The sequence below is a fragment of the Corythoichthys intestinalis genome, chromosome 17 (assembly GCF_030265065.1).
Source record: "Corythoichthys intestinalis isolate RoL2023-P3 chromosome 17, ASM3026506v1, whole genome shotgun sequence".
Lineage (NCBI taxonomy): Eukaryota > Metazoa > Chordata > Actinopteri > Syngnathiformes > Syngnathidae > Corythoichthys > Corythoichthys intestinalis.
The window spans coordinates 37062310-37134398 of record NC_080411.1 but is presented as its reverse complement, the minus strand read 5'-3'; the positions used below and the strand labels follow the sequence as shown (position 1 = coordinate 37134398).

The 72089-nt window shown below is 38.9% G+C and overlaps 1 protein-coding gene across 2 annotated transcripts; it reads right to left on the bottom strand.

Moving 5' to 3' along the window:
- Nucleotides 1-27754: 27754 nt before the first annotated feature.
- On the bottom strand, nt 27755-68250 carry tmem38b (transmembrane protein 38B). Of its 2 annotated transcripts, none has more exons than XM_057819495.1 (6): nt 68118-68250; nt 41126-41282; nt 36043-36227; nt 35864-35951; nt 31797-31914; nt 27755-28967 (listed from the first exon to the last, which is right to left on the bottom strand). In XM_057819495.1, exons 2-6 carry the CDS (start codon nt 41275-41277, stop codon nt 28743-28745), a joined length of 768 nt encoding a protein of 255 aa, XP_057675478.1. In that variant the 5' UTR covers nt 41278-41282; nt 68118-68250; the 3' UTR covers nt 27755-28742. The 2 variants fall into 2 exon arrangements, with proteins under 2 accessions (XP_057675478.1, XP_057675477.1); XM_057819494.1 differs by lacking the exon at nt 68118-68250 and adding an exon at nt 52254-52643 and having other exon boundaries at nt 27758-28967.
- Nucleotides 68251-72089: the final 3839 nt, after the last annotated feature.

The following is a 72089-nucleotide window of genomic DNA, read 5'->3' as shown; positions in this document are numbered from 1 at the left end:
GGAACAACCCTAATTGCTAGGGTTTTTTTTTTTTTTTTTTTTTGAGACAACATTTGAGTTATGAACCTGCTTCAGGTTGTTCATATCAAGTAAAGTGAAGAATTGGTTTGCTGATAGGTGTTCACGATAGATGAGTGCTTACACGGATCCTACAGAGGTAGCTTGCAGTCTAGCGCAAGCTGCTGCTAGGTCTTAAACTGATGTTTAGTGAGGGTCCTCAAGGAGTTCGGTTGTTTAGTGCCTATTGACCCAAAATAGTTGATTTGGCCGATGTCCCGCATGCTTGTAGAGTCTGAAGGGCAAGCAGCTTTGGAGCTAGCTTCATACAGTGGTATGAAAAACTATCTGAACCTTTTGGAATTTCTCACATTTCTGTATAAAACCACCATCAAATGTGATCTGAACTTTGTCAAAATCACACAGATGAAAGAACAGTGTCTGGGTTAACTACAACCACCCAAACATTTATAGGTTTTCATATTCTAATGAGGGTAGTATGCAAACAATGACAGAAGGGGGAAAAATAAACCATCACATTTGATATTTTGTGGGCCCCCCTTTGGCAGCAATAACTTCAACCAGACGCTTCCTGTAGCTGCAGATCAGTTTGGCACATCGATCAGAACTAATCATGGCCCATTCTTCTCTACAAACCTGCTGTAGTTCAGTCAGATTCCTGGGATGTCTGGCATGAATCGCTGTCTTTAGGTCATGCCACAGCATCTCAATCGGGTTCACGTCTGGACTTTGACTTGGCCACTCCAGAACGTGAATTTTGTTCTTCTGAAACCATTCTGAAGTTGATTTATTTCTGTGTTTTGGATCATCGTCTTGTTGCAGCATCCATCCTCTTTTTAGTTTCAACTGTCTGACAGACGGCCTCAGGTTTACCTGCAAAACATCTTGATAAACTTTTGAATTCATTCTTCCATTAATGATTGCAAGTTGTCCAGGCCCTGAGGCAGCAAAGCAGCCCCAAATCATGATGCTCCCTCCACCATGCTTCACGGTGGTGACTACCAGTATACATATATCTATGTATTAGTGATTAGCGGTTAGAACTCTCACTGGAGCGGTTCGCAGCCAAGTGCGAAGCTGTTGGGATGAAGATCAGCACCTCCAAATCCGAGACCATGATCCTTAGTCGGAAAAGGGTGACGTGCCCTCTCCGGGTCGGGGATGACATCCTCCCCAAGTGGAGGAGTTCAAGTATCTTGGGGTCTTTTTCACGAGTGAGCATAGGAGGGAGCGGGAGATCCACAGGCGGATCGGTGCAGTGTCTGCAGTGATGCGCACTCTTCACCAGTCCGCAGTGGTGAAGAAGGAGCTGAGCCGAAAGGCGAAGCTCTTGATTATGAATCGGGCGTGACACAAATGAGTGCCTTGTACAGAGTAAAAAGAACAATTCTAACCAATATTTAATTAAAAATGTCCTTCATAAAATGGTCTTTCCACAAAGTGATAAAACACAGTCATCAAAGGAATTCATCAGCTGCTTGAATGAGGAGAAGATGCGCTTGATATGACCGGCAGAGGTGACAGATGAGGTGAAAGAAGGAATAAAAAAAGGAAAGGCTGGGGAAAAGGACTTGATGGACGAGGAGTAAAGATGGAGCACAGCTGAGCTCCCAGTCTATTGGAAGAATCCAATCCTTCAGATGTGGCAGATTGTGTTGCCATGAGAACGCCACCGGGGTCATTGTGAAGAGAGAAAGAAATGCGAGGAAGGAGTGGGGAAAGGCTACAAACCATCTGTTGGTGGACAACATAAGGCAAGGAAATGCTGGATTTTGCAAGCATATCTTGTTTAAAGTGTATTTCAAACTGCAATCTGCTGCACTCAAAGCCATGGCGTCTCATGTCCTCCAATGCACTTCCAGAGAACAAGAAGTCGTATTAAGTCAGAAGGCAAGGAGGAAAACTACGGCTCAGGCAGATGTGTAATCCTTACCCTCCTCCTCCCCCATCGCCCTTTCACTCCCTCTTTTTCTTGCTCAATCTTGAAGCTGGCACAAGATTCCAAATGTCTATAATGACTGCTGGACAACACACGATCACAAATACGCATTTTCGTTTTGACCAGCAGTACAGAGTGGAGGGCAGCCTTCTGTAGGTTAGGAATTTGCCAGGCGAGAGTAGCCTTCAGCCTGTATAGCACACAAGTGCCTATTCTGTAAATCAATGTATTCATAAAAAATTAATTCAGTTAATTTTTTTGTATATACGGGTATCAAAACAACATCATATTGTAACAGCACCTGAAACCCCACCATTTTTGTTTTACATGTTTTTAGAAACAAAACATTAAAGCGGAAATGTGAACTAAGGTTGGCCAACCATGTTTTTGAATAATATCAATGGCTAAACAATTATAAGCATATTTTCGTTTTTTTTTTTTTTTAACGCAACCCTTCCAGATTCTTTGTTTAACCGATAGCAACGCCCTTGACAACAAAAATGCTTTTCTTCGGCAATCTTCAGAAATCTTCGGAAATTACGTCACACTGAGAAGTGCGAGGGAAGTCCGCCATAGAACAGTATTGTTTGTTGCATTGCTTCTTGGTAAGATGCCACGGCGATGTGTGGCGATGTTTTGTTCTCACTCAAACTAAAAGTTGTATGAGTGGCCGAAGGATTGCAGGGCACGTAAATGGACATCTTTCGTTCCCACGAAGCGAATGAATTTCACGCCATCATCGAGTAGTGTTCTCTGCTACAAACACTTCGAAGATGCCTGCTTCCTTAACCGGTCTGCTTATGATCAAGGATTTGCCAAAAAGTAAGTGTGATTTTTGGATGATGACTGATGACTTTGTCAAAGCAGAGCTGCCAACTGTTGTGGAATGAACCGTAGAAGCTAGCGACGTTAGCCAAAAGCTAACTCGTGGCAATCCCCGATCATAGTTGTTGTTGCGTTCGCTAGATTAAGCGTGTTTAAATTGTGCGTCATCTACGATCTTGTCCGAAAGGGTTAATCCACTGTCAATCAGGAAAGGGGTGTGGATGTGCATATAAGCGGGTCGGCATCGCGGTAATTCATGGTCACTTAAAGAGCAATTGAAACCGATTTTTACCAAACATTTTATGTCAGGTGTGTGCCCAATCACTGATGAGTGGTTTAAAGCTACCCTGCCCACTATAAAACACACACCTGGTAAGAAATGTCTTGATGAGAAACATTGTCTGATGTGCATAATGGCTCGGGCAAAAGAAATGTCTGAAGACCTGCAATCAAGGATTGTTGGTTTTGTATAAAGCTGGGAAAGGATACAAAACTATCTCTAAAAGTCTGGATATTCATCAGTCGACAATCAGAGAAGTTGTCTACAAATGGAGAGAGTTTGGCACTGTTGCTTCTCTCTAAAGGAGTGGCCGTCCACCAAAGATGACACCAAGAGTTAAGCGCAGAATACTCAGAGAGGTAAAAAAAAAAAAAAAAAAACCTAAAGACTTACAGAAGTCACTGGCACAGTCCAGCATCTCTGTACACACATGAACTACATGTAAAGCAATGGCCAAGAATGGTTTTCATAGGAGGACACCATGGTGGAAGCCACTGCTGTCTAAAAAAACATTGTTGCTCGTTTAATGTTCGCAAAAAGGCATTTGGAATCTCCACAGAAGTTTTGGCAAAATATTTTGTGGACAGATGAAACCAAAGTTTAATTGTTTGGGAGTAACACACGTCATGTGTGGAGGGAAAATGGAACAGCTTACCAACATAAACACCTCATCGCAATGTGACTCGTGGTGGAGGGAGCATCATTTTGATTTGGGGCTGTTTTGCAGCCACAGGGCCTGGACAACTTGCAATCATTAATGGAAGAATGAATTCAAAAGTTTATCAGGAAATTTTGCGAGAAAACCTGATGCCGTCTGTCGGACAGTTGAAGCTAAAAAGAGGATGAATGCTGCAACAAGACAATGTCCAAAACAATGTAAATCAACTTCAGAATGGTTTCAGAAGAACAAAATACACGTTCTGGAGTGGCCAAGTCAAAGTCCATACTTGAACCCCATTGAGATGCTGTGGCATGACCTAAAAACAGCGATTCATGCCAGACATCATGGGAATCTGACTGAACTATAGTAGTTTTGTAGAGAAGAATGGGCCAAGATTAGTCCTGATCGATGTGGCAGATTGATCTGCAGCTACAGGAAGCGTCTGGTTGAAGTTATTGCTGCCAAAGGGGGGGGACAAAATATAAAATGTGATAGTTCACTTACTCATTTTTACCCCTTGTGTTACTGTTTGCATGCTATCCTCATTAAAATAAGAAAACCTATAAATGTTTGGGTGGTTTTAGTTAAAGCAGACAGTTTTTCATTTGTGTGATTTTGACAAAGGTCAGATTCAGAGATTCCAAAAGGTTCAGATATTTTTTCATACCACTGTATATTACCTGAAACAACTTACAACCTTGTGTGGGCCAAACCAGATCACAGCTATCCTTTGTCCATATCAGACATCTGAGTCTGCTAAGTCATACAAGGCAACAGTCCAGCCACACCCAACGCTGCCACTAGGGGGCAATGTATCCTCCGTCATTAAACACAATACAATACTTTTGGACTTTTCGGATAGCCATTTTGGGGTACGTAAAGGGTTAATTCCGACTTTCACGAAAATTCGGGTTACGTCGCCAGCATAGGAACGGAACTCGTTCGTAACTCAGGGACTACCTGTATAATAAGCCTGAACGATATATCGTTTAAACATCGCCATCGCGATGTGGGCGTGCGCAATAGTCCCATCGCAAGCACGTGCGATAGTTTTTATTTTTTTTAATCCACATACGCCTTGCTTTCTGCTCTGCACACAGCCTCACACCCTCCCTCTCCCAGCCCTTTGTTCCTCTCAGTCACTGGCACTTGCTTATTAAAGTTAACGATGGCTTTGATCTGGCCAAAGAAGCCAGGCAACAATCTGTCAATCATCGTTTAACTAGTTAAACAGTTTCTGCAAGGAAGCCGCGATGAATGTGTGTGTGTGTGTGTGTGTGTGTGTGTGTGTGTGTGTGTGTGTGTGTGTGTGTGTGTGTGTGTGTGTGTGTGTGTGTGTGTGTGGAGACGTTGGAGACATATAAATGCCTGAAGTGATCATGAGGAGTTTGAAATTTCTACATGTCACTCCAACGGTAACAGCTAAGGTAAGCATTTAAAGCATTTAATAAAGCCAAGCATTTATCTACTACAATACTTTATTCTTGTTCAAAAATGATTTGGTTGGACAGTTATGCTTAAAACTGATCATAATTATGACATTCGAAGTGCTTAAAAACCATTTATTTATATACATTTTTAAAATCACTTTGGGGGGAAAAGTGAGAAAAAAAACATGTCTTATATGTATCTCTTTCCAATGCTAAATCTGAATAAATACATTGAGCATAAAAAACACAAAAAAAATGTTTTCTTTAAATTGAGGGGGTGCGCTACTTCGCAGTTTTTCACTTATCACTGCGGTTTCTGGTCCCCATTAACCGCGAAAAACGAGGGATCACTGTACACTGTGGTGATGGTGAGTCATCCAAAGTCTTTCCAAACAGCTATTCAAGTCATCTAGTGAAAATTTCTTTAAAAATATATATATACTTTTTTTTTTAATATCGCAATATAATATCGCAATATATCGCAAACCCCCAAAAAATCGCAACAATAGTTTTTTCCAATATCGTTCAGGCCTACTGTATAATATACTAAATTACTGCATACTCATTTTAATGTAAAGTAATTGCTATCATTGCTTGGTCAGACACTGCTTCAATCCTTATCTGCCATTGACAGCACTAGACGTCCAATCCATTTGTAGTGGGAGGGTGGCAGCGAATGAACTCGCTGCCACCCTCCCACTACAAATGGATTGGACGTCTATCTGTGAAAATGTAATTGGTGGATAAGTGTATCTTGGCCAGAGGAAGAACACATTTTATTTTTTACATCATTAGCTGCCATCAACAGGAGGATCTTTAGTTACTAAAGCACTATATAGCTTTTACGTGAAATTTACGTTCTTCCTAGCTGCTTGTATTCTGTTCCTTGGCTCTCTGAAGCCATCTGCGACAGCAATTCCCAAACATCTCCAAATAGATTCTAAGCATGTTCTTTGTGTGTCCTTCTGTCATTTTTGCATCCACAAAGTGAGCTGGCACCCTCTCCTTCCTCTTTTTCCTCCGGTTTTCCCTCTGACGCCATTGTAAACGGGCGAGAGAGGTTGCATCGCTGTATTACGGCGGGATAAAGTATCAGTGCTGGTAATCTTCCGTGGATTAATGGCTTCTTCTTTATCTGCGGCGGCGGCTGCTCCGCTCAGATGTCTGGGCCGGGCCAGGAGCCTCCTGCTGGAATACTAATGATGGACAGCTCCTTGCACTCCTTACTTCACCACACATTTACGTGTATGTGTGTGTGTGTTATCACAACACCTCCCAAGACCCGTTGCCTCCTTTGTGGGGAGGTCGCTGCCTTCTTGTCCTGGCTGACACCTGCTTTGCATACGGCAGTGGGGATCACAGAGGTGGACCAGGGAAATTGAACGGTTACTGGCCAAAATGGAGCCGATTGATTGAAGGTAGAACTGAATGATGACAAGGTACAATGGACAATAGGGGCTTTCCAATCCGCCTGTCCGCAAGGTTGCGTTCACAGCACACGATGCAGACCCTTTTGCCTCAGAATATCTAGTCGGTCCTTTATGAAAAGCAAAAACACCATCTGCCTCCTCAGTGGAGGAAGAAAGGAGAAGAAGAGGAAAAGGAGGGGGTGCGACAGAAGCACACCATGTACCAACCACTGGTCGTGGTTTCGTGAACAAAGAACTCCAAGTATACCTTGTAATATGTACCTGCACGACAAAAAAAAATCTGAGTCTTACCAAGATTATGAGTCTAGTTTCTATTATGAAAACACATCTCATCATACTCATCCCCTAAAAATAAGCAATTCGGGCAGATATAAAGACTTATTTTGAGACAAATTTGACCCGTAACATTACTTCTTATAGGCAAAAAAATGACTTGTTTAAAAAAAATGAATCCATTTGTGAAGTGGCATTTTCTCCAGTGTATGTGTACCTGCACTAAAAACCCTCATACATCACAGAACTCAGAAATTATTCTCTGACATCACACAATATTATTTTAGTGATGTACTGTATGGATGTTTCACGTGTAACACATAAATTAGCTATTAAATATAGAGCCCAGGGGCACAGAGCTGTTACGACCTTAATAGTTATGAGGTAGTTCAACTGTTTGGATTACAGTGTAGCACATTCAAGGAGCTCATCATCTACCGCTTAGTCCGGGGTTGGGTCGCAGAGGCAGCAGCTTTAGCAGGGAAGCCCAGACTTACAGTGGGGCAAATAAGTATTTAGTCAACCAGTAATTGTGCAAGTTCTCCCACTTGAAAATATTAGAGAGTCCTGTTATTGTCAACATGGGTAAACCTCAACCATGAGAGACAGAATGTGGGAAAAAAAACACAAAATCACGTTGTTTGATTTTTAAAGAATGTATTTGCAAATCATGGTGGAAAATAAGTATTTGGTCAATACCAAAAGTTCATCTCAATACTTTGTTATGTACCCTTTGTTGGCAATAACGGAAGCCAAACGTTTTCTGTAACTCTTCACAAGCTTTTCACACACTGTTGCTGGTATTTTGGCCCATTCCTCTATGCAGATCTCCTCTAGAGCAGTGATGTTTTGGGGCTGTCGTTGGGCAACACGGAATTTCAACTCCCTCCAGAGATTTTCTATTGGGTTGAGATCTGGAGACTGGCTAGGCCACTCCAGAACCTTGAAATGCTTCTTACGAAGCCACTCCTTTGTTGCCCTGGCTGTGTGTTTGGTATCATTGTCATGCTGAAAGCCCCAGCCACATCTCATCTTCAATGCCCTTGCTGATGGAAGGAGATTTTCACTCAAAATCTCTCGATACATGGCCCCATTCATTCTTTCCTTTTTACAGATCAGTCGTCCTGGTCCCTTTGCAGAAAAACAGCCCCAAAGCATGATGTTTCCCCCCCAATGCTTCACAGTGGGTATGGTGTTCTTCGGATGCAATTCAGTATTCTTTCTCCTCCAAACACGAGAACCTGTGTTTCTACCAAAAAGTTCTATTTCGGTTTCATCTGACCATAACACATTCTCCCAGTCGTCTTCTGGATCATCCAAATGCTCTCTAGCAAACCGCAGACAGGCCTGGACGTGTGCTTTCTTCAGCAGGGGGACACGTCTGGCACTGCAGGATTTGAGTCCCTGACGGCGCATTGTGTTACTGATAGTAGTCTTTGTTACTGTGGTCCCAGCTCTCTGTAGATCATTCAGTAGGTCCTCCCGTGTGGTTTTGGGATTTTTGCTCACCGTTCTTGTTATCATTTTGACGCCATAGGGTGAGATCATGCATGGAGCCCCAGATCGAGGGAGATTATCAGTGGTTTTGTATGTCTTCTATTTTCTAATAATTGCTCCCACAGTTGATTTCTTTACACCAAGCGTTTTACCTATTGCAGATTCAGTCTTCCCAGCCTGGTGCAGGTCTACAATTTTATCTCTGGTGTCCTTCGACAGCTCTTTGGTCTTGGCCATAGTGGAGTTTGGAGTGTGACTGACTGAGGTTGTGGACAGGTGTCTTTTATACTGATAATGAGTTAAAACAGGTGCCATTAATACAGGTAACGAGTGGAGCCTCGTTAAAGGGCAACTGAAGAGCTTTTCGGCTTTCGCTCTTGAGTGTTTTGCTCAGTTGAATTGTATTAAACGTATCATTCACTGTCTCAAAAAGTCACATAAAAAAAATAATAAATAAATAATTGACCCCGTAGTTTTTGAGTTATGGCCATAGCAACACCATAGCAACGAGGGAAGCGCCGCCGTGCCGACCGCCACCTGATGACGGAACTTCCAGGGAGCCTCGCCACCACTCTGAACATGGAAATATAGCACCACGCTATCCTCGCCATAGATTGCAAACATTTTCTGGGTTTTACTCGCGAGATTCGTCATGCCATTTTGATGTTTAGCAATGAATTGCTCACAGGAAGACTCGAGACTCTATGAGTGGTCCAAAAAAACTTCTCCTGCAAAGGTTTGGACCGTTTTTGTGAGCATGCATACAGGTCCCCAATCGGCTCATTGATTTCATCATTTCAGTGACGACAGCTTTGAAAACCTACAACAATGCAAACTTGGTTTTACAAAGACGTAAGTAGAGACCCTTACTGGCTTTTATGATTCTAAAATTTGATGCACTTCTGTTGACAAAGGAGATGGACTCCTACTGCCTGTTTGTTGAAGCGCGACATTTTTTTTTTGTTGCTGTTGCCCTGACATAAGTAGATAGGTTTGTTGACAGGTTGTCTACTCATATGATTTTATTGCTAAATCAATAGGTATTATGTAAATTCAAATGTCCCCAGCACCAAATAGGTCCTTGGCTCGTTGTTTTTGGCCTGTCACAGGGTAAATATAAAGCCTATATGTAGAACAATCCACCTGCCAGGCCCTAATGTATCAAATACGTCTCAATAAAACAATGACTATTGTACTACAGCATCAACATCAAGGTCTGCCTATTTGAAGAGGGAACAATGGCATCAAATAGATGCTGCTTTGACTGGGGCATTATTATTTGATCATCAAGAAATTATTATTGAAAATTATTGAAATTAGGATTCATCCAATATTTTCATGCTGCTGTGATTTTTTTTTTTTTTTTTTTCCAGGAAGCCAAATGTAAAAAATTAAGCGGCGGAAACCCTCAACACGATGAAAAAAGCGTTGCAAGTCAGTCGCCACCCAGTTTCCCAAAATCAAGAGAGAGTGGGTCGAGTCATATGATGACCCAAGTGATGCGGTGTCCAGCGATGACTACTTAAGAGATCCTATGAGGCCTGCCAGATGCTGAATTTCTTCTGTCTGCAACATCAGATGACGTTGACTTAGGAAAAATAAATGTAGCAAATTTTGATGACATGAAATCATAAACTACTCATTATACAGTACACATTTTTAAAAGAAAAATCTAGTTACCTTCATATTTTAATAATAATGATTTATCTTTGTATGGAGAACACTTAATGCTACAGAAAAGAGTAAATACATATTTCCCACTGCCATTATCATTTTTCAATGTTGCGCTAGTCCGTTGCTATCCTAACTTTGTGTTGCTTACTAAATTTATGTTCTTTGACGTGTGCCATTGTTTGCTTGGTATAACTTAGCTTTCTATGTTGTGTCACAATCTGACAGCGAAAGCTGATGCTGATTCAATATAAATCTGGTATAATTTATTATTGTGGCCTATTGAATATTGTTTCAGAATGTTATATAATTACAATATATTATATACCAATAGAATACATTAAACAGTCAACAAAATATGTCAATGTTGTCAACAATTTATGGTTTTATTTTTTCAATGTAATTCATGCCCCTGTCAGTGCTTCAGCCTACTCAAGTTTGGCTCTCACGTCTGGGATCTCCTGACGACACAGGCATACTCTTGGAAGGGTAATTACTTGATGGTTTACAGCAACCCCTGGAAAATAAAATTGTTTTGTCATTTATTTAGAAAAATCAATAACATATCATTTATTTAGCCATATTTGGGCTAGCTTTACCATATTTAGATCGGTAGGAGCTGTCCCACTACCTAATATCCAGTTTTAGCTATGTGGAGAGCATGGAAAATATACACAACTATGTAATCGCATTCTCTCAAATAGAAAAATCACGATGCTGGACTTAGGCTTACCACTCACGCTACCGTTCGTGAAGTGTTGAGCTGTCAATTGGCGTCATGACGACATCTGCTGTGTCAAGTAAATCGTCGTCATCTGACGCCTCAGGTTTAAACATGTAGGGATTAATTGTAGATCATCTTTCCTGGGAGCCTTTGCCATCCATAGCGTGACGAAAGAGCGATCCTGAATGGTTACCTTTGGTGGAAATATCACTGATATAGTCGTTGCTGCTATGCTAGCTGTGGATACTAGTCTTCTGTTGCATCGGGGAATTTACGTCACACTTCCGGGTTTGGGAAGGGACATTTAACGGAGTCCAAAAAAACTAAAAGGACGCAAATTATGCATTATGCAATTACGTGTTGATAATGTCATGGTTGTTTTGACGAACTCGTCCAAAGTTTATACTCATAAAATTACACCAAAATCCGGAAAGCTCTTCAGTTACCCTTTAAACCTTGTTAGAAGAAGTTAGAGCTCTTTGACACTCTCAATCAGCTATGATGTATTGAGTGTGAACTGTCTGTTGTTGAAAATTAAACATCAAAACAACTCTTTAACCACTAAACCTGTGCTTTATTCTTCATATATTTGAAGTGTGACACGTAAATAAGTCACAGACTCACAGCAAACATATGTAAAATAATAAATGATGAAGTGCACCAACCAAAAATACGACATAAAGTGATAAAAAGCTGGCAGTTTTTGGCCGACTGGGTCACTGCTTCGTGTGGCCATTCGATTCCGAACACACACACTTGTCTCGGTGGTTCTTCCATTTTTTAATTCAATTGCTGGGTGACCTCCAGCCCCATATTTTCAGCAATCTCCTCTCACGAATTGCTTGCCATTTGGCAATCTTCATAATGTCTTGACGAGACATTGTAGAAGTTTTCGTTCTTGCTCTCCGTTGATATTCTCGTCGGTTTGGTCCATTTTTGCGTGTAGCAAAATCATGTTTGACAATGCAGTGATTTCACGCTGAACCGGAAACAACAGTCTGAGCGGACCCATCACAGTCCATTTCAGCCACGTCATATGCGTCAACGTGACGCAAAGTCACAAAATTCTGGAGGTGAACGTCAGGCTATGGCGGAGGGTCGTATATCGGGTCTTCCTTGACGGCACAGGTCTGACGCGGACGCATAACTCGGCCTTTACTTGTGACTCGGATCATAGTTATTCATGCAGTTGTCTGCATATTTGCTCAAATATTAGTTGTACTTCATTAGCTAAAAAGTGTAATATAATATTCCACATGAATATAGTATACTTTTTCCAAAAAATGATTTGTTTACTACAAATGGTGCCAATTTTGGTGTGTAGACTATTGTGAATAAGTGTAATTAAAAATTAAAACTCTGCTGCTTTTTTGGCCAGCAATGGCATTCAAAAATTCAAAGCATCCTGTTATACGATCACGGACGCACACAGCGTTGAATAGCGACCAACTGCAAGAGGGAGGACAGGAAAGACTAGGGTATGACAGAGCAGTGTAGGCTACTTTACAGAAGCAGATAGGAGAAGAATGCAGAGAGTGATCAAAATGGCCATCGGCTGCCCGCTTCCTCCCTTGTCCACCATCTACAACTCTCGGTGCCTACGAAGGGCAAGGAGCATCATAAAAGACTACCACATCTTAACTTGTTGTCCTCTGGCAGGCGCTACAAGGGGGGCATATCAGCCAAAACAAACAGACTGAGAGATGCTTTCCTTCCAAGAGCTGTCACCATACTCAACTCAAGTTTGCACTGAAATGTCACTTTCATTGCACTGCTAATGCCACAACATTGTCACATGCATCCCACTCAGGGTGTTAAAAACAAAAATCAGTTGAGATATATTGCGACGTTACATCACGCAATTGTCATATCCATTCAAAATCCGTTTGTATTGATCCTTACACGTGTTTTTGATGGAAATAAACAATTCAATGACTGCACTTCTACTCCCGTCCAGTAGTTTGAAGCGCGCACCAGGATTGCCTCGCAGTGTGCTGAAGTAACAACAACATTAGACAAATCCGAGTAGAGAGTTGTGTACGTCGCCCTCTAATGGTTGCTTGGATTAGTCTAGTGCTGCAACAATTAATTAACTCGAGTACTGGATTAGAAAAAAAGATTCAAATTAAATTTTGCTGCTTCGAGTATTTGTTTAATTCAATTGACGTTGTAATGGTTTGTTTTGAAAGTGTTTGCATTTAGTTGTATTGATTTGGGTGGATGTACTGCCCTCTAGTCTGCCTCATTTCACATGGCTCATTCCAGCTGCTCCCAGTTAAGACCAACATAAGCTAAGTTTTTGTTTGAGCTAATGATTTTTTTAAATGCATTTGTGATTTAGTTTATAGTCGAAGGTCGTTTTTTTTGTGGGCAAATATGTTTGAGCCATTTGTTAAGAGCATGGTTTAAAAAAAAATTGCATTCTATAGCATTTAAGCCAGTGGACTTTTCCTATGTAAGTTAGCCAATTGTTCTTTAGTTGTACATAGATCCTCATTTATTTATTTTTTTATACCATTTGAGGCTCAGCTCAGGTATTTTAATTTTTTATGTTACTTATCCGATTACTCGATTATTCGAACAAAGTAGTTCATCGATTAATCGACCACTAAAATAATCAATAGGAGCTTATTGCTGACAGACATGCTCCCTTTAAAGAACACAGAATTAAAAATAGATTCAATCCCTGGTTTTCCCCACAACTTGCTACTGTCATTTACAGCAGAGATAAGGCGTGGTCCAGGGCTAGATCCAGTGGCACCCCTGATGACTGGTTATTATTTCGGCAAAAAAGCAATATCTGCACCAGCGTGATTAGGAAAGCCAAATCAAATTATTATCTCTCCACCCTCTCTGCTTCTGACAACCCAGCTAAATTCTGAAAAACAATTTAATCTCTAAAGAATTCACCTAAGCCACATCTCCCTCCACATATAACTCAAGCAGCTGCTCTTACTTCTGATAAATTATCTATGGTTGAATTATTCAACAATCACTTCCTGTCCTCTGGTCTCTTATACAGGAACTCCTCCATGTCAACTCAAAGCAATTGTCATAACGTTCCTTTAGACGGAGCCCTTCATTCGCAAATCAACTCTCAACCCAAATTTTTGTTCTCCTTATTTCAAAGTTCTGATGTTTTTAAAATTTTGAGGAAAGGGAAGGCTTCCAAAAATGCTGGCGCAGACCATCTAGATTCATATCTTCTTCAATTAAGTGCTCATTTTATCAGTCCATATTTAGCTCACATTTTTAACCAAACCTTTCTTTCCGGCATCATCCCATCCCCTTGGAAAACTGCTCCTGTAATCCCGCTACATAAAAATGGTGATATCTCAGACCTCAATAATTACCGTCCAATATCCAAGCTTCCGTTTTTATCCAAAATTCTTGAATCATTGATCAATTCTCAACTACGTTATTTTATTGACTCATCTAACATACTTCAGCCGCAACAGTCTGGTTTTCGCCCAGGTCACAGTACAATTACAGATTCAGTTTCTGTCCTAAATAACTTTCTTGATAATAAACAGTTCTGTGCTGCTCTTTTCATTGATCTTTCAAAAGCATTCGATACCGTTGATCATAAAATTCTACTTCATAAACTGCAGGCCATAGGTTTAGACATTAATGCCCTCAACTGGTTTAAGTCCTACCTTACAGACAGAATACAAACCGTTGCTGCTGACAGTGTTCAATCAAGTCCACTTACTATTAAAAATGGGGTGCCACAGGGGTCTGTCCTTGGACCACTCCTTTTTACGATATACATTAATAATATTTTTTTTTCCTACTCAATATGGTAATGTCCACTTTTTTTGCTGATGATTGTATTCTATATGCGCCCGGTTCTTCCCCATCTCTAGCTCTGACTCATTTACAGACTGCTTTTGATAGCTTACAAATATCTCTTCATAATCACAGATTAGTTTTAAATTCTGAAAAAACTAAGTACATGGTTTTCTCCACTTCGACTTACCCGGAATCAAATCCCTAAATGGTACTCAAATTACTCTCACTGATTCATACAAATACTTAGGAATTTGGATTGACAGTAATTTATCTTTCAAAACTCATATTCATCATCTAATCCGTAAACTTAAATTTAAATTTAGCTTCCTGTATAGAATCAAAGGCTGTCTGTCAACTTCTAACCGAAAAACCATTGTATTATCTTCTTTTGTTTCTGTTCTTGATTATGGGGACATCCTGTACTGTCATGCAGCTCCATCAACTCTTCAACAGTTAAACCCGGTCTATCACAATGCACTACGTTTCATCACCAATGACAATGTCTACACTCATCATTGTACCCTTTATCATAACGTTGGTTGGTCCTCACTACAGTCAAGAAGAAATATCCATATCATGTTATTCATCTAAAGGCTTTACTGTGAAAACTTCCGAACTACCTCACATCTCTCCTGTCATTCAAATCCAGTAACTACAAAACACGATCATCCAACTACTTAAAGGGGATGTTTCGGCAAAGGGGGTGTGAGACATCAATAGAACCGTTATGCGCCAAGATAACAAATATTGATAAAGTTAACAAAAAAATCAATCACATTAATGAGCAATTATCGAAAATAGATCGAAAATGACGAACACTACCGAAAGTGTTCCGGAAACAGCCGAATGGGGCGGCGACGTCACGACAAGTGATTGAAAGTCGAGGCGGAGCTAGGTGCCATTGTTTTTTAACGACGAGAGAGTAGCGTTGGGGTTTGTTTGACCAAAACATCACAACAATGGTTCAAAACTGCTGTGCTATGTGGTGTACAAATAGTTGTTTATCGGAATATAGTATCCATGAGTTCCTGAACGCGAAAAAAAAAGCTGGACTACACAGAAAATGGGTAAAGTTCGTCCGTGCAAAGAGGGCTAATTTTCTAGACACAGCCTCCGGCACGCTTTTCTGTGGTGCGCATTTTCCAACTGAAAGCTTCTCGAACTATGGACAAGAGAAATCGGGTTTTGCTAAAAGATTGCTGCTCAAAGGAGATGCGGTGCCGACCATAGATGCACAGCCACCTAAATGTCCCGAGATATCAAGAGAGAGACGATGACTGCTAAAGGAGGCTAAAGCTACGCAAAGAAGGGAGCAGCCAAGCTTGAAATGGCCAGAGTGAGTACTCTTTTATAATTAATAAAAAAAAAATGTCACGCCTTTGGATACAGGACTCGACACATGTATAAATGATCGTTCGTAAAATATATAGAACAAATCCTCTGATCCCGTTCATATTTGTGTCTGTTGGCAGAGCGAAAAGCTATGATAGCGCAATAAATTATAATTATTCTATGCATTCCTTTATTTTGCAGTCACGGTGTATCAGCTTCACAAAAAGAAATGCTAAACAAATCATTGGTGTTTCCCACACGATCTGCTGCCGATGTTTCATCAGTGTCATTGCTCCCCTCAATGACCGTTTCATTACGCTGCATTGGCGTTCGTTTGGGCTCAAATTGGTCACCTATAACACCGATTAAAGCTTTGCAACTCTCCTCGTCACCATTAGATGAACATTCGTTACGTCCTTCTACGTCGGATTCGTCGCTGAAACTAGAAACGAAATTGTCTGCCATCATCGCCGCCATTCAGTATTAAAGCACTGAGCCTTTTTCTTGTTGAAGAAACAGCCCTCACTGCCAACTCTGAATTCTCTTTTATTGACAACGAGCGGTGTTTCTTCATGAGGGAACCTGGAATATGTGCAGGACGAACACAATGCATCAGCATAAACAGCTCAAAACACCCCTAATTCTCCCCACACTAGAAGGAATTATATTGATGCAGACAGGCGCTGCCCCCCTAGTGGCCGGTGGCACTCTCTTCACTTGACGTGACGTCACGCACACAATCTGCCAGATCTCGGGCGCCGGTCGTTTTAGCTTGACAATCGAGCCAAATTTCTCTCATTTTCTTGTGTGTAATTACACGAAGTGGCATGATATGAATACAAAAGGCATGCGTTTATGGATAAATGATGGAATATCAAAATTTTCCCAGGGCGCTACATCCCCTTTAACCCTAAACATTCCATCCACTCGCACTAATGTTGGCAGAATTGGCTTTAGCTACTATGCTCCTCTTAAATGGAACGAATTGCAAACCACTCTTAAACTAGAGTCAATCATTCATCTTGGTGATTTTAAATCTCTTTTGTCTGTTTTTACTGATTATTGTAACTGTTTCCGTTAGTGTATTTTGTGCTGTTTGATATTTGTGAATGTTTCTTTGTGCTCAGGCCTCTCTTGTAAAAGAGATATTAATCTCAATGAGACTGCCTGATAAAATAGTTACAGCCCTAGATTAGTCCTTTTATAAATCATAAATTTGGGCTTTGACTGCAAAAACGGAGGCATGGAGTATTTAGAATCTTGCATTTAAGCAGGTTTGGACTAAAGCAGGTTTGCACTACAAAAGAGAAAATGTTATGAAAATCATATGTTGTTCAAACATACAACAAAAACATTTTTACTTGAGTGCTGGATGAGGTTTCAGGAATAAATTGATATACTATAAATGTAAAATTTGTTTTTTTTCTAACGTGATATACAAATATCCCAATAATCGTCTTCAAGTGTGGTATCGGGATTAATCAGGACCGAATCAAATCGACCTGTGAATCGTGATACGACTCGTATTGCCAGATAGGAGGCAATACACGCATCTACATCTTTCTCAATCTGGGTACTGCATAATCTGGGTACTGGATAAATTATAGCGTATTTGCACTGTTTCATAAATATCTATGCTCAAACATCGTATCAATCTTCCCCCTTGTCTTATGTTGAGTTAATTATCGAGGGTTGATTGAATATTTGCTTGATTTATCGAATATTTGCTTGTGCTCATATACAGTGCCTTGCATAAGTATTCGGCCCCCTTGAACCTTGCAACCTTGCGCCACTTTTCAGGCTTCAAACATATAGATATAAAATTTTAATTTTTTGTCAAGAATCAACAACAAGTGGGACACAATCGTGAAGTGGAACAAAATTTATTGGATAATTAAAACTTTTTTAACAAATAAAAAACTGAAAAGTGGGGCGTGCAATATTATTCGGCCCCCTTGCGTTAATACTTTGTAGCGCCACCTTTTGCTCCAATTACAGCTGCAAGTCGCTTGGAGTATGTTTCTATCAGTTTTGCACATCGAGAGACTGACATTCTTGCCCATTCTTCCTTGCAAAACAGCTCGAGCTCAGTGAGGTTGGATGGAGAGTGTTTGTGAACAGCAGTCTTCAGCTCTTTCCACAGATTCTCGATTGGATTCAGGTCTGGACTTTGACTTGGCCATTCTAACACCTGGATACGTTTATTTTTGAACCATTCCATTGTAGATTTGGCTTTACGTTTTGGATCATTGTCCTGTTGGAAGATAAATCTCCTTCCCAGTCTCAGGTCTTGTGCAGATACCAACAGGTTTTCTTCCAGAATGTTCCTGTATTTGGCTGCATCCATCCTCCCGTCAATTTTAACCATCTTCCCTGTCCCTGCTGAAGAAAAGCAGGCCCAAACCATGATGCTGCCACCACCATGTTTGACAGTGGAGATGGTGTGTTCAGGGTGATGAGCTGTGTTGCTTTTACGCCAAACATATCGTTTTGCATTGTGGCCAAAAAGTTCAATTTTGGTTTCATCTGACCAGAGCACCTTCTTCCACATGTTTGGTGTGTCTCCCAGGTGGCTTGTGGCAAACTTTAAACGAGACTTTTTATGGATATCTTTGAGAAATGGCTTTCTTCTTGCCACTCTTCCATAAAGGCCAGATTTGTGCAGTGTACGACTGATTCTTGTCCTATGGACAGACTCTCCCACCTCAGCTGTAGATCTCTTCAGTTCATCCAGAGTGATCATGGGCCTCTTGGCTGCATCTCTGATCAGTTTTCTCCTTGTTTGAGAAGAAAGTTTGGAAGGACGGCCGGGTCTTGGTAGATTTGCAGTGGTCTGATGCGCCTTCCATTTCAATATGATGGCTTGCACAGTGATCCTTGAGATGTTTAAAGCTTGGGAAATCTTTTTGTATCCAAATCCGGCTTTAAACTTCTCCACAACAGTATCTCGGACCTGCCTGGTGTGTTCCTTGGTTTTCATAATGCTCTCTGCACTTTAAACAGAACCCTGAGACTATCACAGAGCAGGTGCATTTATATGGAGACTTGATTACACACATTTGGATTCTATTTCTCATTATCGGTCATTTAGGACAACATTGGATCATTCAGAGATCCTCACTGAACTTCTGGAGTGAGTTTGCTGCACTGAAAGTAAAGGGGCCGAATAATATTGCACGCCCCACTTTTCAGTTTTTTATTTGTTAAAAAAGTTTAAATTATCCAATAAATGTTGTTCCACGTCACGATTGTGTCCCACTTGTTGTTGATTCTTGACAAAAAAATTAAATTTCATATCTTTATGTTTGAAGCCTGAAATGTGTCGAAAGGTTGCAAGATTCAAGGGGGCTGAATACTTTTGCAAGGCACTGTATACCTAATACATACATAATACATATTGCCATATTTTTTCTTATTTGATACAACCAGTAAATGATTATTGCTTGCTATACTAGGTATAATGTTTAAGTGTTAAAAAGGGTCGGGATGACAACTGCCTTGCTTCATGGCCGCAACATTGTGTAACTAGACCTTCTAGGACATCTTCAGCATCTTACGTCTGGACTTTTGTCTAGACTTTCGAGGACAATCTTCCATTTGAGGACATCTTCCATGGCCGCAGCGTTGCATAACTGAAGTGTCTGGGTCATTTTGACCACTTTACCTAAGTGCCCTTGCTTACACGCGTGTATTTAGTTAGTTCCACCTACATGCTCACACAGCCAACCAAGATCACATGGGTGTCTCCAGCTTGTTTTCCCCCTCCCTTTAGGGCGGCACCCTTCTGTGTTAGGACAAACCCCTAATAAAAAGAGCAAGGAGGGTTTTTCTTTAGATCAATTTTGGTGACTATACAGCGTAATCTAGCATTTCTCTGTCTAGTCCCTCCTTGCTCTCCTTGGCCAAGAAAACTGAGTGTCTTCTCTCCTTATTTTTGGGTAATTTTACAAATGTCTACCTAAGGGTCTATTTTTGAACTTTTGTACTGTAAATTGTCATATATGCACTGTTACACTCTTTTGTATTACCGCTACATAAACACTTGCTGCTAGTTACTTATTCACTTTATTCCCAATCTGTACACCGTAGACTTTGTTTATATATTAGCCTTATTGCCAATTTATTAACTGCCATTGATGGCGCTAGGTGTCCAGTCCATTTGAAGTCCACTTCTTGGACTTCTCCTAAATAATAATAACAGTACACATTGTGCTGTTTCGGTCATCAACAGAGTTCAGTCATCAATGCTAAGCAATATTCTGCTTTTTTTTTTTTTTTTTAATATCTTTGTGAGTCAATTAGAATAGCTTTAGAACATCCTAGTTGTCCCTTGTGGCCATCACATTTTCCACCCTTTCTTCTTTACCCACTTCCTGCCCGTAAGAATCTTTTCCTTTGTGGTCCTAAACTTACCTTTCATCTCCAACTTGAAGTGCAACGATGACATCCGTTGCATCAGCATCACCCTCTGAAGATAAAAACAACCTCTGGATTTAGATGAGCTTTGATCGTCAGAAGCGCAAAACTTGTCACGGTTACGGGAAAACAAAACTTAAACACCTACTGTCTGCGGAGAGTGAGATCTTGTCGTTCAAATGTATCCATCAGGGGAAGGACACCACCAAATATTCCAAAAAGTGAAGATGGTCAACAGTGAGGTTGACAACAGTGATATTTACAACAGGACAGCTCTACAAAACTGAGGAAAATATTAAATTTTTTTAATAAATCATCAAGTTAAATTGCATTATTTAAAGAATTGTATGCCAATATATAAACATAAGCTTCATTTTAAACATACAGTGAGGAGCAGAGGTATTCGCACCCCTTGTGATTTTGAGTTCACCCACTTAGAAAATATTTTGAGGTCTGAAATTTCAATCATATATGCATTTCCACTCATAGAGACATCATCTAACAAAATGCAGAAATCACATCATATGATTTTTAAAATATTTTTTAAATAATGTATTTGTAATTTACTGAGGTTCACAAGTATATGGACCCCTGAGAATCAGCAATAATTATGACACTCAAAGAGTTGTCAGCCTTAAATGATCTTTAATCTTAAAAAAAAAAAGTCCACTTTTAACCCCTAAATAACCACTCACCCGCCGCCCGTTTGAGCTAATGATTGCTACCTGTGCACCACACTGTCAGTCATAATCTAACTGCTACCATGGGCAATGTTATGTACTTCCTTAATCTAAGTACATGTAAGGCCGAGACTTGAATGGAATATTCATTCATTCATTCATTTTCCATGCCGCTTTTCCTCACAAGGGTGCCGGAGCTGCTGGAGCCTATCCCAGCCAACCACGGGCAGCAGGCAGGGGACACCGGTTGCAACACTTCTTTATTCAGTGTGCTTCTCAGCATACTGTATATATCACAGAGACATCACAGAGATTCCTTTTATACTGTAATACCACACCCACAGGAAGTGCACACTATGGCAACAGCAGTGTGACATAAATATGTCACAGTGACGTTTGTATAATTGTATGTCTCACTTTTGGCAGTTTCTATCATGTCTTTGGATGGCTGCACGTCATTGCACTTCAGCTCGCAATTCAGTTTAACTTGAAGGTAGTTTGTTAGTGTGTCCAATTATAAATTAAAAAGGCCAATTGATAAAATTAACTTACTGATGCAATCTTTGAGTCAGAGAACATTTCTTTTGCTAATACTGAGAAGTGATCAGCAATAGTTGCAGGCAAATTGTGCTCGGCAGCAAATTGGCAAAACAAAATCTCTGTTTTCGTCACAGCATAGCTTTTCATTCTGCAGACTGCATCTTTATGACCAGTGTTGTTAATCTTACTTTTAAAAAAGTAATTAATTAGTTACAAATTACTTCTCCCAAAAAGTAATTGAGTTAGTAACTCAGTTACCTGAATGTAAGAGTAATTAGTTACTTGGCAAAGTAACTGGTGTTACATTTCATGTTTTTTTTTTCCATTCAAAAAAAAAAAAAAACATTCATTCATTCATTCATTTTTCATGCCGCTTTTCCTCACGAGGGTCACGGAGGTGCTGGAGCCCATCCCAGCTAACTACGGGCAGTAGGCAGGGGACACCCCGAACTGGTTGCCAGCCAATCGCAGAAAAAAAAAAAAAAAAAAAAAAAAACATAGTAACCTTTTTAATGTTTGGAAGTCATTTGTGAATCAACCATTAAAGTTGTTAAAATTGCTCCCGTTTTTGCATTAGTTCCCTTCTGTTTACTTTCGACATGTGAAAGTTTTAAAACGGTTTCATCATTTAAAGATAGATTCAAGTCAAGATTTTGCCGATTTAGGAGTATTTTAGATAAAAAAGTTATTCAGGTTCGCCAGGAAGGTTCACTCCAATAGAGCCTTTCTGAGAAGTCTACAGCTTTAAGATGGCGGCTGCTTACTAACGTCGCCGAGTCTGTCATTTCACATCTAGTTCTATATGCATGTGATATTTAGCGTAGCATCTAGTGGGCGTAGATTGTAGGTTGTCGGCTACAGTCAGGAAATATTGGAGCCACGTAGCCTAGCATCGCGTTTGCAACAGTGTCACAAAACTCTTTCCCTCCTTCACACTCCCGCTCTTCTTTCTCCGTGTCTCTGACTTTTCTCACGTCATTCAACCAACTTAGTAACACATAGTAACGCACACCTTTTCAGTGCATTGTCTCGTTGCTGAAACGGTGAGATAATCCGAAAAAACGAAAAAAGTACAGATTTGGAACTTACGGCGTACACATTTAAAAATCAGTGCTCACTTGGACAAATTACACCGAAACCGTACAACTTGACAGGTATGCTTATGTGCCCAAAATTTAATATTTGCGATTTGCAAATATTTGGGACCAAACTATTACATCCATCTACCATGTAACTTACAATTGTAGCCATTTTTTCCCTGTTGTTCTACTGTATGAAAAAAAAACTAGATGGGAACAAAAACAATAATAATTATAATGTATAAATTATCAGTTTTTGTTCGGTGTTTGTGAAGTTTTGTGCTTGTACGCTGCGTTCACTTACATCCTGTGCATCTCCTGGGGGGCTAAGACCCCCCCGTTCTTAAAGCCCAGTGACGCCCCTGAGCCCATGTATTTATAAATATCCCCTCAAGCATTGAAAAAAAGAAAAACACAGACACAAATACAACCATACACACACTGCTACCATTGGCTCCACAAAAGACCCCACCACCACCCCCAGTCCCAGATCCCCAAGCCCAACCCTCCTGGGTTGCAGCTGCTCGCCAGCCTGCTAATTCCCAGGCAACAAGAGGCATCAGTAGGCAACAGTGCCACCTGATGACATCAGGCGGTCATTCACAGCACTGCAAACACAAATAGTGAACCCATTTTCATACACCGTCTACTAGTTCAAAATAAACAAAAACCTTTTAAAAATTTATTTAAATAAAAATAGAGTCAAAATTTTATACCTCTTTTATAGAATTTTAGTGCTTTCTGTATGACTTACTGTAAAAAAAAAAAAAAAAAAAAAAAAAAATTGGTTACCTCACAAATTATAATGCGTCTGGTGCAGGCTCTCGCACGAGACTTCCATGTCCTCTCTCTTGGAGTTGCATGGCACTTAAACACAACACACCACAGTGTGTTCGCGACTGCTTGCTGCACTGGGAGAAGCTAGAGGTTCAAATGGATTGGGCGTCTATGGCCGTCAATGGCAGCCAAGTTATTAAATTTTGCCGACACGCTCTTCCTGTACACAATAACAAAAATTTTAATGTTTCAGTGTAGTGTTGCCCACTTGTCAGTTATGTGACTTTTCAGTTGGATAGCCAGCAAACAAATGTGATCTTTAACCCGTTATAGGGAAAGTAATATTTTTGTTCATTTAAAAAACTTAATGAAATTTCTGGAGAGATTGCAAGGGAACGTTTCCATGCTGTTCAGTTAGCTCCCATAAGTCATTCACTGCTCATTTTGGGTATTCCTGTTGATTCTATGGCATTTCCAGGTCATTTCTTACCAGGGGCGTTACCAGGGAGGGGTTGGGGTGGGCAGTGCCCACCCACAGACATGCTCTGCCCACCCAAAGAAAACTGGATGTGGTACTAACGGCAGTCTGGGCACTACTTATGGTATCCCATTCATATAGTACTGATGTGTTCTAAGTTTTAACCTTTGCGTTGTTACCTCCTAGTTCACCAAAAAAAAAAAAAAAAAAAAAATGTTGGTTTTGTTCCTAGGGGGCGCTACACACATATATGCATATATATATATATATATATATATATATATATATATTTTTTTTTTTTTACATTTTATCAAAGTTTTCACCAGTGTTCACCTGGCTGTTGAGTTTGGTGAGTTTTGAAGTATTCTAAGTGGGTCAAAGTAGAGCTCAAAGCGTCGGCAGGACAAAGAATAACTGCTAGGGGGCGCTTGGCGCGACATACTGTATTTGGAATTTGTCTTTACACCAGGGGTCCCCAAACTACAGCCCGCGGGCCGGATATGGCCCGCCTCCACATTTGGTCCGGCCCGCTGAACAATATATATATATATATATATATATATATATATATATATATATATATATTTTTTTTTTTTGTCCCTCTCAATAGTGTTATTCATTTCCTGGCTTTTTTCTGTGTAGAACCCAGAGAGGGTTATTTGGTTATTATCTATTTAATTAATTAATAGTGTTATATTATATTATATTATATTATATTATATTATATTATATTATATTATATATTCACTTTTGTTCCGTGAAGAATCCAGAAAGGGTTATTTGATTGTGGCTTTCTGAAAAACAATAAATTTTTACATTTTGGCACTCCTGCAATCGTCACACCTTTTTTGTTGCAAATTGACCCCGGCCCCTCGTTAGAGAGGTAAAAGTTATGTGGCCCTCACAGGAAAAAGTTTGGGGACCCCTGCTTTACACTATATCAAAGATTGCACCGGTCTTGACCTGCCTGCCGATTTTGGTGCATTTTGAAGCATTCTAAGGAGGTCAAATTGAGCTCAAAGGGGCTGCGGAACAAAGAAAAACTATAATAATAATAATAATACTGAGGAGCCACAATAGGTTACCTAAAAAAACATTGTCACCTGCATATCCATACTGTTCAGTTATGGATGTGTTCTAATTAAAATAAACTCAACTTTTATTTGTTTAGACGAAATCACAACAACAGTTATCTCAAGGAGAAAACAAAATACTACGCTGGATTTGGACCTAGTTGAGCATTGTAGCTTTTATTTTGCCCCCCCCCCCCCCCCACCCCCACAGGTAAGACTACTGCCCACCCACACCTGACATACTGGTAACACCACTTTTTCTTGCAGATTTTGGGTGTCTCCAGGTCACCTCCTGTTGATATTAACTCACTTCCTGTTAGTTATGGCCATTTCTAGGTAACTTCCTTTCTCTAGGTCACCTCCTGTTGATATTAACTCACTTCCTGTTAGTTATGGCCATTTCTAGGTAACTTCCTTTTGATATTCATTTCCTGTTGATTTTGGGGGGCATTTGTAGGTCACTTCATGTTGATTTTGTCTCTCTTTGGGTTAATTTTTGGCCATTTCTAGGTCACTTCCTGTTAATTTGGGGGCATTTACGACTTACCTACTGTTGATTTTGAGGTATTTTTAAGTTGCTTCCTGCTGAAATTAGACTCTTATGTTTAATTTTTGGACAATTCGAGGTGACTGTCAATTGATATGAGGTCACTTCCTATTAATTTTAGGGCATTTCCAGTTGACTTCCTGTTGATTTGTTGAATTTAAAATGAGTAAGAACAGAAGTCAACTTGTTATGGCCTCCAATCACATTTTTGATTATTTTTTTAATGGTACTGTAATTTTCGGACTATAAAGCGCACCTGACTATAAGCCGCCACCCACCAAATTTGACACGTAAATGGCATTTGTTCATGTATAAGCCACACTAGACTATAAATCGCACCTGTCCTCACTGTATTATGGGATATATACACCAAAAGATATTAATCGGCAACACTTTGACAGCGGCATTATAGGATGTCATAGGACCAAATAAACCACCATGAAGCTTTGAACCAATTTGCTTCATTGCTTCAAGAAGCTTTATTTGGCCATCACTGCTCCCTTGGAGGAGACCGTTAACCTCTGCTGCCACCTGCTGTCAACACTATTGTCGTCCAACTTGCCTCCTAGCATGCCTTGCAGCGCTACAGCTGTAAATAACAATCAAAATTCATGTTCTGTGTTAATTATTGTTTCAGTTACTGTTCCAGTTGTTTCATTAATTTGCTTGTTATGGAAATTGTTAACACTTTATTTGACAGTGGCGCCATAAGACTGTCATAAGACCATCTTAATAATGACATGTCGCTGCCATGAGCATTTATGAATGTTTATGACAGATGCCATTTTGTGTCATCGGCAAATTCTCTCTCACTTTTGAATGGATGTATAAGATCCGAGCTGGACATACGTGGAGTTAGTGACATAATTTGCCAGATGACACTTAATGACATCTGTCATAAGCATTCATAATGTCCATGATAGTGTCATGTCATAATTATTACGGTCTAATGGAAGTCTTATGATGCCACTGTTAAATAAAGTGTTACATATTAACCCAAATAATACAACAAATAAGCCGCACTGGACTATAAACCACAGTATTCAAAATGAGGGAAAAAAGTAGCGGCTTATCGTCGGAAAATTTCAGTATTTCATTTGAGTTGTCCGATGACTTCTTAACCGATGGCTGACATTGTTCAACTCTAAAAATCTGATAGCGAAATCAAACCGATTCTGATATATGCAGTCATGGACTTAACTTATTATGGCTAATTATATTGTGATGCCCAACTGGATGCTTTAATAATGATAATGTTCACATAACAAATCCCTAGCATCTGGATTTGGAGACATCTAATGGTCAATAAGCGTAACTGCTGTGTTAAGCTGTGACTAGCCCTTGTGCAAAGGCAGAAGGCATCTACATTTGAAGGAAACATGCATATTGGTTCAAAACCATAGGCGGAGTTTGACTTTTGGAGCAGGGAGGGCACAACAGGTTGATGACACCAAAACGCAGTGTCAGTAATAAAATTAACTTCAAAGAATATTTATAATAATAAGTTGAAAATGAGCGTGTTTTTGTTTCCCATCATTCTTGAGGGGAATTCTTAATCAGGCTGCTTAGGACAGCTATACTTTTCGCCAAGATTGTCATCCATTGAATATAATACGCCCGCTGGTGTCATGCCAATGTAGTTACCCCAGTCAAAAATTGTATCCCCTGGGCAGAGCCATATGGAGGTAGATTTCTGTCTTCATTATTCCATCAAAAAAAAACTTGCTTCAATCAAAATATACATTTTCAATTAAAATAAAAGTCACTTCAATAAAACAAAATGTGTTTGAAATTGAATGCAAAAATAAATTTGAAACTCAAAAAGCAATTTTTTTGATTGGATTAATGTTCTTTTGCGTTTGGGACACATTTTGGCTAGGACATTTGTGTCTTTATTATTAAATCAAAAAATAATTTGCTTCAAACAAAAAAAATATTTTTTCAAAAGAAAAAATTTTTGAATGCAAAAAAAATGTTTGAGACTCAAATATTTGCATTTGAACGCTTAATTTTTCATTAAAAAGGTTTTGATTTTAGCAGTTCTTTATGTGTGACATTCGTATATGCAAATAATTAAAATAAATTGCAATAATATGCAAAGCAAATGACCGTCAAAGGTGCTCGTCAAATGATCTGTTCCAAAAATCCTTTTGACCCATTATAAAAATATCGTTTTTTTGTTCATTTCATTCATTTTTGTTGTTTTATTGCTTCACAACTTTTATATATATATAGCAAAGTCAATTACATCCAATGACACTTTTCGGCCACCAGGAGGGCCTGGACCCCCTGCCCCCCCTCCCCTTAAACTCTGCTTATGTTCAAAACTGATCATGAAAAACCGATGTCGATATTATATTTTAAAATTTTATCAGCAGATATCAGACTACTCTAATTTCAATGGGTGCCCTATAAAGACCACCATAAAACGGCAAAAAATTGATCCAACTTGACCGTCTGGCGCTTTTTACATGTAATAAAGAGAACACGCAAAGACACGTGTATTTTGAAATGATGGGCAGGTGCATCATTTCTACAGTTTCATCAGCTTTGCTTGTCTTTGTTTCTTCACATGGGTTCACTGCGGGATCCTGCTGCACCAGGTGCTGATGTTAAACTGATGTAACTTTGCATTTGATAATGGAGTTCACACATTTTATTTCACTCATTCGCTGCCATTGACGGCGTTACACGTCTGATCCGATCAATATAAATAGTCACATTCAAATGTTGCTACATCTTGATAGTCAATTGCATTTTCATTGAAATTTTTCTTACAAGGCATTCATCAAAAAGCGTTTTAGCCCATTTTTGAAAGTGCAGAAAACTTAAAATAGAATAACGTATAAAATCTCATAGAATGATATATATTATTTTGCATTGTAGGAAAAATAGCATTTCAACAAGTATTACAATATGTACGTGCAGAAATAGCCATTCAAGTGCTCAGCATTGATCCCAAAACCCAGAGCGAAAACCATCATTTCTGAATATAATAAATACATACTGTATATTGAGAATTAAGACAGATTTGCAGCAAAATGTGCATCACTTAAGAACGGGCCGAATGCTCCAAAATAAGGCCAGGCTTGATGAGAGTTCGCATAAGACAAAACATTCCACCAAATGACACTCATGGCTGTGAATTCTCACGTTTCAGCGCCATTGATGGCGCTAGACGTCCAATCCATTACCATTCACCCCTCTTATTCAAAATGGATTGGATGTCCAACACCGTCAATGTCAGCCAATGAGTTAACGTCAATCCAATGACAAATCTTCAGTTGCTCTTCTTTTCCGACATGTTTTCGGTTTGAACTGGCGCTCTCGCTACGCTGGTGCGAGGTCCGTGACGCTCTTCGGTCGGCACACCAGCTGAGCCGTTAGTTGTCGCGGCGGCGGTGAGAGCGGCGTAGGGAGAAAAGCCAACGAAGAGAGTCTTGTGGAGCACCGATTCGATGGGGTCGAAGGGAAACGTCGCCGACCCCGTACAGATCATCCTCGTCTGGAAGGTAAATGCAACGATAAACCACAGTGCTACATATTGCAGTCGAAATAGATTGGACGCCTAGCGTTGTCAATGGCAGCCGGTGAGTTCAATGCGTAGAGTCAAAAATAACAAACAGCAGGTCAGAGAGGATGTTTCAATGTGACGAAATGTCTCATGATATAATTCTGACGGAAGGGAGGTGAAAAGCGCAGTCCCGTTTCCCAGAGAAGGGTCGGATGACGCAACGCTGTGAAAATGATGCAAAAGCTGCCGCTAAAAGGGCAACAGGCAGCTAACATTGCCAGTCCAGCCGGAAAAGGTTCTAAAGAGTAGAGTAGTTTCAGCTCTCTACCCCAATATTTGCAGCATGGTTGACAACCTAAGGCCAAATCGGGTTCACTTTGAAACTAAAGGTCAACCGATATATCGGCTGGATGATATACAGTGGTATGAAAGAGTATCTGAACCTTTTGGAATTTCTCACATTTCAGCATAAAATCACCATGAAATATGATGTGATCTTTGTTAAAATCACACAGATGAAAAAACAGTTTCTGCTTTAACTAAAACCATCCAAACATTTATAGGTTTTCATATTTTAATGGCGATAGCATGTAAACAATGACATATGGGGGAAAATAAGTAAGTGAACCCTCTGCCTAAGGAGACTTAAAGAGCAATTGAAACCATTTTTTACCAAACAATTTAAGTCAGGTGTGTGCCCAATCACTGATGAGTGGTTTAAAGCTGCTCCACCCACTATAAAACACACACCTGGTAAGAGTTGTCTTAATAAGAAGAATTGTCTGATGTGCATCATGGCTCTGTCAAAAGAGCTGTCTGAAGACTGAAGAAAGATTGTTGATTTGTATAAAGCTGGGAAAGGACACAAAACCATCTCTAAAAGTCTTGATGTTTATCAATCGACAGTCAAGAGAAGATATTTACAAATAGAGATATCTTCTCCAACACAAACAGTGCCAAACTACCTACAAATGGAGATAGTTTGGCACTGTTGCTTCTCTCCCAAGGAGTGGCCGTCCAGCAAAGATGACGCCAAGAATTCAGCACAGAACACTCAGAGGTAAAAAACAACCCTAGAATGTTTGCTAAAGACTAACAGAAATCACTGGCACAGTCCAATGTCTAAAAGTCCAATGTCTAAAACTAGGACCAAGAATGGTGTTCATGGGAGGACTCCACAGAGGAAGCCACTGCAGTCTAAAAAAAAATAATTGTTGCTCGTTCAATGATCGCAAAAAGCCATTTGGACACTCCACAGAAATTGTGGCAAAATATTTTGTGGACTGATGAAACCGAAGTTGAATTGTTTGGGAGTAACACACAATATCATGTGTGGAGGAAAAACAGGAACAGCTCACCAACATCGACACCTCATCCCCAACGTGAAGCATGGTGGAGGGAGCATCATGATTTGGGGCTTTTTTGCTACCTCAGGGCCTGGACAACTTGCAATCATTAATGGAAGAATGAATTCAAAAGTTTATCGGAATGTTTTGCAGGAAAACATGAAGCCGTCTGTCAGACAGTTGAAGCTAAAAAGAGGATTAATGCTGCAACAAGACAACGATCCAAAGCACAGAAGTAAATCGACTTCTGAATGGTTTCAGAAGAACAAAACAAACGTTCTGGAGTGGCCAAGTCAAAGTCCAGACTTGAACCCCATTGAGATGCTGTGACATGACCAAAAGACAGTGATTCATGCCAAACATCCCAGGAATCTGACTGAACTACAGCAGTTTTGTAGAGAAGAATGGGCCAAGATTAGTTGATCGATGTGCCAGAAGGATTTACAGTTACAGGAAGTGTCTGGTTGAAGTTAATTGCTGCCAAAGAGGGGGGGTGGGGGGCAAACACAAAATATTAAATGTGATGGTTCATTTACTTATTTTTCCCCCTTCTGTCATTGTGTGCATACTATCCTCATTAAAATATGAAAAACTATAATTGTTTGGGTAGTTTTAGTTAAGGCAGACAATGTTTTTTTCATCTGTGTGATTTTGACAAAGATCAGATCACATTTGATGGTGATTTTATGCAGAAATGTGAGAAATTCCAAAAGGTTCAGATACTTTTTCATCCCACTGTACCGAAAAAGGACTTTTTTAAAGATTGGCCGATACCAGCCAATACAATAGTATGACTTATGTTCAGTTTGGTTTGTGATTTTTGTGATCTTTCTTATATCTGATATACATGGACTACCAATACCGCCCAATTTAAGCTGTAACAAAACACGTATTGCAATCTCGATACTCAGGGTCCCAATCCTGTATCGTTGTGTGAGACAATAGAATCGTAACACTAAAGTGTTATTATTACTAATATTTTGAGAGGGACAGAGAATTGCCATATTTGTATTTATACATTTATTTTGTGTATTAGTGTTAAAGTTAGTTTTTTTCCACAAATGTTAATATTAATGTAATTTAAGTAAAATATTTTTTACATTTAAAAATATTGTTTTATGTATCGAATCGTGGGTCAAGAATCGTGATACGAATCGTACTGTTATCATTACAGTCCTACAGCCAATATAATAGGAAGACTATGATGTTCACCGTTTTGATGACGATCTTTCTAATAAAGACATACACTATCTGGTCGATATTTGGACTTTTTTCAGATATGTTATGTTTACTGTTATGTTCACTGTTTTGGTGATGACCTTTCTTATAAAGACATATCGGGCCAATATATAGACTTCTTTCAAGATTGGCCGATACCGGTGTAGGTGTTCAATCCCATATCGAGAGCTTGACTTAACCTTCAATGAATGAACCAGTGGTCCACTAAAACTTATCCTCCATGGTTGTGACTGACCTTGTTGAGCACAGTGAAGACGGTGTAGATGAGCATCAGGTGGCGCGTTTGTATAGGCAGGTAGTGAGACTGCTGAAGAGCAAACAGCACCGCCCCGATCATGGACACCTTGGTGGCGCTTTAACCCAAACACAATAACACCACATAACCATAACATTCAAATAAATGAGGAAAATAATATGCAGAAAGACTCATGCAAAATCCTTCGAAATCAGTTACAAAATTATTTGTTAACCCTTTATAAAGCAAGTGACTTTTTAACCCCATAAAGATCTAACGTCCACTTACAGTACAGGAGTACTGAAGTTTGGACACACCTTCTCATTCGTGCATTAGCTTTATTTTCATGACTATTTACATTGAAAGTTTTTACTGAAGATAAAACTATGATTGAACACATGTGGAATTATGTACCTAGCAAAAAAAAAAGGTGAAATAACTAAAAATATGTATATTTAAGTACATTTATTCAGATTTAGCATTGGAAAGAGATGGCTATAAGACATGTTTTTTCACTTTTCCCCCCTAAAGTATATATTTATTTTTATGTATATATATATATATATATATACTGTATATATGTTAATAAGTTAATAAATGTTTTTTAATCACTTCAAATGTGATAATTATGATAAGTTTTAAACAAGTATAAAAATGCTTGTCTTTATTCAATGCTTCATTGAGCGAGTCCACTCAAGTTGCTCACTTGCACACAATGAGTTGCCAGAGCAACTGTTTAAAAGGTTAAAGAATGATTGACACATGCGGCGCTTTGAAGCTTCAGCTTCCAGGCATCTGTGGCAAGATCAAACATTAAACATCTGTCAATCATCGTTAACTTTGATAAGCAACTCCAGTGCACTGCCTGACCAACAAACAGCAGGGAGGAAGGGAGGGAGAGTGAGACTACGCGATCGGCTTGTGACAGCTCTTCTGTATTTGTTTATTTTATTTTTTTATTGAAAACAAACTCCGCACTGAACTGAGGGCGCGAAGTTTGACGCGCAAAGTAGTGAGGGATCACTGTATAATATTCTACAGTAGTATCTTCAAAGTAGCCACCCTTTGCTCTGATTACATTTTTGCACACACTTGCCATTGTCTTTGTTGAGTTTCAAGAGGGTATCACCTAAAAAGCTGGACATCCTGGGCCTCCCCCCCTCACATGGTCCTGGATCAAGGACTTCTTGTCCAACAGACCCCAACCTGTGAAACTTGGCCCCCACCATTCTTCCACCCGCACACTGGGCACCAGCTCACCACAGGGCTGCGTGATGAGCCCTTTCCTGTACTGCCTCTACACTTATGACTGCAGTCCAATCCACAGGCGCAAGTTTGCTGATGACACTACTGTGGTTGGACTAATCTCACAGGAAGATGAGGCACTCTACAGAGAGGAAGTCCACGCACTCTCAGCCTGGTGCTCAGACAACAACTTGGCCCTGAACACCACCAAAACCAAAGATGTCATCATGGACTTCAGGAGGAACGGTAGCGAGCCGCCGCCCCTGTACATCAACGGCGAGTGTGTGGAGAGGGCCCACACCTTCAGGTTCCTGGGAGTCCAGATCTCAGATGACCTCTCATGGACACCAAACATAACAGCTATCATAAAGAAAGCTCTGCTGCATCTGCACTTCCTGCGAGTCTTCAGGAAGAGCAAGCCGGATAGGAAGCTGGCGCTGCTGCTGCTGCTGGCCTTCTACTACTCATCCATTAAGAGCCTTCTAAAATACTGCATTTCCACCTGGTACGGGAGCTGCACTGCTCCAGACAGGGAGAGGCTTCAGAAGACAGTCAAGACGACGCAGAGGATCAATGGCTGTCCTCTCCCCTCCCTGATGGACATCTACTCCTCTCGATGCCTCAGCAGAGCTCTAAACAGCCTCGAGGACAGCTCATATCCTGGTTCCCAGCTGTTTGAACTGCTCATCTCTGGGCGACGCTATCGGTGTTTAAAAGCAAGAACAGACAGACTGAGGAACAGTTTCTTTGCTAAAGCCATTCCACCCTGAACAGCCATACGAAACACCACATCAATCAATCAAAACCAATGTCCAATATTCATTTACATGCAATATACTATGTGCAATACTTACTAAGTGCAATATTCAATGCCTCACTGTCAACTTCTGCAACTTCTATTCACGCATATGCTATGTGCAATACTAATTTATGTGCAATATAAATCTGCAATATTCAATGCCTCACTGTCAACTTCTGCAACTTCTATTCACACATATGCTATGTGCAATACTTATGTATGTGCAATATTAATCTGCAATATTCAATGCCTTCACTGTCAACTGCTGCTACTTCACTTCAATTTTTTTCACTGCCTCAACATAGGACTACCTCTTACATATTTTATGGCGGAAAACACAGACAAGACTGAAAAAGCAGTTTCTGCTCTTCATCCCTCTTAAAAATTAACTGCTGTATTTTAAGCCAACATCCTTGACAGAACAATATGTCTATATGCCTCCATAGCATATTCATGACCCACTAAGCCTCTGAACTATTTTCAATTTGTCCGTTTTACCCTGAAACCCCCCGTTTACAGACGTCGTGCAACCGCTTTTGTTTCAACCTAGCCATAAAAAGAAGGTAAGTAATTTTATTTATTATACAAAATGTCTGTCATTTTTAGCCTAGAATCATTAATTGATGTCTAAATTTAAGTTAAATTAAAAAAAAAAAAAAAAAAACGACCTTAAAAAATTATTCACTCGCACCATTTTAAACTTTGAATTAGGTCACAATGAAAAATTTGGTGTCTGTAAAAAAAAAAGTCACGGATCTCTACCTCATAACTATCGCTTGATTGTATTTTTTTTTTGTTACTGTCACATTTTCCTCGATATGTTAGATGATAAATGATCGATCCAAACAAAGAAAAATTGAAAAATAACGTTTAAAAGGGTAAGTATATGATAAAAGAAAATCTCAACGACTCCTTGTTGTCTGCAATTTCTGCATCGCGACCCTTGTTATATCACCATGTTTCACCCATAAAATCCCCCCAAAATCCGGCTGTGGCCATTCACAGCTGTGTCTTGACACTCAGTGATACATGCTACATGGAGTTTTTGGATCGAAACAAGGTAAGTACGCGATAATATCTCGTTAAAATCGTGGCGTCTTTAGTTCTGCTCTCGCGTGCTCTCGCCTCCAATTAGGGTTTTGCTGTTTAAAAACTTTTTTTTTTTTTAAATGCCTCCCTGTTCAAAATTTTTGTTCCCCCAGAAAATTGAGATTTTAAGCTTTCCAATAATGTATCACACATGCATTTCGGACAATTTTGAAAGCTGGCCAAATTTAGGGTCTCAGAGCGGAACTTCAGGTCACCTGAGTGTTTTCCGCCATACACTATTTAGATTTTATACTTTTATTCTTGCAAGCCACTTTCAAAATTTTTACTTGTGTAATATTCAATGCCTTCACTATTAACTGCTGCTACTTCACTTCAATTATTTGCACTGCCTGAACATAGGACTACCTCCTAAATATTTTATATTTATTTAGATTTTATACTTTATTTATGCAAGCCACTTTCGAGATTTTTTTTTTTTTTACTTTGTCCTGCACTGTAAAGGGAGATGTTCCACAATTTCGTTGTACAACCATATAATGACAATAAAGGGCTATTCTATTGTAAAATGGTTTTTGACATCAAAGGTACGGCTTTTCAGGGTTATTTAGTGGGATTTATTTCTTTATCAATGGTATTGGGACCTTCATTTGTGTTGCATTGAATGAGGTGTCTCCAAACCTTTGGCCTGTGCTGTACGTGGACATCACATTTTGAGTCTTGTAGGGCATAATATTAACATTTGGTATACAAGTGTGGTCTACGTGACGCAAAATGTGATGTTCACAAACGTGTGCAAAAGGACAGCATGTCTCAATTATATGTATGTTTTTTCTTATTGATGATACACCTGTGTTGGTAAAAGCGATTGAATTGAACCAAAAAAAAATTAAAACAAAAAAAAAAACTAGGTCCTTTTCCGCCATGAAAAATTTAAGGTTTTCCATAGCTGGAGCAGTAAACTGTGGAGACTCACGCGCCCATTTTCAGAAACTCTTTGGCATCCGGTTTCCATGCCCCGCGGATGAGCTGCTGAAAGTTAATGATCAGACCTCCTCCGGCTCCTGGCCGACACAAAAATCAAGCACAGTTCAGTGTGATCCCAGGAAAGCATTTCATCGCCATTGACGGCTTAACGACGACTTGTTGGAGTACCTTTGACATAGCCAGTGGCGATCATGATCAGCAGTCCGTCCTTGTATTTGCTACGTGCCTGTGAGACACCAGCAAGCACCTTCCACGTGCGCGTCACCTCCTTCATTGCCGACAGAACCAGGCGAAGAGGGGGCATGGTTACGCATTTGTGCATCAGGTTCCAGGGACAGTAGAACATGAGGTACCTGTCCGCCACCAAAGGGGAAAAAATGTTACTACAGTAGTAGTAGTAATATCAGCTTTTTCCAGCTGAGGGCAGTATTGTTAAACTAATTTTCAGTAGACAAAAAAAAAATAACTACACTGGTACCTCGACATATGATCGCTTCGACACGCGATCTTTTCGACATTTGACGTAAAATTTGACTCGCCATTTGTTTCTACATCCGACGACATGTTCGAAAGACGACGATTTATAACAGCGCCACAGTTTGTTTTCCCGCAAGACGGATGCATGGCCGATTTTTTTGTGAGCAAAATCAGCATGGGTTCCAAGAAGGTTAATGCAGGTGGTGAAAAAAGGAAAAGATGAGGCTTACCATTGGAATGAAGATGTAAATGATAGAAAAATATAAACATGGTGGGCGCGTCCGTGAACTGTTTTGACAATACGGCTGTAGAATGTCTACAATCTCGACGGTCCTCCTCTGACCTCCGTTCGCCAGTCTTTATAAGGTGACAATTATTATTATTGTATCATCGCCCCAAAAAAATCGTCAGGTATTTAATCATTTATTTCATAACTTGTGCAACACAACATGCCTACTGTCCACCGCAGCTGAACATAAAAAGTAAAAGTAAAACGTCCTCCTTCACTCTGGTACGTCAGCCATGCGGTGCGCTCAGGTACACCACGCAAAACACATCCGCCACATTAGAACCCGATTTGTTACATTAGTATTAGTATTATTATAACTATTATTATATTGTTATTTCGATTTTTATTCATAATTTATTTGTATTGCTCCGCTCCGTGTAATTGCTATTTGCAATAGTGCCAGCAGTATTTATTAAGGATTCAGTGTAAGCTTTCGGAGTGTGGGACAAATTAACGGAATGATAATGTATTCCTATGGGAAAATCCTACTCGACATACGACCGTTTCGACTTACAAACAAGGTCCTGGAACGAATTAACTTCGCATGTAGAGGTACTACTATATGTTTTCATTGATTGTACCTCTAAACAGCTTGCCATTAAACAAATACAGTGCTGGCCAAAAGTATTGGTACCCCTACAATTCTGTCAGATAATGCTCAATTTCTCCCAGAAAATGATTGCAATTACAAATGCTTCGGTAGTAATATCTTCATTTATTTTGCTTGCAATGAAAAAAAAAAAAAAAAAAAAAAGAGACCAGAAAAAAAATCATTATCATTTTACACAAAAATCCAAAAATGGGTCCGACAAAAGTATTGTCACCCTTTGAAAAGTCATGTGATGCTTCTCTAATTTGTGTAATGAACAGCACCAGTGGCACATAACAGTTGGTGGCAATAACTAAATCACACTTGCAGCCAGTTAAAATGGATTAAAGTTGACTCAACCTCCGTCCAGTGTCCTTGTGTGTACCACATTGAGCATGAAGAAAAGAAAGAAGACCAAAGAACTGTCTGAAGACTTGAGAAGCAAAATTGTAAGGAAGCATGGGCAATCTCAAGGGTACAAGTCCATCTCCAAAGACCTGAATGTTCCTGTGTCTACCGTCGCAGTGTCATTAATAAGTGCAAAGCCCATGGGACTGTAGTTAACCTCTCTAGATGTGGACAGAAAAGAAAAATTGACGAGAGATTTCAAACAAAGATTGTGCGGCTGATGGATAAAAAACCTCGACTATATCCAAACAAGTTCAAGCTGTCCTGCAGTCAGAGGGTACAACAGTGTCAACCCGTACTATCCTTCGGCGTCTAAATGAAAAGGGACTATGGTAGGATACACAGGAAGACCCCACTTCTGATCCAGAAACCTAAAAAAGCCAGGCTGGAGTTTGCCACAACTTACCTGAGAAAGCCAAAAACGTTCTGAAAGAATGTTCTCTGATCAGATGACACAAAAGTAGAGCTTTTTGGGAAAAGGCCTAGAAAGAAGAGAACACGGTCCCCACAGTCAAACATGGCGGAGGTTCCCTGATATTTTGGGGTTGCTTTGCTGCCTCTGGCACTGGACTTCTTGACCGTGTGTGCATGGCATTATGAAGTCTGAAGACTACCGACAAATTTTGCAGTATAACGTAGGGCCCAGCGTGAGAAAGCTGGGTCTCCCACAGAGGTCTTCCAGCAGAACAATGACCCAAAACATACTTTAAAAAGCACTAAAAAATGGTTTGAGAGAAAGCACTGGAGACTTCTAAAGTGGCCAGCAATGAGTCCAGACCTGAATCCTATGGAACAACTGTGGAGAGATCTGAAAATGGCAGTTTGGAGAAGGCACCCTTCAAATCTCAGAGACCTGGAGCAGTTGGCCAAAGAAGAATTATCTAAAATTCCAGCAGAGCATTGAAGGAAACTCATTGATGGATAACGCAACCGGTTGTTCGTATATATTTCGTCTAAAGGTTGTGCTCCCAAGTATTAGGCCAAGGGTGCCAATACTTTTGTCCGGCCCATTTTTGGAGTTTTGTGTAAAATGATAATGATTGAATTTTTTTTCCATTCTCTTTTTTGTTTTTTTATTGCAAGCAAAAAAAATGAAAGCATTTGTAATTGCAATCATTTTCTGGGAGAAATTGACCATTATCTGGCAGGGGTGCCAATACTTTTGGCCAGCACTGTATAATCGTGCAGAATGTGGTTTCTAATATTTCTGGGTTTTATTTTTTTCTTCTGTAGTATAACGATTTAAAATCCAGTCAGTTTTGGATTGCTATAGCTATATGGTAACACTTATTCGAACTCTTCTAGTGAATGTGTCATAAGATAAATTTGAATGTTGAAACAATATCAAAATAGAAAAAAATCTGCCGTAATTTACTGAATTACGGTTGACTCATTGCCTGCCTTTGACAACGATAGCTGTCCATTTCAAAAAAATTGGGAGTGACTGTGAAAGCACACACTGCCATTCAGTGCCGCTAGACATTTTGACTGTCAAAATGGATTGGACGTCTACCACCGTCAATGGGAGCCAATGAGTTTATGACATATGTCATAAGGAATTCATTTAAATTAATGACAGGTGTCACTAGAGCCGGGCTGTATACCGAAAATTTACCGTTGACAAAATTCTTCACTGATGACTGAACTGTTATCTGTTGTTGTGTATCTGTGTGCTCACCTGCTGTAAGATAAGTTTCCCCTCCTTAGGGGACAATAAACTTGACTTGACTGTGACCGACGTAATTTTGACCATGTCACTAAATTCGGAACTTTAATAAAACAAAAAAATATATAGTCTTTCATCCCGCTTTGAGTCTGCGTTGTTCGGCTATGTTCATTCCCCTTTAAGAAAGCAGTCAGTGGGCTTACGTAAGAAGTCACGTGGTTATCAGGAACTCAAACAAACAGAAGCCCGGTAGGCTGATGCTAGCAGCTATCGCTACAAGCAAACGTGATGGAGTCAGGCTTAAGGGAGCTTCGCCAAACTTTTACCCGACATTAAGTAGACTCTTGGTGGCCTCCAAATGGGCTTTCACCTGCTTTGCTCCCTGGTTCTCCTGATTTCAGGAGAGGGTGCTTTCTACTGGTACCCAGGCCACAGGCTAACTGTATAAAATGAACGTGATGGAGTCAGATAGCGGCTCTAACCTTGTCAAAACGGCTGAATTAAATGAGTGGATTGGGCACGGACTGCATCTAGCAATTAGTATGTTGAGTTATATTGTATCTGTGTGTGTGTGATTTCTTTGATATGTTTTATGAGGGTAAAGCATTCAGCATAAATTATAATGCAACAGTGAAGCCTATAATATGACTGTTTAATGGCCACAGCTATTTTTCTGTATGTGCTTGCTTCATTCTGTGTCATTACTGCCATGATAAAATTTTTAATGTTTCATTGGCAAAAGAGCAATATAGCTTTAATGTGTCTGTGTGGGGGGGTGCATGTGTGCGTGCATGTATTAAAAAATGCTCTGGGGAAGAAAAAAAAACCTGAAACGAAGTAAACACTCTGAAGTGTTTTGTTCAAACTGTAATTCAAACTGTAAGTCATTTGTGTTACAATGACATGTTTGCACGATCGTCGAAATGATTTTTCACACTTGAATTCTTATGGTTTACATGAATTTTTTATATACTTAATATTTAGACAGCATGTACAGTTGTTTAAATATGTTCAAATGAAATCTGGTAAATAAATCAACGAGAAAGTCAATTTGTATTTCACGCATTGATTCAGATTTTCAAATTATATAACAGTCCGCTTAGGCGAATTCATCGTCATTTATCGTTATCGAGGTAAGGTAAATCTGCTCAATTTACCGTGATACGTACTTTAGGCCATATCGCCCAGCCCTAGATGTCACATCATAAGAAGTATTCAAATTAAGTGTCACCAGCTTTTTTTTTTTTTAATCTGTAGATTTTATTCCTAAAGTGTGAAGAAAAATACATTTTATTAAAAAAGTGAAAAATATTAATATTCTCAAATTTAAAAAATGTGAAAACTATTCAATATTATGAAACTTTGGGTTGGTTTTACTTTTGAAATTGTTATTTTGTTATCTTAAATTCAAAATCATGTCTAATTAATTAAAAATATATTTCAAAGTATTTTTCTTTTAAAAATGTATATTCTAATTATGGTAAATTAATCAAGTCTTTGATGTTCCTATTTTTTTACTTTATTTTTTTTGCTTAATTGAACTTTAACTATTTAATAATAACATGCTATTTAGATTTCAAATTGTACACTGGACAACACTCTTTTAACGTTATCTAGCGTTAAATTCCATCTTCTACCAGCAGAGGGAGACACAGTCCTTAAAATTAAAAGATAAAAGCCACATTAGCTCCTTCACATGAATGTATTCATCTATAAATACATGTCAAATTAGAAAATGCTTAAACTGTTGAAGTCTTAATTTTGCGATAACGTCTTTCCATGTTTTTTGTATGTTTATGGCTGTTGTTTTCTGTTTTTTTACCAGACAAGAGAGGCAAGCAGAACATGGGAGCCTTTGGCCAGCGGCGCCAAAGGTGGTTCGGCCAGTATGATGCCTGCCAGTACGGTGCCAGCAAAGCAGACTATCATGGAGCTGAACCAGCAAGCCAACGGGCTCACGCGGGACACCTCCATTGTTCCTACGAGGCAAAAGTAGTACACATTAACTAGAACCAAGCTCAAAAAACACAGCATGCAGTGTGGAAAAGTGGATTAGAGTTCAAAGTGCACAGTTGATTGCCTCCAGGTTAAAACTAGTCAATGCTGCCTCCTGTTGCAAACATTGGACTATTTTCCCCCCCAATTTTAAACATTTTACACGCGGTTGAAACAGATATCTTGTGACTGTCCATTCATTAATTCATTAGCAGCAGTAGACTTCAATTCCTCATAGAAGATTGTGGAAAAAATACTGTTCTTGTGTCCGCTTAATTTGGTGAACGTAGTTTTACACTGTATGTTTTCAATCACATGGTGAAATACAATGAATTCGACAATGTTTCAGGATTTTCTTTTTTTTTTTTTTTTTTTTTTTCACGGTAAATTCATTTGACTTATTTACAAAATAAACTTTTATATTTGAATGGCCACCTTTAGAAATTTGGTCCAAGATCAAATAGGGTTCATAGAACTTTCACCACACAACCTATGTTTGCCCTTCAATTTCAACTCTACCTGGCTGGTGCACTTGTCTTGACCTCAGATAATCTGGGCGATTAACCAGAGATTAAAGACTTTCAAATTAGTGGTGGCTAACTTGGTAGAATTTACAGTTCAGTCAATTATATTATTTCATCTTCTGAAATGCTTATCCTCGCGAAGGTCGCGGGGGTGCTGGAGCCTATCCCGGATAACAATGGGCAGGAGGCATGGTACACCCTGAACTGGTTGGCAGCCAGTCGCACAATATTTAAAGTAGAGTTGTCCGATTAATATTGGCCAATAAAAGCATTTTAAAATGATATCGAGTAATATCGACGTCAGTGGTAAGCCAATATGCATGTTGCCTTCAAAGTGAATTTAGAAGCCTTCTCGCTTTTGCCTTTGTACATGGGCCGGTCACAGCTTAGCATAGCAGTTATGCTTATTGACCATTAGATGTCTCCAAACTAAGATGCTTGGGATTTGTTATGCGAGAATTATCATTATTATACCATCTCGTGGGGCATCACAATACAGTTAGCCGTAGCATGTTAATCGGTATCGGTGTGATATTGAATTTTTGGAATTGGACGATATCGGGATATCGGTTATAAAGTGATTATTGGACAACTCTAATTTTATGCAATATGTTTTTTAATTTTTATTTCATATCAGGCAGTTACATTAATTTTTTTTACAATACTGTCTGCAGGGCTGCAGCTATCGATTATTTAAGCTATCAATTAATCGATTAGTTAGCTCGATTAATCGACTAATCGGATTACTAACATTCAATGTGTTGCAGAATACATTTTGGCTTGCTCAAATTGCACTTTTAAAAGAGCATTAAATGCAAATACAAAATAAAATTCCTGAGTGTTTCTTCAAACGATGCAGGATTTCTCTTTAATTTTACAGGAGCAATAAATGCATTTAAAACTAAATTAAAATACCAGGAGCTTGGCCTCAAACGATGTAAAAATAAAATAAAATAAATAATAACTGAGGATCGAAGTACAACAAAAGGACAATTGGCAAACTTGCATAGCAAAATTTTGTCCGCTAGCCTAAATGCTTTAAAATACTAACTTAATATACCTAGTATAAACTTAATTACGAATGCATAAACATATTAGCTCAAACACAAACTTACAACCTTATGTTGGTCTTAACAGGGAGCATCCGGATTCAGCCATGTTAGACTTGTTATGGCATATTCACTGTTGCCACGAGAGGGCAGTGTATCCACCCAAATCAATAAAACTAAATGCAACACTTCCAAAACAAAACATTACAACGCCACTTTAATTAAACGATCATTGAAGCAGCAAAATTTGAGTCGTAGCTACTTTCAAATCAAATTACTCGATTTAATTGATTAATCGTTGCAGCACTAATCGTCATTTTCCTGAGGAACCCGTATGAAGTCAAAAATGTGGCATTTTTAAGAATGTACAATGGTGCCTTGAGACATCCAATACATTGCTGGCCAAAAGTATTGGCACAACTGCAAATCTGTCAGATGATGCTCAATTTCTCCCAGAAAATGATTGCAATTACAAATGCTTTGAAAGTAATATCTTTAATGATTTTGCATGGAATTTTTTTTTTAATCAAAACTCCAAAAATGCAAAGCATTGGTACCCTTTGAAAAATCATGTAATGCTTCTCTAATTTGTGTATTTAACAGCAACAGTGACTTACCTGCGGCACATGACAGGTGGTGGCAACAACTTAATCACACTTTCAGCCAGTTAAACTGGATTAAAGTTGACTCAACCTCTGTCCTGTGTCCTTGTGTGTACCACACATTGAGCATGGAGAAAAGAAAGAAGACCAAAGAACTGTCTGAGGACTTAAGAAGCAAAATTGTGAGGAAGCATGGGCAAACTCAAGGCTACAAGTCCATCTCCAAATACCTGAATGTTCCTGTGTCTACCGTGCGCAGTGTCATCAATAAGTGTAAAACCCATGGCACTGTTGCTAACCTCCCTTGATGTGAACGGAAAAGAAAAATTGACAAGAGATTTCAAAGAAAGATTGTGCGGATGGTGGAAAAAGAACCTCGACTACAAAAAGTACCTGAGAAAGCCAAAAACGTTTGGAAGAATGTTCTCTTGTCTGATGAGACAAAAGTAGAGCTTTTTGGGAAAAAGCATCTACATCGAGTTTGCGGGGGGGGGGGAAACAAGGCCTTCAAAGAAAAGAACACAGTCCCCATAGTCAAACATGGCGGAGGTTCCCTGATGTTTTGGGGTTGCTTTGCTACATCTGGCACTGGACTGTTTGACCATGTGCATGGCATTATGAAGTCTGAATACTTCCAACAAATTTTGCAGCATAATGTAGGGCCTCGTGTGAGAAATCTGGGTACTCTCAGAGGTCATGGGTCTTCCAGCAGGACAATGACCCAAAACACACTTCAAAAAGCACTAGAAAATGCTTTGAGAGGAAGCACTGGAGACTTCTAAAGTGGCCAGCAACCAGTCCAGACCTGAATCCCATAGAACACCTGTGGAGAGGTCTGAAAATGGCAGTTTGGAGAAGGCATCCTTCAAATCTCAGAGACAGTAGCAGTTGACCAAAGAAGAATGGTCTAAAATTCCAGCAGAGCATTGTAAGAAACCGCAACCAGTTGTTCCCAGTTATTTTGTCTAAAGGTTGTACTACCAAGTATTAGGCTGAGGGTGCCAATATTTTTGTCCGGCCAATTTTGGAGTTTTGTGTAAAATGATACTACTTTTTTGGGAGAAACTGAGTATTATCTGACAGAACTGCAGGGGTGCCAATACTTTTGGCCAGCAGTGTACGTACTCTACACTTGGATCAGAAATCATCGTTCATTGCCATTGACAGTCATAAACGTCCAATCCATTTGAAGTGGGAGGGATGGCAGTGAATGGGCATCCATTCAGCCATATCAAGTCCAAATTCAGTTTGTTGCAGCCTCTAAACAGGTATATTTTGATCGCGAAAACGGGCAGTGTTAGAATGAATTGTCAATGTGAAGTGCTCTATTTTGAAACCAAAGGAGCCCAGAACCAGTGGCCAATGCCAACTGCAGGCTTTTTCAAATACTACCAGGACTTCATTTTGAAACACAGGATTAAATAAAACTGGTGACATCATTTTAAAGAAGAAATTTTATTCGCCAGGCGACTGGGGGGAGCTAACATTACATAGTTTCTTCACCCCTTCTCTATCACAAACCTCTGATATCAGAGTTTAGCAATGTTGTCGCCACACCCTTCTGTCCCATTTGACATAGCATCCTTATCTCTACAAATTTCTAGCTTGACGAGATTAAACCGATCTTTCTCCTCTACAGACTACTTCCTCTAAAAGAATTTCAATATCCAGAATATTTACCTTACAAAGTAAACACTAGCAACTGAGCTAAAACAGGATATGAGGAACTGGCTAAATAATGGCCACGGGCCTTTTTCTTTACTCAACAGCAGCTTGTGGTAAATCCTTTACACTCACCGGAATTTTACAATTTATGTCAAGTCAAAATAGAGCGTAAAAACATATTAACTGTTTCAGTGCCCCTGGCAATGACGTCCAATCATGTGGCTCTTTTCATCACCGAGTCAAACACAACCCACATGCATTTTCTACGGAATCCAATGAGAACCCTTTCATTTTTATCAACTGTGCCCGTGAAGAATATATCACGTGGGGACCATAGATATTTTATCAGAAGTGTCTTTAGTTTAATTTTGTAGGTTTTGAACATTTAACATGCCGAAAGTCCGGGCCGTGAGTTCACTGTAATTTTTAGACTATAAGCCGCTACTTTTTTCCCCCTCATTTTGAATCCTGCAGTTTATAGTCCAGTGCGGCTTATTTGATGATTTATTTGGGTTGATAGTTAACACGTTGACAGCGGCGTCATAAGACTGCCATGAGACCGTCATAATTGTGACATGATACCATAATGGGCATTAATGAATGCTTATGACAGATGTCATTTAGTGTCATCGGCAAATTATGTCACTAACTCCATTTATGTCCAGCTCGGATCTTTTACATCCACTCAGAAGTGAGATCATTTGCTTTATGGCACAAAATGACATCTGTCATAAGCATTCATTAATGCTCATGGCAGTGTCATGTCATAATTATGATGGAACTATGACAGTTTTATGGCACAACTGTCAAATAAATTGTTATCAAATTCCATAAATAGCAATTAATGAAACAACTAGAACAGTAACTGAAGAAATAATTAGCACAGAACATGAATTTGGATTGTTATTTACATCTTTAGCGCTGCAATGCATGCTGCATGCAAGAGAAGTTGACTGTCTTCCCCAAGAGAAAAGTGATGGCCAAATGTAGCTTCTTGAAGAAATCTTTGCAGCCAATTGCATGGTGGTTCATTTGGTCTTATGAAAGTATTATGAGTCCGCTGTCAAATAAAGTGTTACCGGTTAATATCTTTTGTTGCAAACATCCCATAATACAGTGACGAAAGCTGCGGCTGATACTCCTGTGCAGCTAATCTATGAACAAATGTTTTTTTCTTGTCAAATTTGGTGGGCGGCGGCTTATAGTCAGATGCGCCTTATAGTCCGAAAATTACGGTACATATTTTTGCGGCCCAAACTGCACAAATTAGCAACGAAAAACACCCTCCACCTAAAACAAACCCCACAAAAATCACAACGACCTAAATATTAAAAAATTTTAAAAATGGAAAATGCGAAAACCACAAAAAACAAGAAATGACAAAATCATACGATTTTGAAAACGTGAAAAAAAAAATTAAAACGCAAAAAAATTAAAGACAAATGCAAAAAACACAAAGGATTATATAAAAATAAAATAAAAACAGTGGAAATACAAGGAAACAGGAAAATACAAACAAAAACTGTGAAAAAGGTAACATGAAAAATTGATCACACAAAAAAAAAAAAAACTGCAAAACAACAAACTTGCTCCCGCCACTTGGTCACGGTTTAATAAAGGAACCAACTGGTTGCTCCTGAAATTGACAGCAATTTTCACACTCCGCTCCCAGTCTTCATGGATTGGACGTCTAGCACCGTCAATGGCTCATAAATGAATCACATTTATTTTGATACTCAATAACCCTAACTTTCTTTTAGGCGTAACCATTGCCAAAGGTTCCCACCTCTAGTTAAAAACACTATCTTTGGTGCCATTTTTCTTTGGTAGTTTGCCATATAATTTTTCTGATAGTAAATATGTGCTTTGGCTTAATCAAGATAGCAAACATTGCAATACGGCCCAGCCCCTATTTGAGGAAAGTTTTATTTGGTGCCTCGAGAATCCCTCGCAGTATTTGGTTGAGTGATGAAAAGCGGCGAGGATTAAACAGAAGAGAAAGAGGAACCGAGGAATGTCTGATGCCATTCCTTTCCTTTTCAGGACAAAAAAGCCATCTGCTCCATCGTTGATGTCAAATAGCAGCACAAATATAACATTGCAAGTATACTTGCAAACTTTTTTGTGTGTGTGGCAAGAGTGCTAATGCGTCGTCACATGCACATTGGGAGGTGTCAAGAACAAAGGGTGAAAAGGTTACAGGCTTTTGGATGCTTTGTGAGGCAAGTTCCAAAATAGCGCACGCTAACTTGACCACAATAGACTGTTCGTAATTCAAGTCCACCTGTTCTTCGCGCCATTATCGCTAAGATTTCATGTCAACGGGGCGGTGCGCGCTTGCATTTTGACAGGCAGACACTCCTAATACATCTCAGCACTTTTAGTCATTGTGCAACGAAAAAGCATGTATTATCAGCAAATAAATGTTGATTGAAGATGAAACAAACTTTCTCTGGACAGTGTCCTTCAACGTCTATGCTTAAACTTGGATATTTTACTTGAGTAGCATTGTCTCCATAACTAGACTAACTTGTTCCCAAGCTGTAACTGTGTTTACATCCATTGCTATGTCATAACAATATTATGACAGCCATGGTTTGCTTGCTAAACTAGGTCACAGTCAGAGGTGGGCAGTAACGCATTATATTTACTCAGTTACATTTACTCTTTGAGCAAAATGTATTTCTTAGAGTAGTTTTATCCCGCAATACTTGTTACTTTTACTTGAGTAGATTGGAAGAGAAGAAACACTATTCTCTACTCGGCTAATTTGGGCTGGGTAAATATTGACTTTTGCCAGAGATGCCAACAGTGGAAGTTTAAGTTTCACCAATGAGACGTCACAACCAGGCATGTGCCGGTATGATATTTGGACGGTTAAGCCAAACTATCAGTGTTTCACGGTATTGCAATTACAGCTCGAAAAAGTGTTACTTTGAGATATCTGGGTTTAAAAACTTTTTTTCCATTGAACAAACTTTTATTTTTCAAAACATTAGCAAATTGGAACATAAGTATAATGTAAAGTTAAAATAAATTACAAAAAAAAGTTCTAAATAAAATTAAAATAAATACAGTCATTTAGGTGAGCCTTAACCCACTGCCACAGCTCAACATTAATTCCATCAGAACAAAAATTATTTTCCTTAAAAAGCACATGTGTATGACTCAAATCACGTTTACATTATACACACACACACACTGCCAGAGAGAAAAAAACGTTTTACCACCACGAGACCCATTAAACATGCTAGTGTTAACGCTCGTAGATGGTGTGATACGTTCATGACAGCGTTTACGAACCTTTAATTTTGTATAAATGTGAAATCACATTGGAGGTATAGCCTCCTCGGCAGCCACCCTCCGCAAACATGTTTTACATGTCGGTTGGCCCTCCTCCTCCTCTAAGCCGCGGCTGTCTAACTTTTCTGTAGCCAAAGTATTCCCATACCAGCGAATTCGTTTTCTTCGATGGTGGGGACAAAAATCGTGTAGCACAGCTCACTCACTGACACTGAGCAACAACCTGTGGGGGAGGGTTGAGCCTTGCAGCTGTAAGCGAGGGATTTCTCCATGCATTTTGGATTATAAAAATTAGCCAATACTTAAGGGACGGTATGACGGAAAATTCCGGCGGTTTTGCAACCACGTTCTCATACCATGGTATACCTTAAAACCGGTAATCGGCACATGTCTAGTCGCAACAATAACCACATGACTCCATACATACATAGGTAAAATTGTTTTTCTCCACTAGATGACGCTCGTGCTCTTCGGACAGGTGGTGTTTCACTTGTTTGTTCTGGTCTGAATTCAACAACTTTTGTATCATCTTTTTGGTCTAATATAGTCATGTAAACAGTATAATATAACAGTTCATGTAGATGTAGAAGTTGTGGTGAGAAAAAAATGAATTATTTTTAAAAATTCAGATATTGTTAGCATTTGAGTACAGATTATTTAAATATTCTTTTCAACGAATATTTTTTACTTGTACATTAGTACAGTTTTGGATAACTATTTTCAATTTTACTTGAGTAATATTATTTAGAAGTAACGCTAGTCTTACTTAATTAAATTTTTTGGCTATTCTACCCACCTCTCGTCACGGTTTTTTTTTTCATTTATTTATTTTTTATCAATCTATTTTAATCCAAGGAAAGTCTTTTGCTGATTTTGTGGTAAATCAAGCGCATTTTCAGTGAAGCCCCGTCACACACAGACATACAGTGGGGAGAACAAGTATTTGATACACTGCCAATGGGAAAACCCATTGGCAGTGTATCAAATACTTGTTCTCCCCACTGTATATATTTTTAAAGTGTATGTGAGTTATGTGTGTGTATACTGTAGCTATATATATATATATATATATATATATATATATATATATATATATATATATACACAATAGGGCTCTCAAACGATTAAAATTTTTAATCGAGTAAATTACAGCTTAAAAATTAATCGCAATTCAGACCATCTATAAAATATGCCATATTTTTCTGTAAATTATTGTTGGAATGGAAAGATAAGACAAGATGGATATATACATTCAACATACAGTACATAAGTACTGCATTTGTTTATTATAACAATAAATCAACAAGATGGCATTAACATTATTAACATTCTGTTAAAGTGATCCATGGATAGACAGACTTGTAGTTCTTAAAAGGTAAATGTTAGTACAAGTTACAGAAATTTTATATTAAAACCCCTCTTAATGTTTTCGTTTTAATAACATTTGTAAAATGTTCAATCAAAAAGTAGCAAATAGTAGCCCGCCATTGTTGATGTCAATAATTACATAATGCTTATGGGTGCTGAAGCCCATAAAATCAGTCGCACCCAAGCGCCAGCAGAGGGCGGCAAAACTCCAAAAAACACAAGTAACAAGTGGACATTGCACTGTGCTGTCATTTTAATCTGTTTGAGCGGGGCATGTGCGTTAATTGCGTCAAATATTTTAATGTGATTAATTTAAAAAAATTAATTACCGCCCGTTAACGCGATAATTTTGACAGCCTTAATATATATATATATATATATATATATATATATATATATATATATATATATATATTTGTGACTGCAACGATTAATCGATTAAATCGAGTAATTCGATTAGAAAAAATATTCAAATTAAATTTTGCTGCTTCGAGTATTTGTTTAATTAAAGGGACGTTGTAATGGTTTGTTTTGAAAGTGTTTTTGTATTTAGTTTTATTGATTTGGGTGGATACACTGCCCTATAGTGGCAACAGTAAATAGGATATAACTCATTTCACATGGCTGAATCCAGCTGCTCCAAATTAGGGTAGCCAGATCAGGGTTATTGAACCTTTTCGGATTTTATCTGTTTTATTGCTTTATTTGCTGTCTAACTTTCAACCCGATGCGCTGTTTTTGTTTATTATTTTTTTCTTAATATCATTCTAGAATACTTTCATGCCTTTTATCACGAGCCATGTTTGTCTTTGTTGTAAAGCACTTTGAGGACCTTTCGGGTTTTGTAAAGGGCTATATAAATACATTTGATTGATTGCTCCCTGTTAAGACCAACATAAGCTACGTTTATTTGAACTAATGTTTTTTTTAATGCACTCATAATTTAGTTTATCGGTATATTTAGCTGTTTTTTTTTTTTTTTTTTTTTTGTGGGAATATGTGTTTAAACAATTTGTTAAGAGCATTGTAAAAAAAAAAAAAAAAAAAAAATTGGGATTTTATGGCATTTAAGTTAGAAGTGTTTTGCTATGTAAGTTAGCCAATTGTTCTTTTGTTGTACTTACTCATATATTTTTTATACAGTTTGAGGCTTAGCTCAGGTATCTTATTTTTTTTATGTTCCTTACCCGATTATCCGAACTAATTAGTTCACTGATTAATGGACTACTAAAATAATCGATAGCTGCAGCCGTAATATTATATATATATTGGCCGATTATCCAAACTAATTAGTTCAATGATTAATGGACTACTAAAATAATCGATAGCTGCAGCCGTAATATTATATACTGGACTGTCTCAGGAAATTAGAATACACAATATTCTAATTTCCTGACTGTCTCAGGAAATTAGAATACACAATATTCTAATTTCCTGACTGTCTCAGGAAATTAGAATATTGTGTATTCTAATTTCCTGAGACAGTCCTGTATATATACACAGGACTGTCTCAAAAAATTAGAATATTGTGTATTCTAATTTTCTGAGACAGTCCAGTATATATATTGGGTGGGTGGCGGTTCTGATTAAAGAAGACTAATTGAAGGTTTTTTTTATTCATGTTTTTTTTTTTTTTTTTTTTTTTTTTTGTGAAAAAGGAAATGTACCAATTATTAGATTATCCCATGAAGGTTTGTTCCTTTGTGAAGTTATTCATTTAGTACTTGGGGGCTGACAGCACAAATAGGGGGGAGAGAAAACTATGTTTAAGACAGATGTTTTGCACTGTAAATGTATTTACATTATTTTTGTTCAACATTTAACTCTCCCCCCCTCCCCCTACTCTTTATATGGCAAGTGACTATTTTTGTAAGGCAATAAAAAATACATATATATAGTTAATTTGTTTTTTTATTTTTAACAAAAAAAATTTTAATTATTAATACAAATTCTAATTAAAAAAATATCAAATTAAAATGAAGGGGTAAAAATATATATTTTAGTTATGGACGTTTTTATTGTCTCCTTCTATTGACAAGCATACACGTCCAGTTACTTTAGACTTGGAGGACTGGCTTTGAAGGCTCACCTCTTGACTGGGACGGGCGAATGAACACATGGCAACCACGCAAAATAAATAAAATATATTATTTTAAAAAAAGAAAACAATCAGACTACTTCAAATTCAAAATGCAAAGATTTAAGACCTAAATGAAATGCCTTTTTATCACACTATCAAGATTAGTAGCATATTTAAGACTTTTAATGCTTATTTAAAAACCCTAATTTGTTTCTTTAACAGTCACAGAAATACAGCCAGTGCTTTTATTTTGCCAACATCATTTAAATAACGTTTCCCAATAAACAAACTGGTCCAATTAGTAGAATACTTGTCTGTTTGGAGTCCATTTTAGGGTTTAAATGGCGAGCACACCTGAACTTACCTTGCTGCTCCTTCAAAGCCATGATTGATATAATATAGTGCGCCATGTCAAAGTAGGGGAACATTGACAAGTCCGCCAATGCGTAAGACAGCTCGTCCAAAGCATCCATCATTCAAGTTCGATAACTTTTATAGAAAAGGCACCGGTCCAACTCGAAGCATCCGAGTGAGTGTTTTAGCTGGACCACAGATGTACTTCCGCCATGGCGGGAATACAAAAAAAAAAGGGCCAAGTTACTCGTAAGGCAGCTGAAGGTTCTCAGCACAGAGGACAACGTTTACACTTTGCAACAGACCGGATCTAACCCGCGGTGTTCGTCTTCTTAAGTCAGCAGTTTATCAACGCTTTGATCGTCATATAGGCGGAATTCCTGCTCTATGTTCCGCCATGGTCGCGATGCGGCAGGAGGAGCTAAAGACTAGTCGTGATTGGTGGAACGGAGTGGGTTGAGCCAATCAGCTGTGCGGATGTGGAAACGACCCGCCCCCCGCCACGCAGTGCAGTTCAGTGTTTTGTTTACGTTGCTGTAGTGTCAATACAGCGATTTCCATGCTTGACATGCTCGTATTGACCTCCATACTTAAGCATATTTAATCATTTCCTCTAGTACAGTGCTCTCGAACGTTAGGAATGAGGGCCAATATGCTGGTTAAAACTAATAATGGCTGAGTGTAAAAAAGCAGTCAGTTTTTATTTAACACGTTTTATTTTTTTTAACATCTTACCCTCCAGGTAGCGAAATTAGATGGCTGACTTTGAGCACCAAACGCGATAATCCTCAGGTTGAACACTCCAGAAAGAGCTACAAAGCTATAAATGTCTATCTCAACTACTTTTAATTGTACACAATTCGCAACAACGGTTCATAGCTGAGGTCATTTCTTGAATACCTTTTCAGTGAAACCAATAGACGTTATCAGAATACATTACTAGAATATTTGAGCATAGTGTTTTGAGTCACCTCCTTGAATGGTGTTCCTCCCAACATCCACCACGCGGTGGCGCTGTTTTATATATATATATTGAATGGGTTCTTCTGTTACGTTACTACTTACTAGTACTACTCACTTTTATGTTGGAGTTCATCTGCGAACGCGTGTGTGTGAACCGCTGAGCTCCCGAGTGACGAGTGGTCAAGGTGGATTTATTAATTTTTTTATTAATAAATCTGCATAAGTGGAAGCCTGTCCCCTTTTTGTTACTTGGATAAACGCATCCTCCCTGTCACGCGTTATAATAGTCAGCGATAACTTGTGAACTAAAAGCTAGTCCTATTGCTACTACAAAATTGTGTTCGCTCATTTAGGAGGCTTTATTGCTTCAACACTTAACCACTAGATGGCGGAAGAGCAATGGTAAGGACAGACAACTGAATAGGGAACTTGAGAAACTCTAATTTTCCACTAGGTGGCAGCAAACATCCATCTACTACTTGTTCCTTGTCATCTTGCCTGACATCTGTAGCTGTCTGAAAGTGCTGACTCACCAAACTTTCTGGCTGAAGCTTTTTGGCAAAAATTGCTTTCTAATAAAACAGCTGGCTGAAGCTGCTGAATATAGCAACAACAACAACAACAAAAAGACTCACCAAACTTCCTGGCTGAAGCTTTTTGGCAAAAATTGCTTTCTAATAAAACAGCTGGCTGAAGCTGCTGAATATAGCAACAACAACAAAAACGTCAGATATGACTTCAGTTATTGGTTGGACTGCTGGTAAAACTGTTGTCAAAAACTGATGACCGAAGCTTTGGGCTAAAAGTGCTGGAGAATTTGCTAACTAAAACTGTTGGTTAAATGTGTTGACCAAAGCTGCTGATTAAGGCTTTGGGCTAAAACTGCTGTCTCCAGCCACGGTTGTCAATTTCTTTTCAGGACAGGAACAAAAACCTCAACATGTCCCCAAAAAGCAAACAAGCATTTTTGTGGCTTAGTAAATATGTCATATAAAAGCACTGGTGTACAAATAAATCTGTTTTCAACATCACCAACTATATTGCATGAGAACTTGGACATGCTTAGCTATTAACATTACAGTTTTTGTGCCTAAAAAGTGTTCACACCCAGAAAAATAGCATTAAAAAAAAAATTAGAGTACATTAGATTAGATTAGATTAGATTAGATTAGATTAGATTAGATTAGATTAGATTAGATTAGATTAGATTAGATTAGATTAGATTAGATTAGATTAGATTAAAAATATGGGAATATAACAAACCAGGTCCAGAACACAAACTATTGGCTAAATAAAATGAAGAAAAAAAAATGCATATGTAAATATGAATGAAGTATACAAAAATACGACTAAAAAATGAATATAAATGGAAATTACTTAAAAAATAGCATGGCAAAAATAGACACTAAAGTACAATTAATCATAATTAATCGCAATTCAAACCATCTCTAAAATATGCCATATTTTACTGTAAATTATTGTTGGAATGGAAAGATAAGACACAAGACGGATATATACATTCAACATACTGTACCTAAATACTGTATTTGTTTATTATAACAACAAATCAACAAGATGGCATTAACATTATTAACATTCTGTTAAAGCGATCCATGGCTAGAAAAACTTGTAAATCTTAAAAGATAAATGTTAGTACAAGTTATAGAAATTTTATATTAAAACCCCTCTTAATGTTTTCGTTTTAATAAAATTTGTAAAATTTTCAAACAAAAAATAAACTAGTCGCTCGCCGTTGTTGATGTCAATAATTACACAATGCTCATGGTGCTGAGACCCATAAAATCAGTTACACCCAGGCGCCAGAAGAGGGCGACAGAACACCGAAAAACACAAGTAACAAATGGACATGACACTGTGCTGTCATTTTAATCTGTTTGAGCAGGGCGTGTGCGTTAAATGCGTCAAATATTTTAACGTGATTAATTTAAAAAATTAATTACCGCCCGTTAACGCGATAATTTTGACATACTTTTTATGTTGAAAATTCTTGTGACTAAATGCTTAAATCCCTGAATCTTTATAGATATGGACGTAAAACAGTCTCGATTCTTGGTTAAAAACACAAACAAAAAACGGGCAGTTAGCATTTATTTTACGTAAATATGTCGAATGTGCTGCTAGTCTTTAAGCCACTGTGGCACCACCACCAAGAGCTTTTTACGTTGAAAATTCTTATGAATAAATGCTTCAACTGAATTCTTCAAAGATATGGACGTAAAACAGTCTCGATTCTTGGTTGAAAGCAAAAAACCAGTTCGCATTTTTTTTCATGTAAATATTGCGAATTATAATGGCAGTGCTATAGTGGCTACCGTCTCCCATTGATTGTTGTCACAACGTTTCAAAATACACGCTTGGTCCGAAAAATATAATAATTACCTTGAATCCTCGAACAATTCACTCCTGAGACAATCCTTCCTGTTTGTATGCGATACAGCTTTCGTACTTTTTCAACCTAAATCCGGCATTAGATCGCCAACAGACTAGCATTGTACCTCGACATATTTACGTGAAATAAATGCTAACTGCACGTTTTTTTTTTTGCTTTTAACCAAGAATTGAGGCTGTTTTACGTCCATATCTATAAAGAATTCAGAGAGTTAAGCATTTGTTCACAAGAATTTTCAACGAAAAAAGCTCTTTATCTGTGATTCCACTCGGTCAGCTTTGACGGCCTCACCAACAATGCAGGCCCCATATTTATCGGCCCCGTGCCCCGTATCCTGTCAATACATTATGAAGTCTATGGCATAGCACTGGCATAGCATTCACGTTCGCGTTAGCATTAGGTTATTGCTAACGATCAGCGTCCTCTTAAACTCTTGGACAACTTTTTTTACATTTTTTTTTTTTTCAGTATTATGTTTAGAGTGAAACCTTCTAATTTTACAGACGAAATTATTGAGTAAACGGCAACTAAAACTAGAAGAAATTAGTCTGGGTTTTCCTCAACAAAAACTAGACGAAGACAAACACATGTTGAAAGACTAAAATATGACTAAGACTAACAAGTATTATCATTCAAAAGACTAAGACTGTGACGAAAATTGAAACGGTTGCTAAAAACAACATTCTTGTAAGCCAAGGATCGTACATAAAATCTGAAAAAATTCCAAAGATTCCATTTTTCATATGGACACACAACTAGAAAGAAACAATCATACATTTATCATCATACTCAAAAGTGACATTACACAATAAGTATACATCAATGCTGTGGTCTATAAGATTATACTTATTGTCGCCATGAGATGTAGTAAGTATTGTCCCATACATTCTGTCTGTGGCCCATTGATTTATGCACGATGCTTGGATTTTAGTACACACGTTTTGTTCAGGCGCACCACATCAACTGCGCACGGAAGGTCATTGCAGTGAGTCAGCTTGTTGTTTTCGGCCTCGGGGCCACGACATGTATGTGGGACGTGGGACGCCTGTGGGTCTGGCCCGGATAAACTGCCACCCCCAGAGTTACACACATAGGAACCGTGTAGACCCACAAGCATCCTTAAGCATGTGCTGTCCCGCTTCACACTTAAATGTACGTCATTATTGTGTTTTAAATAAGTTGTTTTGAGCCCTGTTTATGTCGTTAACTAAATAATTGATATCATGTTGGTAGTGCCAACCACCAATTTTCACTGAATAATTACAAGTCGGGCGGTTACTTGACTTTATAATGACGCATGTTGGTTTTTTTATGTGGGAAAAAGGTGGGGCACATGCCAATCATGCCCACTATTCTGTTTCCATGGTAACTTGGGGGTATATTGCCCAACATGGCAGGGAAAACACATGGGCTGTCCCTAGCCGTCATTGTTGTCACAAAATATTATTTCTAAATTTAATAGAATTATTTATTTTATAAATAAATTCAAGAATTTGTGCTAGAAAAAAATTTGATGATTATGTTTACTGAATATGTTAAAATGACTTTTTTTTCCCACAAGTTTTTATTTGATTGGAAGGATTAATTTCAATGGATTTACAGTAAACCATGAGATGTGGAATTTTTATACCATACATAAAAAATAAACAAGAGACTATCATAGATACTTTGTTATAACTCCTTCAGTGCTATTGATGATGACAGGCTTTAGTGAATTTAAATTTGTTACTCGTATACGTACAATACCCTTTGAACTGGGAAGGATGACAGTGAACGAATGTTCGAGAACGAAGGAGTGAGTTTGTCTTCACTGGAATAACAAAGATTCTACTCATTTTTGCGTCACCTAATAAGATCCAGTGTAGTGTAGTGTCAGTGTCGTGTAGAATATTTTATGTGGTAATCCCATAGGAGCCATTTACAGTTACCATTTATATCATATTCAGGCTGCTCCCGAGATCATCATAAAAAAACTATATTTAATAGGGCTGTCAAATGATTTAAATTTTTAATCGAGTTAATTACAGCTTAAAAATTAATTAATCGTAATTAATCGCAATTAATCGAAATTCAAACCATTTATAAAATATGCCATATTTTTCTGTAAATTATATATATATTCTGTAAAATAAATTGTTGGAATGGAAAGATAAGACACAAGATGGATATATACATTCAACATACGGTATATAAGGACTGTAGTGGACATTTCACTCTACTGTCATTTAAATCTGTCTATGCTGTCCTCACTCCGAAGCGTCTACTTTTTCCAAAGCTAGACAGCTAGTGAACGACGCCATAATAATCAGACTTCTTTCGTTTTCATCTGATTTATTTATAAAATGGCCTCAAACCATTGTCCTCTTTAGACCGTCGTAAAACTACCAAAAAAAAGTACACAAGCATTGCATTGGCAACAACGTTAGCTTAGCACGCTATACTGGTTCACAAAACATAAACAAAAAGCGTCTCATACAAAAAATATAACATTTCGCTTACTAACATAATATGTGCATTATTTACAACAACCATACTTACGGACAAATCTTGTCCAAGGATCATATAAGCACAACATTACAACGTAGGCGTCAGCCCGAGACGTCCTGCAGCCATATTGAACTGGCAAGACAACAATAAACCATGTCGCAAAGCGATCACAAGAGTTCGCTGTTAGCACAAAAAGCCTTGCTGTAAAACTTACCAAAAGGCAGAATACTGTCTGAGCGGGACATGTGCGTTAATTGCGTCAAATATTTTAACGTGATTAATTTAAAAAATTAATTACCGCGCGTTAACGCGATAATTTTGACAGCCCTAATATTTAAATTTAAAAAATTCACAGTTAAAAAGAAAAAAATAAAGAAAAAAAGCAAAGAGAAGGATGATAGGTCAAAGCCAAAATGCAAATGCCCAGTTAGGCTAGGCTAAACTAGGCTAGGCTAGGCTAGGCTAGGCTAGGCTAGGCTAGGGATTAGGGTTTTTTGTCAAAAAGGAAATCTAGCAACCAGTTATTCAATAGATTGTTGCATGAGAAAGAGTTTCTTTCTTTGTAAAGTTATTGCTTTGTATTTAGGTGCTGATAGCACAAAAAGGGGGAGAGATTTAAGACAGACATTTTGCACAAAAAAAATTAAAAAGAAAAAAAAAATACATAAAGATTTGGCGTCCACATAACTATGTGGAAATCACATTGTGGGTCATGTAGGCCACAAAATTAACATTTGCGACACAAGTGTGACCGATGTGACCATAAATGTGAAGTCCATATATGTGAACACCAGATCACAATTATGAATTATATTTATTTTTATATTTTTTTTCAACAAATAAATTAATAAAATGTTAATTTAAAAAAAACATATTAAAATGAACAGGAATATACTTTGGTTATTACTCCCCAAAACACTTAAAAGTTTATTTTAAAAAAATATATATATATAGTAATACTGTTTTACTCATTGCTTACCAATGACAACCATAGACGTCCAATTCATTTAAACTGGGAGGACTGAATGTGAATGTTCATGTTTCAATGCCATTGACAAGGCTAGGCCTTCTACTCACATCTATTATCATCTATGGGAGCCAAAGAGTATGGAGGACCAGGTGTGCAAAAATTAAATAAATACACAATTAAATGAATTATTGTCCTTAAAATGCTCCAATTTCAATATTTATTCATTTATTTCAATATTTCTATATTATTTCAGCATTTATTTCTGGTTTTATTGATTTATTCCAACATTTATTTATTCGCATATATAGTATATATATTTATTTATTTTAACATTTATTTATCTCATTTTCTATTAATTAATTTCATTATTTATTTATTTCTACATTTATTTCACTTTTTATTTATTTCATTTCTATCACTCTTGTTCCGTTTGTACTGCATGAATTTTTTTTTTCTGTCATTGGCTCATGAAACTGGAGTTTCAGTTGAGCAAGTCAAGCTACATGGCTCAAGCTAATGCTCTTTTAATAATAATAATACATTTTATTCCTAGTGCGCTATTTAAGCCACACAAAGATGCTTCACAAGACAAATTGAATTACAATACCAACAAAACAATCATAAAAAGATTAAAAGCACAATAAAGAGATGTAAAGATAAAACAGAGCTGGGGATCATGGTTGGTAAAAAAAGAGTGAACAGGTGTGTTTTGACTCTGGATTTGAAGAGTGAAAGGGTAGATATACTGCGAAGGTCAGGGGGTAGGGAGTTTCAGAACTTGGGGGCACAGTGACTAAAAGCTCTGGAACCAAAGGTGGAGAGACGGACACGGGGGACGGAAAGGTGAAGGATAGTGGAAGAGCAAAGTGGACGGGGTGGATTGTTTAAACAGAGTAGATTACAAAGGTAGGGAGGGGCTAAGCCATGGAGTGCTTTGAAGGTAATGATGATGATCTTGTAATTGATTCCTTGTTTGACGGGAAGCCAGTGAAGTTGACGGAGGATGGGGGTGATGTGGTGAGTGCCGGGGGTCCGGGGGATGAGGCGTGCTGCTGAGTTCTGGAGGAGCTGCAGTTTTTGGAAGGAATTGTAAGGGAGACCAAAGAGTAGTGAGTTACAGTAATCGAGCCGGGAGGTTATTAGACTACAGACCAGGGTGGAAGCTGTATGGCGGGTGAGGGAAGTGAGGAGACAAGAAATATTTCGAAGGTGGAAGTAGGCGGATCTGGTGATGCCGTTGATATGTGACCGGAAGGAGAATGTGCTGTCGAGGATGACACCCAGACTCTTAACCTGAGTAGAAGGAGGGATCGGTACATTGTTGATGGTACTAGAGAACTTATTGACATGAGATAACATGGGGGTGGTTCCAACTAGGAGGACTTCTGATTTTGAGCTGTTGAGTAGGAGGAAGTTAGAGGAGAGCCAAGAGTTCATGACATCTAAACAGAGGGTGAGGGAGGAAGTTGGAAGGGAGGAGGTTGGTTTTGAGGAAATGTAGAGCTGGGTAACAGTGGAAGAGAATGTTGTGTTTGCAGAAGATGGAACTGAGGGGGAGAATGTAAATGATAAAGAGGAGCGACCCCAGGACAGAACCCTGGGGCACGCCAGCGGAGACAGGGAATGAATTGGATTTATGGGGGCCAAATTTGACACATTGTGTGCGGCTGGACAAGTCGGAAGTGAACCAGTGAAGGGGTGTGTGGGTGAGACCAAGGGAGGAGAGTCGATCGAGAAGGATTGTGTGGGAAATGGTGCCGAAGGCGGCAGTGAGATCGAGGAGGACAAGGATTGATAATAGACCAGAGTCGGATGCTATGAGGAGGTCGTTTGTAATTTTAAGTAAGGCTGTTTTAGTGCTATGGTGGGGGCACTCCATGGCACTTGGTAGACTTAGCAGAACAAGTTGACACAGTAAATTCGAACCCTGAGCACATGGCTTACAAAACACAGCGTTTATCTTGAGAGAGAAGTCATGCAGAACCTCCGCAATCACTGCAATGCTGTCGTGTTGGGAAGGAAGGAGCAATAGCTTGACTCCAAAACCATGTAGCTTGACTCGCTTAACTTAAACCTCGCCTAGTTCACGCCCGCCCCACCGAGTTAAATGAGCCAATGACAGATAAAATTAAGTCATGCGGTACAAGGGGAACAAGAGAATGAAATAAATAAAAAGTAAAATAAATACATATTGAAATACATAAATGTTGAAATAAATAAATTTATATTGGAATAAATGAATAAATGTTTAAATAAATACATAAAAATGGAAATAAATGTTGAATTAAATAAAAATGGCCTACCGCACGCATGCTATTTTTAGACCATAACGTCGCATCGTAAAGTGGAAGTAAAGCCGAAGTGGGACATTACAGACCCGCCCTCGAATAGAAACAATGTTAATTCTGCTACTTTTCTCCGGAAATCTTTCAAAACCGAACATGCCGATCACACATTGCTTTTTTGGAACTTGTAGAAACGACTCTAGACATTACGACATATGAAGGATGCTTTCTTCATACATTTCTCGAAAAAAAAAACTTGGAGGAAAAAATGTGAACAATTAATCAACCTGCGCGGAAGTTTTAACGCCAGCTAGGTGAAGCCAGGGTGAAGCCATTCACATTTCATATGCAGAAAACATTTTGTTGGGTTGGCATGGTCTTTCAGGGGACGAACAGGTAAGCCATTTTGATATCTTTAACTTATTTTTTAGCGTGACGTTGCGCCGTGCTGCTTCTGTCTGCCAATGAATGACCTGAAAAGAATTAAAATGGTATCTGACTGCCACTGTTACCTTTTCTTTTGTAATAAAAAAACAACTTTAGTAAGGGGAAAGTGTAAATAAATTAAAGAATTAAGATTTGTGATCAATGAAAAATTTAAAAGTGTTCTTTGACTGTCACTGAGTAGCATTTGTGATCGCCACACAAAATATAAATTACCCCCAAGAACAGTCAGAGACGTAGGGCAACCAGAGGATATAATATATAGGAAAGACAGGGCTGGTGGTAAAGGATAGCTTGTTGAAACAGGAAAATGTCATTAGCAATCGTGTAAGAAAAAAGTGTCAATAAAAAAGCTAAGGCTATGCTAAGGTCGGCTAGTTTTTTTTCATCTTTTTCAGCCCTCGACACTCAAGCCAACTCTTTAACTGAACATTTTTATATACTTCCACATCTTTGCATGTGAATTTGGCACCAGGGACATCATTTTTGGCAGAATTGGTAGGTTTAGCTTTGTAAACATCTCCTTCGTACACGATTTCCATTCATTTCCTATTGGGGACAAACGGCAGCGTATCCTCCCTTAGCAACAGTAGCTAACGTCGTGAATATTAATGAGCGGAAGTGACATGTCGCTTGCGGTGCGCCATTGAAATAATTAAAAAATGAAATATATAAATACTTTTTTTTTTTTTAAATATGAACTGAAATAAATATTTAAATTGAAGCATTGTAATGGCACATTAAATAATCTATTTGTGTATTTATTTATTTAATTTGTGCACTCAGTTCCTCCATAAAAGAGTACTAGGATTGCAAACATACTCCATTGGGAAAATGGAGCCGTTTTGGGCAGACTATCATAAATATGCACTCTGAACTATGAGAGGGTAATTATGCTCAAGGTGGATTTTTCATGGGCAATAGTCATGGGTCTTTTTAATGGGCTTTGCTAAAGTGAGTTTTTTTCACTGTCATTGGCCATATTCTGGGACCTTGCCAGAGGGTCTTTCTCAAGGATGTTAAAGTGTTACAGTTGGAAAATTGCAAATTGTTAGAAGAGTCTCACACACTCAAGCACTTAACTGCACGATGGTGGAATGCACCAGGAAGTGGAAAATATGACGAAACATCCCATCTTCCAGGTTACAACCCTTTTCCTTCCTCAGACCCGACAAGAAAAAATGTCAGTAATGGTCCACCTCCAAGGTAAATGACACATAAATCAAAGGTGAAAGGAAATGAACGTGTCTTGCCGTGTGTTTTCATGACCCGGAACATCCCTTTTCATTGCTTGTGTGTCAGCAATCTGTGTAGTGATGTTGCCTTCTCTGGCATGTGTGCCTTGTGTAATCTTGCATGTCCTGCAGTGGTAATTGCTTTTAGATCCGTGATTTACCGTTTACAGTACAGGGTGGGAGAAGGTGCTGGGTTTTGTGTCTTCTTCTTGGTTTTAAATTATGCAGTTTCACACTGCAGATGGGAGGGAGCATGATCATCAAACATTGTCTGGTATGCATGTCAGCATCTGTTTGTGTTTGCATGCTTGCAAGCACACGTCTGCATTTTCTTCTTGTGGGTGGGAGTGTGTATGTGTTTGCAATATAAAGTCACTTTAATGGAGAGAATAAATGAAATGATTTTTTAAATATATAGTTCCATTTGCTTTACAGTGTTGTTTGTAGCAACCCTTTTAATTTTTGTCTTAGTCTTTTTGACGAAAATACTTATGAGTCCTAGTCATTTTTTAGTCATTTCAAAATGTCTTTGTCTTCGTCTAGTTTTAGTCGACGAAATCGCATACACGTTTCATCTAGTTTTAGTCGACAGTTACATGAAAATGTTTTTGTTATTAATTAATAAATTATAAAGCTTTAGTCCAAAAAATAATGGTTTCCAACTATTTCGAATGAACATAGACATACAAGCACATATTGTAGCATCTACACGGACAACGCCAACTTCGTGATGGTAATACACAATAGCAGGAAAAGCAGCACATTATTTTCATTTAAATCCACCTAGAAGCTATGAACTGTATGTAAAAAAGTTGTCCGAGCGTTTAAGAGGATGCTTGCCATGTTAAAGTTGATGCCAATGCTAACGCGACTGCTATATGCTAGCGCAACGAGTTACATTTAGTGTGGAATGGTCACTCAGCAAGAAAACTAAAGCAACATTGCATATTCTCTCTTGCCGTGATAAAAAAATATCATACCATGCGTTTCCAAACAAGCTAGATGGAGCAAATCCTAGCTTGAAACACATCCTAAACTCTATAGAAGAGTGGTGCAGCACATTTCAAATGAGTAACCCGACCCAAACACTGCTACGATGCAAGTTTACATACTCCACATACAATATGAAAATGTCTCGCATTGTTAACATATGACAGAAACTATGTTGCATGTTTGTCTCGTTGTCGTCTCGTTATGTTGTAGTCGCCCAAGCCACATTTTTAGCTTGTGATCGTCACATCATCATCATGAAAAAAAATTGTTCATAGACGAAATATTTTCACTATCGTTATTGTGGACGAAAAAAAAACTGAGACTTTGCAGTAACTCCCATGGAACAGGAGTAAATATGAAATCATCAAAAGAATAACACTAAAGTATGAATGCCAATCAAAATGGTACCTCTACATAGGAAGTTCATTCGTTCCAGGAAGTTTTTTGTAGGTAGAAATGGTCATACAGTGGTATCAAAAAGTATCTGAACCTTTTGGAATTTCTCACATTTCTGCATAAAATCACCATCAAATGTGATCTGATCTTTGTCCAAATCACACAATGAAAATACAGTGTCTGCTTTAACTAAAACCACCCAAACATTTACCGATTTTCATATTTTAATGAGGATAGCATGCAAACAATGACAGAAGGGGGAAAAATCAGTAAGTGAACCATCACATTTAATATATTGTGCCCCCCCTTTGGCAGCAATAACTTCAACCAGACGTTTCCTGTAGCTGCAGATCAGTCTGGCACATCGATCAGGACTAATCTTGGCACATTCTTCTCTACAAAACTGCTGTATTTCAGTCAGATTCCTGGGATGTCTGGCATGAATCGCTGTCCTTAGGTCATGCCACAGCATCTCAATGGGGTTCAAGTCTGGACTTTAATTTGGCCTCTCCAGAACGTGTATTTTGTTCTTCTGAAACCAATCTAAAGTTGATTTACCTCTGTGTTTTGGATCATTGTCTTGTTGCAGCATCCATCTCCTCTTTTTAGCTTCAACTGTCTGAAAGACAGGTTTTCCTGCAAAACCTTTGAATTCATTCTTCTATTAATGATTGCTTGTTGTCCAGTTGTCCTGGCCCTGAGGCAGTATAACAGCCCCAAATCATGATGGTCCCTCCACCATGGTTCACAGTGGGGATGAGGTGTTGATGTTGGTGAGCTGTTCCATTTTTCCTCCACAAATGACATTGTGTGTTACTCTAAAACAATTCAACTTTCGTTTCATCCGTCCACAAAATATTTTGCCAAAACTTCTGTGGAGTGTCCAAGTGCCTTTTTGCGAACATTAATCGAGCAACAATGTTTTGTTTAGACAGCAGTGGTTTCCTCTGTGGAGTGCTTCCATGAGCACCATTCTTGGCCATAGTTTTACATATAGTTAATGTGTGCACAGAGATATTTGACTGTGCCAGTGATTTCTGTAAATCTTTAGCGGACATGCTAGGGTTCTTTTTAACCTCTCTGAGTATTCTGCGCTGAACTCTTGGCGTCATCTTTGATTGACGGCCACTCCTTGGGAGAGAAGCAACAGTGCCAAACTCTCTCCATTTGCAGACAACTTCTCTGACTGTCGATTGATAAACATCCAGACTTTTAGAGATGTTTTTGTATCCTTTTCCAGCTTTATACTGCACATATCAACAATCTTTGATCGCAGGTCTTCAGATCATGTAGCACATCAGACAATGCTTCTCATCAAGACATTTCTTACCAGTTGTGTGTTTTATTGTGGGTAGGGCAGCTTTAAACCACTCATCAGTGATTGGGCACACACCTGACTTTAAATGTCCGGTATAAATTGGTTTCAATTGCTCTTTAAGTCTCCTTAGGCAGAGGGTTCACTTACTTATTTTTCCTCCTTCTGTCATGGTTTGCATGCTACCCTTGTTAAAATATGAAAACCTATAAATGTTTGGGTGGTTTCAGTTAAAGCAGACACTGTATTTTCATCTGTGTGATTTTGACAAAGATCCATCTTGCGGGAAAACAAACTGCGGCGCTGTCATACATCGTCGTATTTCGAGCCTGTCGTCTGATGTATAAACAAATGGTGAGTCAAATTTTACGTCTGATGTACCACTGTACTCGAGCTGCAGCTGTTTCCCAACAGTAGTTGTTAAAAATACAAATAAAAATACATTTTTAAAACATTTCAATCCTTTGAAATATGACGTATTTGGATCGAGGACATCTTTAGTATCTACTGTAATATATGTAGAATGTTGCTTATGGTGACATAATGGCGTATTGAGCAGTTGTCCATCCACATCAGACATGCTCACTTCTCACACTTTTCCTTTTATTTGTGCCCCCCCAAAAGAATGGGGCTTCTTTTTGTGGACCCTCCACACCCCCAATCCATTACCATCTCCTCATCTATGCTTGCTCTGCACCTCTCACTCCTCCATTTCCTTCATTTCCGCTTACAAATCCTTGCTTTCCAGGGCGAACGTGGCAGTTTCCCACAACTTTGAACAAATGACAGCAATTTCAAGCGAGTCATTGCAAGGACATAGACTGTGAGTCACGAAAGCTTACTTTATGTTGTGTTTTACGCACAGTAGAGGCGGTATAATATATTTGTATGCTTGGTTAATCTATTCCCATACGTTCAAAAGCTGTGTGCCAGCGTCACAAAAGCCTTTTGTGCACTTCCAGTAAGGCCCAGAAAGCTTTGCCATTGAAATGGGTAGGGGGGCAATGAGTGGAGCGTTTGGGACATTTGTGCGAAAGAGAAAAGAGCGGATGGAGGAATGAATTTAAATTAGTTTATCATTAATAGATGCCCAATCCAAGAAAAGGGATCAAGTCTGTGCTTTCTGTTGTGTTTTATATTTTTATTGTTTATTATTAGGGCTGTCAAAATTATCGCGTTAACGGGCGGTAATTGATTTTTTAAAATAAATCCCGTTAAAATATTTGACGCAATTAACGCACATGCCCCGCTCAAACAGATTAAAATGACAGCAGTGTAATGTCCGCTTGTTACTTGTTTTTTGGTGTTTGGCGCCCTCTGCTGGCGCTTGGGTCCAAATGATTTTATGGATTTCAGCACAATGAGTGAGCATGGTGTAATTATTGACATCAACAATGGCGAGCGACTAGTTTACTTTTGATTGAAAATTTTACAAATTTTAATAAAACGAAAACATTAAGAGGGGTTTTAATATAACATTTCTATAACTTTTACTAACATTTATCTTTTAAGAACTACAAGTCTTTCTATCCATGGATCGCTTTAAGAGAATGTTAATAATGTTAATGCCATCTTGTTGATTTATTGTTATAATAAACTAATACAGTACTTATGTACCGTATGTTGAATGTATATATCCGTCTTGTGTCTTATCTTTCCATTCCAACAATAATTTACAGAAAAATATGGCATATTTTATAGATGGTTTGAATTGCGATTATATAACGATTAATTAATTTTTAAGCTGTAATTAACTCGATTAAAAGTTTTAATCGTTTGACAGCCCTAAAAAATATATATATATATATTTTCAATCAAAGAATTTTTTTTTTTTAAGTATTTTTTTCTTAAATTTTTTTTAAATTATATGCTAAGCAAATGAACGTCTAAGGTGCTCGAAAAATAATTTTGACCCATTACAAACATAGATTTCTTTTTGTTCATTTCATTCATTTTTGTTGCAGTTTTATTGCTTTACAACTTTTATATATATATATAGGAAAGTCAACGACATGCAATGACACTTTTCGGCCACCCGGGGGGGGCCTGGGCCCCCTGCCACCCCCTTAATGTCCGCTTAAGCCTGTAGACTTTGCCTAGTGACAAACCTACGACACGCTGTGTGTTAAATTTGTTTTGTCAAACAAATTGCTGAAACCCAACTGAAAAACGTGATTCTAACTTCCCGTCTGTGCTGCTAAAAATACAGACCTATGTTAGCCTTTCATCTGATTTCCCTCAAGGAAGTGTGGCTGTCAGCAGGACATCCTGAATCATCCCACGTACAGTTCACATGATGTGCTTTGCCCAATAAATGAATGAGAAATGATGACAATTGACGTCCCGTTTGAAACTATTTTGCACCATTTTGCTAGCCTTTTTCCGAATGAGTCTCTCTCGATATTTTCTGCTGGTGTATTTTAGGCAGGCACTGTCGGAGGTCTTATCAGTGTACTCTTCCTGCTTTTGAGCTGGCAGAGGAAGTGAAAGGAGAGCCGCAAGTGCCCTGCTTCCTGTCTGCCAGATAACAACAGGTGCAGATTACTGTGTTCTGAAATCCAATTGGACCGTGTCCGCATAAATTTACGCCATAATAAAACTCCGTATGTGTTGTCAAACAAATTGTCAGAATTTTTTTTACTCGTATTAGTGGTTGGAAAGCAGCCTCATGTCCTACTTTGTTAACTTAGCATGCTTCTTTGTTATCATAGTAACACTAATATGGAGATATGAGTGAGATTAAGAAAGGAGACTTGATTCTAATGAATTCAGTTTAAAACTGAGTTTATCAACATATACTACTCAACGCTTCATCTTATTAGCAGTTCAGCCATGGGCGGAGTTTGACTTTTGGGCCGGGGGGGGCACAACATGTTGATGACCCCAAAACGCAGTGTCAGCATTAAAATTAACTTACAAGAATATGTATAATAATAAGTTGAAAATGAGTGTTTTTTTTGTTTCCCATCATTCTTGTGGGGAATTCTAAATCAGGCTGCTTAGGACAGCTATACTTTTCGCCAAGACCGGTGTCGTGCCAATGTAGTTACCCCAGTCAAAAATTGTATCCCCTGGGTGGAGCCATATGGAGGTAGATTTGTGTCTTCATTATTCGATCAAAAAAATGTGTTTGAATGCAAAAATAAATTTGAAACAAAAAAAAAATGCATTTGAAAGCTATTTTTCTTTGAATTTTTGTTTTGATTGAAGTCTTTTTTTGTTTGTTTGATTGAAGCTACTTTTTTGACTGAAGTAATGTGTTTGCGTTTGGGCCACATTTGGGCTACGACAAAAATATTTATTTGTAAACGAAAATTCACTTCAATCAAAAAAAGAAAAAAATTCAATCATAGAAAAAAAGGTTTTGAATGCAAAAAAATATTTGAGACTTAAATATTTGCATTTGAACACTTAATTTTTAATTAAAAAGTTTTCTTTGATTTTAGAAATCCTTTTTGTTTTTGGGCCATATTATGGGTAGGACATTTGTGTCTAAATCATTCAACCCCCCAAAAAGTTGCATCAATCCCCAAAAAATATTTTCAAGCAAAGAAAAAAATCATTTGAAAAATAGAATTGCCCTCCCCCTAATTTTTAAAAAAAAATCATATGCAAAGCAAATGACCGTCTAAGGTGCTAGTCACATGATCTGTTCGAAAAATTATTTTGACCCATTATAAAAATCTTTTTTTTTTTTTTTTAATATATATAGGAAAGTCAATTATATGCAATGACACTATTCGGCCACCGGGGGGGGATGGCCCCCCCTGCCCCCCCTTAAACTCCGCTTATTAGTTTAGCATACTCACGTCAACTCTTGAAAGCTGATACATTTTACATTTGCTAATGTCAGCCATGTATGTAAACTATCCTTGTATCTATCTATCAAAAGTAAAAAGAGAACAAGTTACATTTCCTTTGGTGAGTCATATTATGGAAGTTAAAAGTATTCACATGCCAGACTTTAAGTACCCCGAGGCCCACCGCAGCAGGGCCACCTTGACGTGGATGTGACTCCACATGCACACGCTGGCACCGAAACCCGACTTGAAAGCGTTGCCTGGTGCTCCAGACAGACACACAAATACAGGAAGAATGTAACACCCGCCGTGCCTCCCTGAGAGAGGTAACATGTGGGAAGGTAACGCGTCAAAGCGGCCGTGACGAAACCAGCTGGCTTTGGTATTTTCCAACCTGTCTGTTGACATAATTTGGATGAGTAACGGTTAACCTTTTGTTAACTATCTATAGCTGTACATGAGGTTAGCATTTAGCCCTATTTCACTCACGCAGTAAGTACTAAGACTGGTCGGGTGCACAAACGGTTCCGTGGTACGGCATGTCCATTCATGCTATATGATTGGCTGTGAATTTGTTTTATTAAAATGTGTCACAAATGCATCTGACCACACAAACACATCTTGGAGATGCCAATGCATGTTTTCATTACTTCATTTGATCTGAATTTTATAAAAAGGAAATGTGCATCCTCGGCTGGAAACGTGTGCAACAACTTTTTGGGTGGTCAAATAGTTTCGCCCGCATTTTTAATTAGGCACTTTTACATTGGCACATTACAATCCATCTATCCATCCATCCATCCATCCATCCATCCATCCATCCATCCATCCATCCATCCATCCATCCATCCATCCATCCATCCATCATCTTCCGCTTGCTCTGGGATCGGGTCGCGAGGGCAGCAACTTTAACAGGAAAGCCCAGACTTCCCTCTCCCCAGCCATTCCAACCAGCTCCACCGGCGGGATCCCAAGGCGTTCCCAGGCCAACCGAGAGACATAGTCTCTCCAGCGCGTCCTGGGTCGTCCCCGGGACCTCCCGCTGGTGGGACATGCCCAGAACACCTCTCCAGGGAAGCGTCCAGAAGGCATCCGAACCAGGTGCCTGAGCCACCTCAGCTGGCTCCTCTCAACACGGAGGAGTAGCGGCTTGACACCGAGTCCCTCCCTGATGACCGAGCTTCTCACCCTATCTCTAAGGGAGAGCTCGGACACCCTGCGGAGGCAACTCATTTCAGCCACTTGTATCCGGGATCTTGTTCTTTCGGTCACGACCCACAGCTTGTGACAACAGGTGAGGGTAGGAACGTAGATCGACTGGTAAATCGAGAGCTTCACCTTTTGGCTCAGCTCCTTCTTCACCACTACAGACTGGTGCAGAATCCGCATTACTGCAGGCGCTGCACCGATCCGCCTGTAGATCTCCCACTCCCTCCTACCCTCACTTGTGAACAAGACACCAAGATACTTGAACTCCTCCACTTGGGGCAGGATCTCATCCCCGTCCCGGAGAGGGCACTCCACCCTTTTCCGACTGAGGACAATGGTCTCAGATTTGGAGGAGCTCATCTTCATCCCAACCGCTTCACACTGGACTGCGAACTGCTCGAGCGAGAGTTGGAAGTCACGGCTTGATGAAGCCAACAGCACCACATCATCTGCAAAAAGCAGAGATGCAATGCTAAGGTCAACAAACCAGACGCCCTAAACGCTTCGGCTGCGCCTAGAAATTCTGTCCATAAAAATTATGAACAGAATCGATAACAAAAGGCAGCCTTGGCAGGGTCCAAGCCTCACTGGGAACAAATTTGACTTACTGCCGGCAATGCGGACCAAACTCTGACACCGGTCGTACAGGGACCGAACAGCCCTTACCCAGGGGCTCGGTACCCCGTACTCCCGGAGCACCCCATACAGGACTCCCCGAGGCACACGGTCGAACCCCTTCTCCAGATCTACAAAACACATGTAGACTGGTTGGACGAACTCTCATGCACCCTCGAGGACCCTGCCTAGAGTGTAGAACTGGTCCACTGTTCCACGGCCAGAACGAAAACTACACTGCTCCTCTTGAATCCAAGATTCAACTTCCCGACGGACCCTCCTCTCCAGCCTCTTCTGAATAGACTTTACCCGGGTAGCTCAGGAGTGTGATCCCTCAGTATTTGGAAAACACCCTCCAGTCCCCCTTCTTAAAAAGGGGGACCACCACCCTGGTCTGCCAATCCAGAGGCACTGTCCACGACACATGATGTGAGAGTACATTACAACTCCTCAGCAAATCATATTGACAAGTTTCCGAGATACTTCCACATTTCTGCTCGCAATTTCTGTTTTACACTTTCTCTAACCAAAAGAACAGTTGATCTGGAGTGGCATTACTCATCAAAATCCCTCAAAAAAGACAATTTGGAAATGCTGCATCCATCTGCCATCATCACAACAGGGGAGGACAACATGAAGAAATGGCTAAGAGTCGCCGCAACCAAAATAGTTTGGTATTTTATTGATTTCATGGCAATGAATGGAAACGCATTCAGGGCATCCG

Excerpts from the sequence above, each read along its gene's own strand:
- tmem38b (XM_057819494.1), bottom strand. The coding sequence starts at position 52,365 with ATGATGGATGCTTTGGACGAGCTGTCTTACGCATTGGCGGACTTGTCA. Across the intron at positions 41,283-52,253 it reads GGCTTTGAAGGAGCAGCAAG|GAACAATGGAGGTGTCCCGC; the intron begins GTAAGTTCAGGT and ends TTTGCCTCGTAG. Across the intron at positions 28,968-31,796 it reads TCTTCACTGTGCTCAACAAG|ACGAGGATGATCTGTACGGG; the intron begins GTCAGTCACAAC and ends TTTACCTTCCAG.